Consider the following 72,089-nt stretch of genomic DNA (forward strand, 5'->3'; position numbering starts at 1 on the left):
TTGACCGAATTACTAGGGAATCACAGAACAACACCACTATTGCAAACTGATCAGTGTGAACAGGTTATTAATTGGATAGCAGATAATACTTCCACTCACCTGGGCACCACCACCTCCGGTCTGTCTTCCACACAGTCAAGTGTTAGTAGCCGTGAGTCTCGACTGCATACTCCTCCTCACCCTCATGCTCCTTCCTCCCACCATGCCGAGTGTCGTCAGACAGCAACTGATCCCACAGTTGGACACTCTGAAGAGCTGTTCACTGGTCCTTTTCCATATTTGGGCCCCTCGCCTGCTCTGCTTGAATTGGTGGAAGAGGAGATCCCATGTAGCGATGGCCAAATATTTGAACAGCCACGGCCACAGGAAGGCGACGCTGGCAATTTGTCACAAGAGGTGGACGATGACGAGACACAATTGCCACGAAGTGAGGAGGAGGACCATGGTGCGGAAGTGGAAGAGGAGGAGGAGGTGGTGGATGATCTAGTAACTGACCCAACGTGGCAGGAGGACTCGCAGAGCGAGGTCAGCAGCACACAGGGGGAGGGAGGCAGAGTACCCCAACAGGCAGGAAGAAGCAGTGTGGTGGCCGCAGACAGAAGGCGGGCAACCGTTCTCCGTAACACCAACACGAGGGACGTTGCCAGTACAACTGGTAGGTCTTCCAGAGTCTGGAATTTTTTTAAAGATTCTGCTGATAACCCCAAAAAGGCCATTTGTACCAACTGCAAGGCCAGCATCAGCAGGGGTGACAAAACTACCAGCCTGACCACCACCAGCATGATCAGGCACATGTCAGCAAAGCACCCGACTTTGTGGGGCGAACACCAGGGTCCACGACCAGTGTCAGCGGGTGTCACCACTGCTTCTTCCTCTGTTGTGCGTGTAAGAGAACCCCCTGTTGTGCGTGCAAGGCAATCCCCTGTCCATACTGCATGTAAAGATGCCCCCTCCTCTCAGTCTTCACTTGTTATGGCAGTTTCTCAAGAAACAGCATCAATGTCCACGTCCACGTCCCACCGCAGCGTTCAATTATCCATATCCCAGACCTTTGAATGAAAGCGCAAATTCGCAGCCAACGCCCCACAGGCCACAGTCCTAAATTCGCACATTTCACGACTGCTTGCGTTGGAAATGCTGCCTTTTAGGCTGGTGGAGACGGAATCCTTCCACAACCTTATAGCGGTGGCCGTTCCTCGGTACTCGGTCCCCAGCCGACACTATTTTGCCCGGTGTGCCATCCCCGCACTACACAAGCACGTGTCCCAAAACATCGGCCGTGCCCTCAACAACGCAGTTACTGGGAGAGTCCACCTGACAACGGACACGTGGACAAGTGCTTGTGGCCAGGGACGGTACATCTCCCTGACGGCACACTGGGTAAACATAGTAGAAGCTGGGACCCAGTCGGACCTTGGGACGGAACACATCCTCCCAACACCGAGGATTGCAGGCCCTATGTCAGTCAGAGTTGCCCCCACAGTGTACAGCTCCTGCGCATCATCCTCCTCCTCCTCATGTTCAGCCTCCATCTCAGATATCACCACATCAGTTACAAGCTGGAAGCACTGCAGTACTGCCTCAGCCAAGCGCCAACAGGCTGTGCTGAAACTCATAAGCTTAAGTGATAAACCTCACACTGCTTGTGAGTTGTGGACAGCTGTGAAAGAGCAGGCAGATCTGTGGCTGAGACCGCTGAACCTACATCCAGGCATGGTCGTGACAATGGCCGTAACCTGGTGGTGGCTCTGAGGCGAGGCGAGATCACACACGTACCATGCCTGGCTCATGTGCTTAACCTCGTGGTTCAGCGGTTTCTTAAATCGTACCCCGAGTTGCCAGATCTGCTCGTCAAAGTACGCCGCCTGTCAGCTCATTTTCAGAAGTCGGCTACAGCTTCCGCCGCCCTTGCTGTGTTGCAGCAGCGTTTGCAGCTTCCGGCACACCGACTGGTGTGTGATGTCCCCACATGTTGGAACTCTACCCTCCACATGTTGCAAAGGATTTGTGAGCAGAAGAGAGCAGTTGTGGAGTACCAGCTGCAACAAGGCAGTCGATATTCAGGTCAGACTCCACACATAAGACCTCAAGAGTGGACCTGGATGTCTTACATATTTACCATCCTGACAAACTTTGAGGAGTCCACCAAGATGGTGAGTGGCGATGACGCCGTCATTAGCATCAGCATCCCACTTGTCTGTCTTTTGCAACGCTCTCTGCAGAGAATTAAAGAGGAGGCATTGCAGCCAGAGTAAGATGAGATGGATCAAGAAGCCGTAGCGGGCGATTACACACAGCCCAGCCTCATCTCATCCCAACGTGCATTGGGGGACAATGAGGGAGAGAAGGAGGAGGAGGAGGAGGAAGAACAGGAGCTGGTATCATGCGCTGTAGACGGTAGCACCTGTACAACTGTCATACCGTCGGTTCAGCGTGGGTGGCCTGAGGACAGGGGGGAGGAGGAGGAGGAGAAGGAGGAGAGCATGGTCAGTCGTCATCTTGGTGAGGACATGGAAGTCTTGCCCGTTACCAGTCTGGCACGCATGGCTGACTTTTTGTTACGCTGCCTTAACCGTGACCCTCGCGTTGTCAAAATGTTGGCTGACAGTCATTACTGGTTGGTGACATTTTTAGACCCCCGCCACAAGGAGAACTTTCACTCTCTTATTCCTGAGGTGGAGAGGTCTACTAAAATGGGGCAGTACCAGAAGGCCCTTGCTGCAGAACTGTTAAAAAAATTCCCATCTGAACACGCTAGCGGCAGAGGTCACAGTTCATTGACCAACCAAGGCGTACAGGCGAGAGAGAGACAATTCCAATCCAGCAGAGGCAGGGGAACACTGTCAACGTTCTGGGACAGTTTTCTGAGACCCGCCCAGCTTACAGGCCCTGAGGCGCGGGGTACTCTCACAAGGAGTGGAAAGTTTCAAAAGATGGTGAGGGAATACCTTGCCGACCGTACCAGCATCCTCCGTGATTCCTCTGTGCCTTTTAATTATTGGGTATCCAAGCTGGACACTTGGAATGAACTCGCTCTGTACGCCTTGGAGGTCCTAGCCTGCCCTGCCGCTAGCGTGTTATCCGAGCGTGTGTTTAGTGCCGCTGGGGGAATTATAACTGATAAGCGCACTTGCCTGTCAACTGACAATGCTGACAAGCTGACCCTTATCAAAATGAACAAGGGCTGGATTGGGCCAGACTTCTCATCACCACCAAATGACAGCAGAGTAACATAAAGTCAAATTCACTGAGTTGTTTCGGGAGCTGTATTCCCATGCACAGCTTCACACCCACACATGGGTATACGCTTCCTCATTTCGGCTGTTTTTTGCTCTTCTCCTTATCCTCAGCCTCCACCACCACTATACCACCAGGGTGACCATGGTCCATGTTGCCAGCATTGCAAGTTCCTCCGGCCTAATTTTTGGCAGCTTTTGCTTGGAAGGCATAGGCAAAGACTATGGGAGACCCACTCCCTAATAATGGAAATAATGTTTTTAATATGCTGTACTGCATGGCTCTTGTAAGGGGCATTAAAATCGTCTTGTTAAGCTACTGTGACCTCCACGTCTCTTCCACGGGGCATTGATATTGTCTTTTTATTCCACTGCGACCTCCACCACTCTTCCAAGGGGCATTGATATTGTCTTTTTATTCCACTGCGACCTCCACCACTCTTCCAAGGGGCATTAAATCCATCTTATTAACCTACTGTGACCTCCACGTCTCTTCCACGGGGCATTGATATTGTCTTTTTATTCCACTGCGACCTCCACCACTCTTCCAAGGGGCATTGATATTGTCATTTTATTCCACTGCGACCTCCACCACTCTTCCAAAGGGCATTGATTTTGTCTTTTTATTCCACTGCGACCTCCACCACTCTTCCCAGGGGCATTAAAACCATTTTGTTAAGCTACTGTGACCTCCACGTCTCTTCCACGGGGCATTGATATTGTCTTTTTATTCCACTGCGACCTCCACCACTCTTCCAAGGGGCATTGATATTGTCATTTTATTCCACTGCGACCTCCACCACTCTTCCAAAGGGCATTGATATTGTCTTTTTATTCCACTGCGACCTCCACCACTCTTCCAAGGGGCATTAAAACCATTTTGTTAAGCTACTGTGACCTCCACGTCTCTTCCACGGGGCATTGATATTGTCTTTTTATTCCACTGCGACCTCCACCACTCTTCCAAGGGGCATTAAAACGGTCTTGTTAAGCTACTGTGACCTCCACGTCTCTTCCAAGGGGCATTAAAACCGTCTTGTTAAACCACTCTGAACTCCACAGCTCTTCCAAGGGGCATTGAAATGTTGTTTTTAATTACCTCTAAACTCCACGACTCTTCAAACGGGCATTGCATTTCCTCCTAATTTTAGTCAGCTTTTTCTTTTCAATGAATAGGCGAACACTAAGGGAGACCCACTCCCCAATAATGGGTAGAAGGTTTTTAGTACGCTGTAATCCACGTCTGTTTCAAGGGGCATTGCAGTTCCTCATAATTTTTGGAAAGCCTTCCATTCACTGCTTAGGCCAACAGTGTACAGGAGACCCAGTTGCTATAAATGGAAAAAACAGTTTAGTTAAGGCCCTCTGACCTCCATGTCACTTCCAAGGGGCATTGAAGTGCTTCGAAATTTTTGGTAGGCATTGCACTCACTGTATGCCCTATAACTGTGTAGCCGAACTGCTCCTTTTGGTACAGAAACATATCCTACAAGACATGTGTGGTTGACTGGCCTGATATTGATGTGAATAGTCCCTGTTCCTCCTGCTCTTTCTCCTTTGCCACCACCTCATCCATCATTCATCACCTGAAGCTTTGTTTTAACGGGAGTCATAGAACTGGGATAGTAGCAGGAAAACATCGAGCAATCCTCGGAGGAGGTAGGATATGTGCCAAAACGCTGACCACCTCAGGCCTAGCCGTAACTACATACATGCGCTTGCATTCTAAGGAACAGTAAGCTAAGGAGATGGATGGCCTCATGATCATGAATTATTTACTCATTGTGTAGGAGGTCGACCACTGCTGCTGTCTACCTTCTGAACTTTGTGTTGAAGTATGATTGACCCAGGACCCACAATCCTCTATGTTTGGAGGACGTGTTACATCCCAGTGTCCAACTGTGTCCCGGCTTCCACAATATTAACCCAGTGTGAAGGCGTCAGTGAGATAGACCATCCCTGGCCACATTCACTTGTCCACGTGTTTGTGGTTAGGCTGTCCTTCCCACTAAATGCACTGGGGAGGGCACAGGTAATGTTTTCGTATGCGTGCTTGTGTATAAGGTGCACCGGGACAAATAGGGGCGGCTGGGGTGCGTTTATAGACACTCGGCCGCCCCCAGGCGGCTGGGGACTGAGTATGGACACCCGGCCGCCACCCGGGCAGCTGGGGACCGAGTGTGGACACCCGGCCGCCGGGTGGCTGGGGACTGAGTAAGGATACCAGGCTGCTGACGCAGCCATGACATGGTGGCCGGCGTCTGCCTCCACAAGCCTAAAAGGCCTCATTTCAAGTGCAAGCAAGCTAGCAGTATGGTATTGCAGCCTGGGGGTGGGTGGGTGGCAGGCTGCACACTTACGCTTGCATTCCAAGAAAACAAAGCAGATGCTAACTTCTATCATCATGCTCCTCACCTTGGCACTCTCAACTCCCCTGATGGATAAACCAGGGCCCACCGGAGGAGTCTGGTTGTCTGGTGGGCTCGGCCAATGCTGCCGTAAAGCAGGCCAGGCTAAGAAAAGTGTGGGGAAGGTTACCGGGACAAATAGGGGCGGCTGGGGACCGAGTATGGACACCCGGCCGCCCCCTGGCAGCTGGGGACCGAGTGTGGACACCCGGCCGCCGGGCGGCTGGGGACTGAGTATGGATACCAGGCCGCCGATGCAGCCATGACATGGTGGCCGGCGTCTGCCTCCACAAGCCTAAAAGGCCTCATTTCAAGTGCAAGCAAGCTAGCAGTATGGTTTTGCAGCCTGGGCGTGGGTGGGTGGCAGACTGCACACTTACGCTTGCATTCCAAGAAAACAAAGCAGATGCTAACTTCTATCATCATGCTCCTCACCTTGGCACTCTCAACTCCCCTGATGGATAAGCCAGGGCCCACCGGAGGAGTCTGGTTGTCTGGTGGGCTCGGCCAATGCTGCCGTAAAGCAGGCCAGGCTAAGAAAAGTGTGGGGAAGGTTACCGGGACAAATAGGGGCGGCTGGGGACCGAGTGTAGACACCCGGCCCCCGGGGACTGAGTATGGATACCAGGCCGCTGACGCAGCTATGACATGGTGGCTGGCGTCTGCCTCCACAAGCCTAAAAGGCCTCATTTCTGATGCAAGCAAGCTATCAGTATGGTATTGCAGCCTGGGGGTGGGTGGGTGGCAGGCTGCACACGTATGCTTGCATTCCAAGAAAACAATGCAGATGCTAACTTCTATCATCATCATCATGCTCCTCACCTTGGAACTCTCAACTCCCCTGATGGAGAAGCCAGGGCCCACCGGAGGAGTCTGGTTGTCTGGTGGGCTCGTCCAATGCTGCCCTAAAGCAGGCCATGCTAAGAAAAGTGTGGGGAAGGTTACCGGGACAAATAGGGGCGGCTGGGGTCCGAGTATGGACACCCGGCCGCCCCCTGGCGGCTGGGGACCAAGCGTGGACACCCGGCCGCCGGGCGGATGGGGACTGAGTATGGATACCAGGCCGCCGACGCAGCAATGACATGGTGGCCAGATTCCGCCTCCACATGCCTAAAAGGCCCAATTTCAAGTGCAAGCAAGCAAGCAGTATGGTATTGCAGCCTGGGGGTGGCAGGCTGCATACTTGCGCTTGCATTGCAAGGAATGGGGGAGGTACAATTGAACACTGCCCTGGGACAAGGACTTGCACGGAGATAGTTGCAAGTCTGCATCTTCTGGTGCGGCAAGGATCACTTCTGATGGGCACACTTTTAGGCAGTGACCTGGGTGTCAGAGATGCTTCCAGGGGTCTTCCCCATGCTGTTCCCATGTCTTTTCAGCACTGTATGCATGTGTCACACAGCACATGGCCAGATAAGGTTGTAAAATATTAAAATTACATTTCCCGGTGAATGCATTTTTCACGGTTGAAAGCAATACAAAAGTGCAAAAACGCATAAAAAATGCTACTTGTGAACATAGCCCACGGTGTGGAGGAGTATTTTTGGTTATTTATTTTACCTTATACACAAGTCTTTACCCTGGAAAGGATGTTTCTTAACATATTTCACAGGAAAGCAGTTTCAGTTTAGTTTTTGAACATTTTATTGTGAACCTGTAAAAGTGGCTTAATTCCTCTGACCACGTTGTTGACAGCAGCGACCTGGGGGTCAGAAATGCTTCCTGGGGCGATCCCCATGTCATTTGAGCACTGTCACTATCGTTTTGGGTACTTTTTAGGCTTTCTGCAGACTGCCGGGGGTGCCGCCGCAAAAATGCTCGGGTCTCCCATAGATTAACATTGGGTTCGTTGCTCGGGTCGAGCACCCGAGTATCACAGTGAGCTCGGCCCGAGCTTCGAGCACCCGAGCATTTTAGTGCTCGCTCAACACTATTTTTTGTCACTTACATAGTTTATTACATAGTGTTATATATATATATATATATTTACAATTTATTTCAGTTTTTTGTGTTATAAAGTTGTATTCCAATAAATATATATTATGTTCTATCTGAATATCTTGATTATTGTATCATAAAAATGATTAAATGTCTGATGTTCACATTGTACTACTATGTGAGGAGCTGCCCATTTTCTAAAGACTATGATACTTTTCCAGCAACGGACCACCATTTTTGTTAATATTATTATTGTGTTTTATTAGTGATTTACTTGTCATGTTTTATATAGTTCTGCTAACTTATCAGTATGTACACTAGATTCACTTGTAAAATGTCCAGCATTCCACTAATCTGTATCTCAGGAGTCCATTGTTTCAATAGCCAATGGTCTCATTAGGTGGGTTTGGATTGAGACACAGTGGAGCAGTCATCACAGGGGGTCTTACATGCAGTCTCAGATGAAGGCTTCTAGAATATTCTTCATTGTTTAGCGAACAGTGAATTCTTGAGGGGGAGGGTGATCACTTCTGTTCTGGGAGGGGGCTGACCCCAGGGATGTGGAGGAGTTGATGGAAGGACACTGGAGGAATAGGACCTATGGCTGTGGACGTGGAGCTGATGGATGGCTTATGGAGTGTTGGAGATACAAAATCTGTGGGCCAACCAAAAGTTGGGAGACAGTGAGTATGGCCTGATACAAAGCAAGTGGAACTACTGATCCCATGTTGAGAACTTAAGGACTGAGAGAACTGTATTTTGGCCATTTACTTGGAATTGCTGCATTACCATGGATGTGATTAATAAAGTATTGTTGCATCGTTAACCTGCCTAGATGATTACTTACAACCCACAACCACACATCTTTACAAGTGGTGGCAAGCGGTGGGATCACCTATCTCTGAAGAGCATACCATGGAAAGTTACCGAGCGGTGACTTGGCAGAAGAGATGACGGAGGATGGACCGACTGAGTTGAGGAGGATGCTGGACGCGCTAGGAAAGTGGGCCATGGAGATGGAGCGGGCGGCAGTGTTAAACAAATTTCTGGGTGTGCATGTAGCGATACCCCCACCCGCCCCAGTGCAGAGGACAATGCATAACTGGAGAGAGGGGCCTACATCTTTAAGGTACCGGGATATACCACAGTTCAATGAGGACACCTCGGATATTGATGAACATCTCCGGTTATCTGAGAACCTCTGCCTGCTGCATGAGGTGTCAGTCAGTGACTGGCCCAGATATTTGAGTGCTTGCCTGAACGGAAAAGCAAGAAAAGCTTTTAATAACTTGTCTTCAGTGGATCAGAGATGTTACTCTACCATTCTCAGTGCATTGCTAGAGAGGTATGCCGTCACGCCGGAAACCTACCGGAGGAAGTTTCGGGAGACTGACAAGCCCACTGCACACACACATCGGGAGTTTGCCAACACACTACGTACGGCATGCACTCGGTGGATAAAAGGACTCAGGGTTCAGGAAGCAGAACATGTAATGGATATAATGTTGGAACAATTTATGTCAAAGCTCCCAGGTAATTTGAAAGAATGGGTGGCAGATAGAAAACCACTCAGCCTGGATAAGGCTGCAAGATTGGTGGATGATTGGTCTGCTAATCGACCAGGGCAACGTGGAAGTGCAGCCCCAGTGAGTCAGGAACAGGATTTTACAGGGAGGCCATCGAGACCCATGGATCGGCCAGATGAGTAACGGCAGGGAGTTCAGACTTCACAAAGAGGGGGAGGTTGCCCAAGCCCCCAAGTACGGCCCGTGTTAGGGCGAGGAAGGCTTAACTGCCATAACTGTGGACGCATGGGACACTTTGACAGGGAATGCTGGGAACATTCTAGCCCACATCACAACATAGGACGAGGATTGGTGTGCCACTGGGCCAATGTCATAACCCAAAGCCAAAGACCGGTTCTCACTGCTTCAGCCGAGAGGGAGCGGCACTATCTGCAGACTAACCCGCCACCTGTGGTGAGTAATACACAAAATGCCATGACTGTCGCAATGAAGGAATGTAATCTGGGGGAGGTAAATTATATCAGGGAGGAGGCCCAGGGACTTCGGGACACTGGATCTACCCTCACCCTGGTCAGCCCAGATACTGTCCCCTCAGAGCTTCCTTTACCATGCCAAGTGACCACCCCCTTAACTGGGTGTCAGCACTCTGGGGTTGGTAGCAATGGATACAAGTTTGGTTCTCATTGGGCACGTGTGGAGTTTCCTAGGACAAACTGGGGATCAGGGGGGGGATATGGAGGACCCCGCGTAAAAGACAGACCCCTGATCCAGTGAACTAAATACAGAGTCCTTGTCTCCGGTCTTCCCCCATCGGGAAGTTGGCAGGATTTGAAAGACCATATGAGAGAAGCTGGAGATGTCTATTACACGTACGTATACCAGGGTGGAATGGGGACTGTGGAGTATATTCGCAAGGACGACATGGAATATGCTTTGAGGAAACTGGATGATACAAAGTTTTGTTCTCATAAAGGCGAGACCTCTTACATTCGTGTCCGTGCTGAAAAAGTGGGAGAGGTATGTGAAGAGCAGACCATTTTCTAAAGACTATGATACTTTTCCAGCAACGGACCACCATTTTTGTTAATATTATTATTGTGTTTTATTAGTGATTTACTTGTCATGTTTTATATAGTTCTGCTAACTTGTCAGTATGTACACTAGATTCACTTGTAAAATGTCCAGCATTCCACTAATCTGTATCTCAGGAGTCCATTGTTTCAATAGCCAATGGTCTCATTAGGTGGGTTTGGATTGAGACACAGTGGAGCAGTCATCACAGGGGGTCTTACATGCAGTCTCAGATGAAGGCTTCTAGAATATTCTTCATTGTTTAGCGAACAGTGAATGCTTGAGGGGGAGGGTGATCACTTCTGTTCTGGGAGGGGGCTGACCCCAGGGATGTGGAGGAGTTGATGGAAGGACACTGGAGGAATAGGACCTATGGCTGTGGACGTGGAGCTGATGGATGGCTTATGGAGTGTTGGAGATCAGTTATCAACTGGACTGGATAAACGTACTACAGTTGTGGATATGTCGTTGGATATCAACTTTATTCTAGGACTGTTGCTACTGGATATCTGTGCTTCCATTGTTTTATCCGTCATCTGGAGGATCGTGGACTGTGGCAACAGACTATACTGGCTGGAGATACAAAATCTGTGGGCCAACCAAAAGTTGGGAGACAGTGAGTATGGCCTGATACAAAGCAAGTGGAACTACTGATCCCAGGTTGAGCACTTAAGGACTGAGAGAATTGTATTTTGGCCATTTACGTGGAATTGCTGCATTACCATGGATGTGATTAATAAAATATTGTTGCATCGTTAACCCGCCTAGGTGATTACTTACAACCCACAACCGCACATCTTTACAGGTCAGATTTGAGGTCATCTATGAAGGAGGATCTGATGGAGGCAATTCTATTTCTTAGAACAAATTCATAGACTGCACAAATGTTATTTAGTATGTTTTTGTTGAAAACTGTTTTTTGCCACTTACATAGTTTATTACATAGTGTTATATATATATATTTACAATTTTATTAGGTTTTTGTGTTCTAAAGTTGTATTCCAATAAATATATATTATGTTCTATCTAAATATCTTGATTATTCTATCATAAAAATGATTAAATGTCTGATTTTCACATTATACTACAATAAATTTTTCACTTAAATATAAGCAATATATGTGGGAGTCGGAGTCGGTGTAAGGGAAATTGAGGAGTCGGAGTCGCAAGTTTGGCTTACTGACTCCACAGCCCTGGTATAACTTTTTATTTTTCCGCTAATGGAGCTGTATGGCGGCTTGTTTTTTGCGAGACAAGATGACATTTTCAACTGTATCAATTCTTTTTACATTCGTCTTTTTGATTGCGTTTTATTCCAATTTTCGTTCAGCGGTATGATGATTAAACTTTGTTTTTTTATCTCGTTTTTTATTTATTTTTTTACTGTGTTTTCTAAAGGGGTCAACTAATGGGACAGTTTCATAAGTTGGGTCTTTCCGGACGCGGCAAAACCAAATATGTGTGCTTTTTTTGTTTATATATATATATATATATATATATATATATATTTGTTTTTTTTCATAAAAAGATTTATTTATGGGTGCAATATATTTTTATTTATTATTATTTTTTAAAAATATTTTTACAATTTTTTTTCTCTTTGTCCCACTTTTTGGAGTGTGATCGCTTGTATAGTATAAAAATGCAGGAGAATTCCTATGCTATACAAACTGTCCGTGCTGCACTGAAAGACAAACTTGTTAGATCGTGCACTGCGCATGATCTACCAAGTTTGCTAGCTCTGGTGACCCAGATGTCGTCATGAAAACATCAGATCACCATAGCAACGGTCGACCCCCCATGATGACGTCGTAGGTCGCCGATCCAAGGGCAGAGGGGGCATCCCCCCTCTGCCTGCTTGCTAAATGTTGTGACTGATTTTGATCGCAGCATTTAAGGGGTTAAACTTCAGGGAGTGGTGTGAGACTGCTCCTAGCACTGAGTGCCGGGTGTCAGCTGTCAGAATCAGCTGACATCCGGCGGCGATAGTGCGCACAGCCTCTAAGTACCTATTAGGATCGCGTGCACAAACTTCATAAGTGGATACAAAATCTTTAATATCATTATTCATAGATGGCCACCAAAAAAGCCTAGTAATAGCTTTCCGCGTAGCTGTGACCGCAGGATGACCACACAAGATGGAATCATCAAACTCCTGCAACAGACGCAATTGTATAGAACTACAAATAATTTTGAACCATGAGTGGCGGAAGGAGCCAACGACTGGACTTTACGGATCTCAGCTTCCAACTCCGAGGATACCACAGAAACCACAATGCTCTTAGGGAGGATGAAGGTTCTGAAGGTGAAACTGAACTAAGGCTGTGTGGCAATGCATCAGCTTTCACATACTTGGACCCCTGCGTGAAGGTGATAGAGAAATTGAATCTAGAAAAAAATAAGAACCATCTGGTCTGTCTAGGAATTAGTCGTTCGGCTGATTCAAAACACACTAAGTTTTGGTCAGTGATCACAGTGACATGATGAACTGCCCCATCCAGAAAATATCTCCATTCCTTAAAGGCTAATTTAACAATGAGTAACTCACAATTCCCAACATCATTTCTTTCAGCAGATGAAAATTTTCTCAAGAAAAAGCTCATTGGCAGCAAATTAGTGACAGTTTTTGAACCCTGAGATAAAAGGTCACTATCACGACCTCTGAAGAATCCACCTCTACATTAAATGTTTCTTGTAGATCGAGTAGAATTAGAACAGGAGCAGTAATAAAACACTCTTTCAATATTTTAAAGCCCTCATTGCATCCGATGGCCAAACCTTGATATCTGCCCCCTTACGTGTGAGGTCAGTAATCTGAGAAAAACCCTTAATAAATTTCCTATAATAGTTGTCGAATCCTACAAAACGTTGCAACGCTTTCAGGTCACTAGGTTAGACCCAATCTATTATGGATTGCACATACCCTGGATCCATCATAAACCCATCAGCCGATAAAATGAACCCCAGGAATGAAACTTCCTAAACAGAAAAAATACATTTCTCTATTTTAGCAAAGAATTCTTTCTCAACCTTTGTAATATTACTCTGACATGTTTCTGATGAGAATCCAAATCAGGAGAAAAAATTATATATCAACAAGGTAAATCACAACAAATCTCCCAAAGAATCAGAGAAAATATCATTCAGAAAGTTGTGAAATCCTGTTGGTGCATTGGAGAATCCAAATGGCAGAAGATTATCAAATAAACCCTCAGACGTTAAAGACGCCATTTCCCACTCATCACCATTCTTGGTGCGAATAAAATTGTAATAAGCCCCTGTAAGGTCAAGGTTAGAAAACCATTTACCCCCAAAAGTTGACTATAGTGACGGCTCCGTTCCATACACGTCGTACACACGCGACTCCACTCCATACACATCGTACACACGCGACTCCACTCCATATACATCGTACACACGCAGCTCCGCTCCATATACATCGTACACACGCAGCTCCGCTCCATACATGTCATACAGACGCAGCTCCACTCCGTACACACGGTTCCGCTCCGTACACCACATACACATGTGGCTTTGCTCCGTACACAAGCGGCTCCATTTCGTACACCTCATACACAGCGGCTCCACTCTGTACACACATGGCTCCACTCCGTACGCCACGTACACACACTTCTCCGCTCTGTACACCTCGCATACACACGGCTCCGCTTCATACACATGCGGCTTCGCTCTGTACACCTCGAACACACGTGGCTCTGCTGAGTACACCTCGTACATACACGGCTCCGCTCCGTACACCTCGTACACACAGGGCTCCGCTCCGTACACCTCGTACATACACGGCTCCGCTCCGTACACCTCGTACATGCAAGCCTCTGCTCCTTACACCTCGTACACACACGGCTCTGTTCCGTACACCTCGTACATACACGGCTCCGCTCCGTACACCTCGTACACACACGGCTCTGTTCCGTACACCTCGTACACACAGGGCTCTGCTCCGTACACCTCGTACATACACGGCTCCGCTCCGTACACCTCGTACATACACGGCTCCGCTCCGTACACCTCGTACACACACGGCTCCGCTCTGTACACCTCGTACATGCACGCCTCTGCTCCTTACACCTCGTACACACACGGCTCTGTTCTGTACACCTCGTACATACACGGCTCCGCTCCGTACACCTCGTACACACACGGCTCCGCTCTGTACACCTCGTACACACACGGCTCCGCTCTGTACACCTCGTACATGCACGCCTCTGCTCCTTACACCTCGTACACACGCGGCTCCGCTCCGTACACCTCGTACATACACGGCTCCGCTCCGTACACCTCGTACACACACGGCTCTGCTCCGTACACCTCGTACATACACGGCTCTGCTCCGTATACCTCGTACATACACGGCTCCGCTCCGTACACACACGACTCCGCTCCGTACACCTCGTACACACACGGCTCTGTTCTGTACACCTCGTACACACGCGGCTCCGCTCCATACACCTCGTACACACACGGCTCCGCTCCGTACACCTCGTACACACACGGCTCCGCTCCGTACACCTCGTACACACACGGCTCCGCTCCGTACACCTCGGATACACACGGCTCCGCTCCGTACACCTCGTACACACAGGGCTCTCTTCCGTACACCTCGTACACGCACGCCTCTGCTACATCCACATATAAACTTCAGCTCATCCGGCACCATGACAACCAGCACAGCAGAGTCCTGCATACACTGAGGCCCCTGATCATGTGACCGCTGACTCCTCCCCTCCTGTGACCTCAACCCAGGTCCTGTGCGCACAGATCAGCCATATATGTGGTGGCGGCTCTGCGGGTGGAGGTATGTGGAGATCCCCCATTACTGGGCGCAGGGGGCATTAAAGGGGTTTTCCCACGAAAAAAAATCATTTTAATAATTGGCTGTGTCTGACCGTGTATGGAACATACCACAGCTCCTGGGCAGGTGAGGACGCAAAAGACAATACAGACATTACAGCAGGGGGTCACAGAGGATTCATTTTGTGAGGTAAAACATTTCACTGCTTGTTTTTTTAACAATATTTTACCTCACAAAATGAATCCTCGGCGATCCCCTGCTGTAATGTCTGTATAGTCTTTTGCTTCCTCCCCTGCCCGGTAGCTGTGGTATGTCCCGTTCATGGTCAGACTCAGACAATTTTTTAAATGAACTTTTGTTCCTGGGAAAACCACTTTAACCCCTTCAGCATTGAGACTGTGGTGTAAACAGTGACGTAACAGCTGTGGACTGAATGCGGCTTAGCTGGTTCTCGTCCACATTAGATCCGTTCAGACAGCTGTACGATGGTAAATGGACAGAAGCCCAAAGAAGTTCTCACAAAATGCCATTATTTATCTTCTAGTTCCTTTCCAATGCTACACTCAAGTCCCCGGCCTGCATGGTTTGCGGCTTTAAGCCAATAAACATGTGAGGATTGCCTGCCATACAAAGTAATGTCATAATCATGTTGGCAACTGGCATTACTGTGACTGACCGGCCGCATCCTGTCATTGAATCTTATAGAAGACCCGGTGACGCAATGCTCAGCACACTATTCTGTAGAAGCAGTTCAGGGAGCGTTGTTATAGAGTGAGAGCTTAGATTAATGTCCGCCTCCTCCCCCCTAAATATTATAAAGTTGCACCCTTTAGTGCTTTTCATGATGGTGTGCTTTTAAACCTATTAAATAATGAATTTAAAAAAATGACAAGAGGTCCCCCCTATTTGTGATAACCAGCCAAGGTAAAGCAGACAGTTAGGGGCTGATATTATTAGGCTGGGAAGGTCCATGGATATTGGCACCTTCCCAGTCTAAAAATACCAGCCCACATCAGCCCCAGCATTGGCGAATCACATTAGATGTAATTCTGGCACTTTGCTTGGTTCCTCACAATTGCCCTTGTACTTTGGCAATCGGTGTGATATTTTTGGGTTTACTTCAGCTGTATATTGTCAGCTGACATCAATCCCAGGGGTTAGTATTGGAGAGGTGTCTATAAAACACCCCCATTACTAACCCGGTAAGCTAAAAGAAAAAATAAAACACACAAAAATGCTGGGCCAGATGTACAATATCTTTAAAGTGTTTGGCAGTTATTTATGGCAGTTGGACAGGGCAGGAGACAGGTAAGGTGCATAAGACATTCAAACAAATATTATTATTTATTATTACAGCGCCATTTATTCCATGGCGCTTTACATGTGAAAAGGGGTATACATACAAAAATAATTACAATAATCTTGAACAAAACGTGATGGCGACTGGTACAGGAGGAGCGAGGGCTCACCGACTACAAGGGATAGGTGAGGATACAGTAGATGAGGGTAGAGCTGGTCGTACAGCGGTATGGTGGAGCGATGGTTACTGCAGGTTGTAGGCTTGTTGGAAGAGGTGGGTCTTCAGGTTCCTTTTGAAGGTTTCCACGGTAGACGAGAGTCTGATATGGTGTTTTTGCTGCTTCGTGGTTGAGGAATGTGCGGATCCGGGAGATGTTTTTGAGTTGGATCGGCAGGAAGTGGAAAGGGCTTAGATATGTGGTTTGAAGGAGAGCTCAGAGTCCAGGGTTACCCCAAGGCAGCGAGCTTGTGGGACTGGGGAGAGTGAGCAGCCATTGACGTTGATAGATAGGTCAGATGGGGGGATTGAATGAGATGGTGGAAAGATGATGAATTCTGTTTTATCCATGTTAATTTTTAGAAATCTAGCAGAGAAGAAGGATGAGATAGCGGACAGACATTGTGGGATTTTGGTTAGTAGGGGGAGACATTGGGTCCAGAGAGGTAGACCTGTGTTGTCAGCATAGAGGTGATACTGAAAGCCGTGAGATTCTATGAGCTGTCCTAGGCTGAAGGTGTAGATGGAGAAGAGCAAGGGTCCTAAAACTGAACCTTGGGGGGCACCGACAGATAGTGGGCGACATGAGGAGGTGGTGTGTGAGTGGGAGACACTGAATATCCTGTTAGGTATGAAGAGATCCATGATAGGGCTAAGTCTGTGATGCCAAGAGATGAGAGAGTCTGTAGTAAGAGGGAATGGTCCACTGTGTCGAAGGCAGATGACAGGTCTAGGAGGAGGAGGACAGAGTAGTGTCGCTTGGATTTGGCGGTTAGTAGGTCGTTGGTGACTTTAGTCGGGGCAGCTTCAGTAAATGGTGCTGTCGGAGGCCAGATTTCAGGCGGTCAAAGAGAAAGCTGGAGGAGAGGTGGGAGGACAGTTCTGAGTGGACATGTTCCAGTAGTTTTGAGGCATAGGGGAGAAGTGATATGGGGCGATAGCTAGTCAGAGTGGATATGTCAAGGGAGGGCTTTTTGAGGATGGGTGTGATTGAGGCATGTTTGAAGCATGAGGGGAAGACACTAGTTATGAGTGGCAGGTTGAAAAGCTGGGTTAGGGTTGGGATGAGGATAGTGGTAAGGTTGGGGATGAGGTGGGACGGCATTGGGTCAAGTTCACAGGTGGTAAGGTGTGATTTGGAGAGTAAAGAGGAAAGTTGATCTTCTGTAATGGTGGAGAAGCTGGTTTTGGAGGAGGAGGATTGAGTAGCTGTGGGGATTTTAGGCAAAAGCTTTGTCTGATGGTGTCAATCTTCTGCTTGAAGAATGAGGCAAAGTCTTCGGCTGAGATGAGAGGAGAGAGAGGAGGTACTGAGGAACGGAGGAGAGAATTGAAGGTGTTGAATAGCTGTTTAGGGTTGCGAGACAGGAGGATATGAGAGATGAGAAGTATGTTTGTTTTGCTGCAGTGCGTGTGGACTTGAAGATAGTGAGGGACTGTTGAAATGCGATAAAGTGCTCATTGGAGTGGGACCTTTTCCATCTACGCTCAGCAACCCTGGAGGCCAGTTCTTTGGTTAGACTGGTGTGCCAGGGTTGCCTGTTGATTGTGCAAGCTTTGGTATGTGTGAGGGGGTGACCGAATTGAGAGCTGCAGCTGTTGTGGTGTTGTATAAAGCAGGTCTGTGGAGTCGGACCGACTCCGACTCCTAAAATATATAGTAAATTGGGTACAGTAGTTCAATGCAGTTTGTGGAGAATATTTTTTTCATAAGAATTTGGGAAAGTTATGAAATGTCCTATAAATGTCTGTCCTATTCCTGATCTAAGGGTCTAGACTTTTAGCTGAGAATAATCTGTGCTATAGTAAATTTATCACTTAAACATGAGACATGTATGTCGGAGTCGGAGTGTCATGCAAATTGAGGAGCCGGAGGTTTGGCTTACCGACTCCATAGCCCTGGTATAAAGCGGCTGCAACATTTGCATCATGTAAAGAACTAATGTCTGTGAGAGGGGGAAGGGATTCAGAGAGTGAGTGTAGGTCAAGGTGTTTAAGATTTCTGCGAGGGTGTGCAAGTTTGTGTGTTGAGGATTGTGGCCCTGGAGAGGAGAGGGTAGAGAATGTAAGTAGGTTGTGGTCAGAAAGAGGGAGAGGTGAGTTAGAGAGGTTAGATAGGGAACACAGGCGGGTGAAGATGAGGTCCAGAGTGTGGCCATCTTTGTGAGTGGCTGCGGGAGACCATTGAGAAAGGCCGAAGGAGGAAGTGAAGGAAAGAAGCTTAGAGGCTGCTGAGAGGGAAGTGTCGATGGGAATGTTGAAGTCGCCCATGATGATAGTGGGGATGTCAGCGGAAAGGAAATGAAGTAGCCAGGTGGTGAAATAGTCTAAGAAGGTGGTGGCTGGTCCTGCGGGGCGGTAAATGATGGCCAGTTGGAGGGGGAGTAGATACGCACACAGTGCACCTCGAAAGAGAGGAGACTAATGGAGGGTGGCAGTGGGATTTGGGTGAAAGAGCAGTTATCTGACAGGAAAAAACCTACTCCTCCACCATGCTTGCCAATAGGGCTGGGGGTGTGGGAAAGGTGGAATCCACCGTATGAAAGTGCAGCTGGAGAGGCGGTGTCAGAGGGGGTGAGCCAGGTTTCGGTGATACCGCGGAAGTACTGTAAAGTTTGTTAGTGATGAAAAGATCATATATGTAGGAAAGTTTGTTGCAGATGGAGCGAGCGTTCCATAGAGCTCCTGTTAGTGGGACTGGGGAAGCGGGGGCGGGGCGGATGTGTATGAGGTTAGAAGGGTTGTGAGAGTTTGTGATAGATCATGGATAGGAGGTGGAGGTGACTGTGGGGATGTGGTGAGGAGGGCCAGGATTTGGGGAGATATCGCCAGCAGTGAGGAGGAGCAGAGAAAGTGTTAGTAGGTGGGAGAAGGAGAGAGCATGAGGCGGCTGTCTGTGCTTAGAGACACAGGATTAAATGTTGAGGAATAGTTCTGAGGAGGAGGTGAGATAAATGGGGAGGATTGATGGAGCGATGAAGAGTTCATTGCTAGGTGTAGGGAATAGGGGTGGTTGTAAAAAGTGAAGGATTGTGAGGGTGAGAGTGAAAACAAACACAAACATTGTTTACAGTGTCCGAGTATCCAGTTCCTTTCAGTTTCCTTCAGGTTCAGTTCAGGTATAATTCATATGTCTCACACTTAAGCAATACACTTAAGGCAATGCACTACAGACACGTCTATAGCAGACTCCTTGCTCACAATATATGTGCTACAGAATGCATTCAGTTGTGAACTAGAGGGGAGTGGTCAGTGCTCATCTTGATCAGTTGATTAAGGCTTAAGTCAGATGCAGGATATTCAAGGGCCAAGTAAACAAGGTCATAAATAAGAGTGGGAGGTAGTAGTTGTTAGTTTAAAAACATACCATGTTTTAACTTCTGCTTTCTCACAGCTCTCCCACCCTTTAACACATTCTGTGCACTCTCTCCATATCACCCCTCCCTTCTCCCCTCTCCCATGTATAACTCTGAGGCTCTACTGACATTTCTCACCCATTCCAAACCATCCACTGCCACCATACAGCACCCAAAACGTTCATACAAATCATTGCACCACCTGCTCTCTTTTTTTCTCCTTCTCCTAGTTGGTGGCAACATCTCCCCCAACCCTGGGCCTCCCTCCATTTGTATACATAACTCTCTTCCAGCTGCATATAAATACACTACTAATCATATTAACATTCAGTGCCTGGCTTCTTCTATCGCTTTTAATTGTGCCCTCTGGAACGCATGGTCAGTGCGTAACAAATTAACTTACATTCACAATTTTTTCCTCTCTAATTCCCTTATCTTTCTGACTCTTACAGAAACCTGGATCCAGCAGTCACACATCACCGCCGCTGCTGTTCTCTCGTTTGGTTGGCTGAAATTTTCACATACTGCCAGACCTGAGAACAGACAAGGTGAAGGTGTTGGTTTGCTCCTTTCACCACAATGTGCTTTCCAGGTCATTCCCCCGGTTCCCTCATTTGTGTTTCCTTCCTTTTGAAGTTCACACCGTCACACTCTTCAAACCCTTCTCCCTGTGAGTGGCGGTTGTGTATCGCCCTCCAGGCTCACTTTGCCACCTGGCTTCCTCACTTTCTATCCTGTGACATCACCACCCTCATCTTAGGAGACTTTAACATCCCCATCGATGATCCCTTCCCCCAATCTGCCTCTCATCTACTTTTCCTAACCTCTTCATTCGATTTCTCACAGTTTATTAACACTCCTACGCATGAAGACAGGAATACTCTGGACTTGATCTTCTCCCGTCTCTGCTCGCTGCATGGCTTTGCTAACTCCCCTCTCCTGCTCTCGGACCACAATCTTCTTTCCTTCTCTGTCAAGAACTGTCTTCTCACCCAGGACACCCCCTTTTATCACACTTATATACGTACCATTAATACCCAGCAGCTTATGGACAATGTACACACATCTTTAGCTTCCATCTCCTCAATCTCCTGTCCAGACTTTGCATTGCCACACTAAAATAATAAACTGCTGAGTGCTCTAGATGAAGCAGCACCTTCTATACGCAGAAAAGACCCGACACAGACAACGGCAGCCCTGGCTCATGCTGCAAACACGTTTTCTTCAGCGTTGCTCAAGGTGTGTCAGTGGAGAAAATCACTTTTAGCAGAGGATTTCATCCACTATAAGTTCATGCTCAAAATCTATAACTCTGCTCTGCCGCACTTCAAGCTCACCTGCCTTCTTTGAGCCTGTTACAGAAGAAGAAGTTACCCAGCTCCTCGCTTCTTCTCGGCCTATAACCTGCAACAGTGACCCTATTGTCACGGTTGTGTCAGATGTGACAGAAAGTTGCTCTGTAGTTGGTTGCAGAAGATCTTTTCGTTTGGCATTACAGATACCTTCTTAGCTGTTTAACTTTAGGACCCAGCGGCTACCTCCCTCCTGCTCTAATTGACACCCTTGCTTGGGTGTTTAAATAGTTTCACTTTGCTGCAGCGCGGTACAGGTGATATTTACATGTTTCCTTGTGGAAGCTTGGAGCGAGTGCAGTCTGTTTACTTTCTCTCTGGTGCTAAGAGGACGTGTGTGTTATCTCTCTGAAGTCGGCTAAAGCTAAGTTATGTTTCCCCCGTGTCAGTCTACCTTGTCTTTGTTTGTGGGGATCGACTAGTGCTCACCCCCCCTTCCCTATCTAGGGACAAGCGCTAGGTAAATACAGGGGTAGGTTTCTGTGCGGCGATTGGTGAAGAACCAATATAGGGACGGTACGGGAGACAGGGTGATAGCAGATCAGCCTAGGAGGTCTCCACTTCCCCTTTCCCTAGAGTCTGGGCTCCCTTCCCCTCCTCCCTTTGTGTTGCACTTAGTCTTTCCTAACTGACACCTATTCCCTCACATCTCCTGCAGTCTCTCTCACCGGTGATCACCACTCACCTAACTAAAATATTTAACCTCCATCTTTCTTCAGGTATCTTTCCCTCCTCATTTAAGCATGCCATTATAACCCCTTTACTTAAAAAAACATCCCTGGACCAGAACTTCACTGCTAACTACAGACCTGTCTCTAATCTTCAATTCATCTCTAAACTTCAGGAACGCTTGCTCCACTCCCGTCTAATCCGCTATCTCTCTGATAACACTCTTCTCGACCATTTACAATCTGATTTCCGCTCTTTACACTCTACTGAAACTGCCCTTCTAAAGTCTCTAATGAGCTATTAAAAAAGCTAAATCCAAATCTCCCTGCTGATTCTTCTGGATCTCTCTGCTGCATTTGACACTGTGGATCACCGACTCCTGCTCACTATGCTCTGCTCTATCTGCCTCAAGGACACTGTTCTCTCCTGGTTCTCCTCCTACCTCTCTAACCGCTCCTTCACTGTATCTTTTGCTGTCTCCTCTTCCTCTACCCTTCCTATTACTATCGGGGTTCCGCAGGGCTCAGTCCTAGGCCCCATCCTCTTCTCCTTATATACTGGCCCTATTGGACAAACAATCAGTAGATTTGGGTTTCAGTATCATGTCTATTCTGATGAAACCCAATTATATACTTCTTACCCTGACATCACCCCTACCCTAATACAAAATACCAAGGATTGTTTGTCTGCTGTCTCTAACATCATGTCCTACCTCTATCTTTAACTGAATCTCTCCAAAACTGAACTTCTTGTGTTTCTCCCCTCTACTAACCTAACTCTACCTGACATTGAAATTACCTTGGATGGTTCAATCATAACTTCCAAGCAGCACGCCGCTGTCTTTGGGTCATATTCGACACTAAACTTTCCTTTATTCCCTATATCCGATCACTCACCCGCTCTTGTCACCTTCATCTTAAAAATATCTCCAGAATGGGGGGCGTGGCTTGGCTGGACATGTGAGCGGTGGCAGGACAGATCAGCTCCGGGAGCAAAAGCCTGTAAAAGTCTCCACTGGGCCCTAAATAGTAATAAAACCAGAGATAACATCTCCCTCTGAGCTCCTGTAACCATCATGCACAACAGAGGAGTTTTTTATGGCTGGGAAAGCAGGCAGAAGGCACCGTGAGGTGACTGCAGGAGCAGACAGACACTCTCAAGATGGCGCTGAGAAGCCGAAGCTTTCCACATCCCCAGATGCACCAGGCAAGTCTTCTTCCATGAACACTGCAGTTAAACTAGCTAGATATGCTAGGACAAACAGAGCAGCCCCCTTGAGTAATACAGTGCAGGCACAGATGAAGGGGATGGCTAATCACTTCTCTGCTCTCCCAGGAGATTGTGACAATACAGATAACACTGACACCTCAGATAACAGCCTGCAGCTTCGGCCAGAGGTTAACCCCTTCAGCACTCTCTCAACCCAGCAGACAGAAGAGCCTACAATTAAGGATGTTTGCATGGTTGTTACACAGTATGGATCTGTCCTGTCCTCACTTAGTAATCAAATGGGTGAGATTAAAGAAGAACTTTCCTACATGAGACAGGGGCTGCTGAAAGTAACAGATCGTACCACAGCAGCTGAGAGGAGAATTGGTGATTTGGAGGATAAACAGCCTCAAATTATCAGTGACAATCGCAGACATGACCTACAGATCCTGGCATTGCTAGCTAAAACTGACGATCTGGAGAACAGACTCAGGCGGAATAATATAATGGTAATTGGCATCCCTGAAAAAACTGAGAGCAATAACCCTACTGAGTATTTTGAGAAATTGCTGCTCTCCCTGTTTGGGGCAGAACACCTGACCCCTCTATTTGCTGTGGAAAGGGCACACAGAGTTCCTACTCAGCTGTTACCCGGAGCCCCGCCGCGGCCAGTCCTAATGAAGCTGCTCCACTATAAGGACCGTGACGGCATCCTTAGGGAAGCTCGTGATAAAGGGGACATCTCCGTCAACGGCCAAAAGGTGTCCTTTTTCCCTGACTACTCCATTGAAGTGTCAAAACGCAGGGCACAATTTGTGGATGGGAAACGCCAGCTACAAATGCAATATCCATGCTCTACCCAGCAAAACTCAGAGTGGCCGCCCTGGGAGGGACCTCCTTTTTTGCAAATCCTAAGGAAGCACTCCGCTGGCTTGATCTAAATGAACAGCAACATCGCCAAAACCCACAACGTTGAATGAAGACGTATAACTTAAGTCATGTGCCAGCAGAAGATATCTGATTGACTGTTGGAGTCATAATTCTTACCAAGTAACCCACGGCTCAGTGGAAAATGGATATTCTGTCTATTATCCTAAAATGGCAGGCTCCCAAGAAACGTTTATTTTTCTCTTTTAGTAGGTTGCTCGCTTGCTTCATGTGCGGATGCGAGTTGGACTGGTACCCCCATCCATCTGTTTTTTCTGGATGGATCGGTATTTTTCTGTTTGTATGTTTTTGTAAGTTGTATGTTTATAGATTGTGCTACGCAGTTCTGCCACCTGTATGGATTACAGTGATCTTGTATGGAAAAAAGGGTATTATCATGAACTTGTATTTGGGAACTGGAGTTATGTTAACGCTTGTCATACGTATCCTGTCCATCCCCTATGCGTTATATCCTAATGGCAAACTAAGTAAAATTCCTTTCTTGGAACGTGAGAGGGTTGGGAGACCCCTTAAAGAGGACGGCTGTCATGGAATATATACGGGGAAATTCACCAGCAGTGGTATATCTTCAGGAAACGAATCTAGAAAAAAGTAATATAGCGGCCCTGAAGCGTTCATGGATCAGCCATAGTTTTCATTCTACCTTTTCAAGTTACTCGAGGGGTGTCAGTATTTTAGTACATAGATCTATCCCTTTTGAATTGATATCCGCTAAGGTGGATGAGGAGGGCAGATTCATTGGGATTCATTGTAGAATATTCACCAAAGAATTATTACTAGTGGCAGTCTACATTCCCCCTCCCTATAATAATCATATTATTAAGGAAATTGCATCACTCATAGACAAAGTACCGGGGTCCCTGTGCTATGCATGGGAGATTTTAACAATATTGTACACCCATACTGGGATAGATTCAGATCAGACACAGCTACAGAGGCTACCCCCATAACTAAGTTTGGTGAGCTCCTATCAGATTTATCCTTGACTGATATATGGCGTCTTAAATATCCCAAACACAACAATTCTCCTGCTACTCTAAATCACATAACACCCTCTCCCGCATAGATTTAGTACTGGGAACAGAACACATCCTCCCTTTAGTGGAAAGGGTGGAATATTTACCTAGAGTACTGTCGGACCACTCACCCCTGATGATGAGCCTATGTCTTTTGCCTAGATTGGAAGCTACCCGTTCTACATGGTCCATGAATCCCTTTTGGTTGCAAATCATAGACACAAATTTGATTACATCAGCTCTTTAAAACTATTTTATAGAAAATAACGGCTCTGTGATGCAGAACTCACTATGGGACGCTATGAAGGCCTGTCTGAGGGGAGTCCTGATACAAGCTATCAATAGATCCAAGACTAAAACTAACCAATTTGGGGAATTCTTGCAAGACAGGGTTAGACTCACGGAAAATAAATTTGTCCAATCAGGTACAGAGGAGGACCTAATGACCTGGAAAGAGGCGCAGGAGGCATACTCTACACACATTAGGGAGAAGGCCAAGAATAAGCAACTATTTTCCCAAACACATTTTTATGAAGAAGGGGAAAAGGCAGGGTATTTACTGGCTATGATTGCAAGGGCTCAAATAGGGATATCCTTTATAGGCGCTTTAAAAAATAAGGAAGGTGCAATGGTTAATCAGCCAGATCAAATATCAAATACTTTCAGAGAATTTTATCAGGACTTATACAGAACCAAAACATGGTTTAGCAGAGAACAAATCCTGACTTATTTGGAGGGGATTGATCTTCCAGCTATCTCTGAAGCAGATAAAAAATAATTAAATAGTCCCTGCAATTAGAGGAGTTACAAATGGCCACAGCTTCAATGGCCAATAATAAATCACCAGGGTTGAACGGGTTCCCTATGGAAATATACAAAAAATTTGGGGATATATTACTACCTCAATTGCTGTGCTCCTTCCAGGAGGCAGCCAGGGAAGGCATTCTGCCCCTCTCAATGAGAGAAGCAGTTATCGTAGTGATACCCAAACCGGGTAAGGATCCATTGCTTCCCGAATCCTATAGGCCTATATCCCTGCTACCTACGGACATTAAAATTATAGCAAAAGTTCTGGCCTCCAGGTTAAATAACATAATATCTAATGTTATACATAGTGATCAATCAGGCTTTATGCCAGCTAGGTCTACAGCCGTTAATATCCTTAGACTATCTTCAGCTGCCAGTGGACAATGCAGGAGACAGGGTTATTTGCTCGCTAGACGCCGCTAAAGCATTTGACTCTGTTGAATGGGAATATCTATGGGTAGTTTTGGAGAAATTTGGTATGGGCGCTGGATTTATTTCATGGATCAAGCTACTATATGAGAGGCCATTGGCACGATTAAGGGTAAATGGGCATCTTACTTCAGACTTTGAACTGGGGAGGGGTACCCGGCAGGGCTGCCCGTTGTCCCCTTTTCTGTTCGCACTGGCCATTGAACCACTAGCTGCGGCTATCAGGATGCACCCTGGCATAATGGGATTTCGCAGAGGGAATATAGAGGAGAAAATTGCTCTTTATGCTGACGATGCACTACTATTTTTAGCGGAAGCCTCCAAAACATTATCTGTAGTTATGGAGACAATCGAGAAGTTTGGGAAATTTTCGGGTTTGGCGATTAATTGGACTAAGTCAGTACTGCTTCCAATAGATAATGGGAACATTAATGCACCTCACTATACTGACTCGGGCTTACAAGTGGTCAATTAATTTAAATATTTGGGTATTAATGTAACATCTAAAGTCACTGACTATGAGAAACTAAACCTCAACCCAATACTGGCCAGATTCAAGTGTAAACTGGACACGTGGTCTAAATTGCCACTGTCAGTGGTGGGCCGCACTAACTTGGTCAAGATGATCTGGATGCCACAATTGCTATATGTATTGCATAATTCTCCAATATGGATTCCCCAGAGATATTTCCTTAAAGTAAACAGCATGTTCAGGAACTTAATCTGGGGAAAACAAGCTCCAAGAATTAAACTGGAAACTTTGCAAAGAGATAAAACAATGGGTGGCCTTGCTGTCCCAAATCTGTGGGTTTATTATATGGCAGCTCAGCTACAGCATATTCGTGGGTGGGACGACCCTGGAGGGGGAGGTGGGGCTCAACGTCTTCTACTCCAATCACATTTTAAATCACTCAGACTCTATGAAGCATTGGAGGCTCACAAATTTAAGACACCCTCTTGTAGAACCCGAACTACGCTGTTAATACACAAACTTTGGTGGGCAGTGAGGAAATTACAGGGGATACAAGGGATCTCACAATTTACATCACTGTGGGAAACGCCATGGCTCCTTAACCTATATAAATTGGAAGGGTTTAAAAATTGGAGTCTAAAAGGACTAGAAAGATTCACTCATGTTTTAGCGGGAGATTCACTCAAGGAGTTTTCACAGATACAAAATGAATATGGACTGCCCAACACCGAATTTTATAAGTACCTTCAGTTACGACATGCATAACAGGCAGAGGGTCTTGTCCTAAATAATGGAGTTCCTCAAAATGCTATAATACAGAGAATGGCTATGTCACATAATTCTGGGGGGCTAATCTCATTGCTTTATAGGGGTCTGCTGGACCTGGTATTAGCAAAACACCCCATAAGATCAAAAGAAAAATGGGAGGGCTTGATAGGCCCTATTGAAGAGGGGCTGTGGTCTGAAATACTGGAAAGAGTTCCCCAGTTATCTCTGAGAGAGTCCCATAGATTCTCCCACTTACAGGTACTGCACCAGTCATATAGAACACCCTAATTTCTCCACGATATAGGGCTTCGACCAGACTCCCTATGTGCTAGATGTAAAACATCCCCGGCTAACATGCTTCATATGATGTGGACCTGCCCTGGAAAACTTCTGGAGGGATGTAATAGCGATCATTGATAGAACATACTCAGTCGATTCAGATCCCTCACCATTAGTATGTATACTGGGATATATAGAAGATCTGAGCACTGACGAACATGGCAAAATAGCGGTGGCACGCATGTTATACATGGCCAGGAAACTAATAGCCCAACATTGGTTATCAGAGCAGGCGCCCACGGTGACGGAATTTATAAATAAGATCAATTGGTTATTAAATCTGGAAAAAAGTAAATATCTGAAAAGGAAGGCCACCTCTAAATTTGAAAAAATATGGGCTCCATGGATTGACGGCTCTGGGCTAGCATCCAGAGAACTGCATAGATTTCGACTTGGTCTGCTATGATTGATGTATAGATTACTTGACAGGTGCAAAATCCTACATTGGGCTGCTTTAGACATGTATATAACTGCTCCAAAGCAAGAGTTAGATACCCCAATACAATTGTGACTATTCATACTGTAAGATTGTTAATTTGCTGTGGACAGAACTGTGGAACATTTAACTCAAAATGTTTTGTTTGAAAGGGCGATGTGTTGTCGGGGGAGGGATAGAATAGGGACTGGGTCCCTTCTTTGGTTGGGTTGTTTTATTTGTTTTGCTGTTGTGTTACAAAAAAAATTGTTAACAATAAAAAATATTTGATTTTAAAAAATATATATCTCCAGAATCTGACCTTTTCTCACTTTTGAAACTGCTAAAATTCTTACTGTCGCTCTTATTCACTCTCATCTGGACTCTCTTCTGATCGGTCTCTCTCTTACCAGACTTTCTCCTCTCCAATCTGTCCTGAATGTGGCAGCCAGGGTTGCATTTCTGTCCAGCTGTTTCACCGATGCCTCCGTCTTGTGCCAGTGTGCCAGTCATTACACTGGTTACACATTCGCTACAGAGTCCAATATAAACACATCACTCTCACCCACAAACCACTCACTTCTCTCTCATCTCAGTCTATCGCCCTACACGTGCTCTCCATTCTACATTTCACCTAAGACTAACATCTCTCATAATCCGAACCTCACACCTCTGTCTCCAAGACTTCTTTCGTGCTGCGCCAGTACTTTGAAATGCACTACCACAGACGATCTGACTGATACCTAGCCTCCACGTCTTCAAGCGCACTTTAAAAACTCATCTCTTTAAACGAGCCTACCACCTCTACTCAGTAACTTAACTTTCTCTTGTTCCCTCCTTCTAAATATTATTCAGAATCTGCTCCCTCCTATTCATTTGTCTCCACACCCTCCATGCATATGATAACTGCACTTGATAATTGCACTTAAACATACTGGCTGATGAACGGATAATGCAGCTTTATATGAAAATCCCTATTTATTATAATTGCTAGACCTGAAATAACAAGAATTTATCACCTGTTGTGTCCCCCTGTTCCCTTGTAGTTTGTAAGCTTGCGAACAGGACCCTCACTCTTAATGCAACTGTTTAAATTGTCTTACCTTGTATTGAATTTATTGCCTCTATATGTCCTTGCGTAATTGTAAAGTGCTGCGGAATATGTTGGCGCTATATAAATAAAACATATTATTAATATTATTAAAAATATTTTATTTTTAAAAAGCAACTCCCAGCAGAAAACAGAGGAATAAAGTTCAGAAGAGAAGCATCATAGAAAGACTTGAAGTTACAGATGTCATTTAACCCTTTGGGAGAAAGTTATTCCAGGGCGTAAATCCAGAACATGTCTCTGTAGAAGTTTACTGCATTGTCATTGTGAATCTGCCTTTTCTAACACTGACCATCGGAGATCAGAACTTTTATCACCATCTCCGAGAAATGTCTGGCCACGGTGATCTCACCAAACTCCTCTTTTTTATTCTTTTTCTTGCAGTGGCTGCAGTGGATTTCATCCTAGATTCATAGAACCGAATAGAGGACCAATGTTCCCCCAGTCTGATTGCAATTGATCGTGATGTTTGTCCAACGTCCACTTTACTGAGTAAATTACACCAGAACTGTTGCAGGTAAAAAAAAACACCAATATTCACTGTTGTGCACATTTTACCAAAATGTGAAGACACTGGGTCTTCCGTGGGCATAATACTACTCAGACAACATAGGATGAGGATGAAACAGTGTGGCAATACTTTAAACTGGCAATAAACACAGAGCATTTGCCCAAGATGGTACAACATTACACAGTCTCACCCTTCCGCAGGCCCGCATGCGATAGAACAGCTGCAACTTTGGGACTTCCAGGGCCAATTACCTCAACCAGTGGCCCCCCCGCTTCTGGTGGGCCCCCACAGAGAGAAGGTAGCAGCAAGCTTAGGAAGCTAGCAGTCCATCGAGGTACAAGGCCAGGAGACCCGAGGTCCCACCCTGGCCTCTCCGAGAGTTTCCATGGAGCCAGATGACTGGCTGGTCCCAATCTGTTTTCTCTGAATGTCTACATGGGTTTCAGGTGACTGGAGGGTCCCACCTGGCAACCCCAAACAACACAAACACAATAGGGTATTTCTCTTGGCTTAACAAATCTAGACGTCTGGCTGATAAAGATAATAAGCTGTTTCGTCACATCCCCATACACAGTATAATGTTCTCACAGTACCGCCATACTCCCACACACTGTATAATGTACCCACAGTACCACCATCCGCGAACATACAATATAATGTTGCCACAGAACTGCCATCTCCTCACACACAGTATAATGTTCTCATAGTCCCGCCATCTTCCCACATACAGTATAATGTTCCCCCAGTCCCGCCCACACCCCACACAGTTTAATGTTCCCACAGTACCGCCATCCTCCCACACACAGCATAATGTCCCCACAGAACCTGCATCCCCAATTATATTTTGTAATGTTTTAACACCTCGTTTTCTTTTTTTGGTGTTTGTCATGCAACCTATGGAAGCCTATGGGAAAATGTTAAAAAATCATATCCAGAGGGAAAAAAAGCACTGTACATGGAGACAATAGCATCAAATAACTCCTGTTTTGATTTTCTTACAAACTAGCTTTTATAAATGCCTTAAACTTCTGTGTGTGAATCAGACATGAGATCTAATGTCATAGAAGATTACAGTCCAGGGAAGATGGGAAACATTCATATAGACGGCCGGTGCTGATGTAGTCAGTGGCGGTCTCTGGCCAAATGTGTTTCTAGAATCATAGTAGAAGATGAAGTCTGTCAGTCTCTGTATTTTCTGGTCAGTCCCAACACACTTGTGATTCTTACAGCTAATCCGTTGCCGAAGCTGTGGCCAACTTAGCCAGTGATTGGGAGCATGGAGGAGATGTCTTAGTCAGCAATTCAACTTATGTTCCAGTCCATACAAGACTAGAGAATATAACATCTACATGTTCTATCTCCCCTTATTATCTCCAGTAATTGTATTTTTACACAGAATTCTTTATGATGTTCCATCGACTCGTCTTCTTCTCGTTCAGGTCCCTACAATATCAGATTTGTCAGTGGACATCTTCTATATTGAGAGAATTTTTCTGAATCACCCATTAAAGATGGTAATGGACAGAGACAAGATGGCAGAAAAAATATTACACCTCACCCTAGAGATCCTCTTCCGGATTACTGGAGAGGTGAGAGATTCTGATGACGTCTCATTACATCATTCTTATCTATGGGAATAATAAATGGACAGAACTGGAGAGGAGAGGACTCTGGAAATGTCTGTAGTGAGATTTATTAATGTGTCTCTCCACAACCAGGATTACACAGTAGTGAAGAAGACCTCTAGTGAGCGTTGTCAGGCCCCTGTGTCTGAGGGATTGGGAAGACACCTGGGCCTAATCATGGGACTTCCACCTCACCCCCTGACACATGAGGACATCAATGACCAGAAGATCCTAGAACTCACCTACAAGATGATTGAGCTGCTGACTGAAGAGGTGACACTGCTGGGAATTCTGGGACATTATACAATAACACTATGAAGGGATCGGAGGGATGACGGTATCACTGTATGTTAGGTTCCTATAAGGTGTCAGAATGTCGCTGTCTATTTTTCCATGGAGGAGTGGGAGTATTTAGAAGGACACAAAGATCTGTACAAGGACGTCATGATCGAGGTTCCCCAGCCCCTCACATCAACAGGTAATAGACAGGACTAATTACACACAGCCTATAATTTGTATGTAAAGAATGAATTCAGTCCTTGTATGTGTTTCCTTCAGATGTATCCAGTAAGAGGACAACACCAGGGAGATGTCCCTGTCCTCTTCTTCTACAGGACTGTAAACAAGAAGATCCCAATGTTCCTCAGGATCATCAGGTAGATGGAGAGAAGGTGTCATAAGATGTGTAGACGGCGCTGAAGGTCTTGTGTTCAGTCTTGTTTGATCCACCAATATTACATGTTTTATACTTGTGTAATGAGAACGGTGGAGATGGCAGGATTAGAGCTGATCATAGATGTGACTTCTCCACCTGTCTGTGAATTTTACAATATTTGTTTCAGGGTAAAGATCTGTCCCATATTAATACTACAGAGATATATATGTGTGGTGATGAGCGGTGTAAAGAGGAAATTCCTACAGATAACTGCCCAGGTGAGTAGAAACCACTAAATGCTTAGAAGTCACAGATTTTTCCCAGTCACCCGATGTTTTTTTTTTTTATCAGTGGTGCAGTCTGGCCGTGTCACATTCGTGTGATCACCATTTTGTCTCTAGACCACAATATTCTCTTCCATCCAAAACTGTTGAAATTACTGTGTGAAATTGTGAAAGCCCTTTTTATATAGAACTTTCAATCTGGAAGATCCACCTAACTCTTCGGATTAGGAGACATATTGACCCTTACCTGCCCAGATCTGTAAACTAAAAAGCCAAATGACAGCTCATGTAGAATGTGCTGACAAGTTAGAAAATCACTTGAAGAAAAATATTATGATGGGCCTGTAAGAGAGCGCAGGGTAAGGATGCTGTTGCCTTCCTAGAACCCTGATATCTTATTGGATGAATCTACCTTCTCTCCCTTCTTTGCTGCTGAATGTGCTCATATGGTCCCTACAAGACCAGGGACAGTCTTTCTGGCCAAACTTCACTTTTATGATCTACAATATTAAATGTGCAGTGACGGCCAAGTGTGAATTTCTGTGCAATAACAACAGTTTCCATTTATCCTGACTTTTCCATTTCTTTAAAAATTGACTAACTTCAAGGAGGATTTTGATAAGCTACATAAAAAACATTACACCTGTGCCATAATATATATCTAAGCTGTGCATGGCTTATGGCTGTAATATACATTTATTCACGCCTGCAGGAGAAATGTTGGCATAGCTCGAGCCCTGGTTTCATGGATTCACTCCACGTCATAAATTACATTATGTTTTCAATCCTAAGGAATTCTGATTACTGCACAATCGCTCCTGAAATGGGGAGCACTAATTCTTTCTCTATTCTTCTGGTAATGACTCATAGTAGCTCCAATTGTCCACCATAAATGAGTGCACCTCCGATTTAGTGTTGGTGTTCTCCTCTGAAACATACATTGTTGTTGGGGATGTACGAATAAAAAAATATGTCTAAGCCAGCTATGAATCCATCTAACCGTAGCCTTGTCAATCCTATTCTTGGTCAGTTTTTCAATAAGGATAGTATGAGATACTTTATCAAATACTTTTCTGAAGTCGAGATATACTATATCTAGCGCATCTCCCTAATCCACCTAGTCAGTGATTCCATCACAGAAGGAAATTAGATTAGTCTAGCATGACTTGATTGCTACAAACCCATGCTAGCTCTGGTTAATGACCGTATTCTTATCCAAATACTTACTTACATGCTATTTAATAATTTGTTGAAAGATCTTTCCTGGTATAAAATTAAGGTTCACTGGTCTGTAATTTCCTGACTCCATCTTCTTTCCTTTTGTGAAGATAGGAACAACATTTACCTTTCTCCAATCTTCTGAGACTTCTGTTCTCCAGGATTTTTCAAAGAATCTGTCAAGTGGTTCTACAATTTCCTCTGCTATCTCTTTCAGTACCCTAGGATGTAATTTATCTGGACCAGGAGATTTAATTCATTTAAATTGGCTAACTGTTCCCTCTCCATCTATCTGTTTATAGATAGTGTGCATTATTTTATTACTTTGATAATGTGAGCAAAATACACTATCCTTCATGCCTTTCAAACTCCAAATTAATAATATTTGTTTTACGGGCACTCAGGAAATCAATACATCACAGCCTTATACGGTGTATTCACAATTTCTAATTTATGAGCACATGTACAGTCATGGCCAAAAGTTTTGAGAATGACACCAAAATTATATTTTCATATGATCTGCTGGCCTCTGGTTTTTATTAGTGTTTGTCTGATGTTTATATCACATACAGAAATATAATTGCAATCATATTATGAGTACCAATAGGTTATATTGACAGTTAGAATGAGTTAATGCAGCAAGTCAATATTTGCAGTGTTGCCTCTTCTTCTTCAAGACCTCTGTAATTCTCCCTGGCATGCTCTCAATCAACTTTTGGACCAAATCCTGACTGATAGCAGTCCATTCTTGCATAATCAATGCTCGCATTTTGCCAGAATTTGTTGGTTTTTGTTTGTCCACCCGTCTCTTGATGATTGACCACAAGTTCTCAATGGGATTAAGATCTGGGGAGTTTCCAGGCCATGGACCCAAAATCTCTATGTTTTGTTCCATGAGCCATTTAGTTATCACCTTTGCTTTATGGCAAGGTGCTCCATCATGCTGGAAAAGGCATTGTTGGGCGCCAAACTGCTCTTGAACGGTTGGGAGAAGTTGCTGTTGGAGGACATTCTGGTACCATTCTTTATTCATGGCTGTGTTTTTAGGCAAGACTGTGAGTGAGCCGATTCCCTTGGCTGAGAAGCAACCCCACACATGAATGGTTTCAGGATGCTTTACAGTTGGCATGAGACAAGACTGGTGGTAGCGTTCACCTCTTCTTCTCCGAATAAGCTGTTTGCCAGATGTCCCAAACAATCGAAAAGGGGATTCATCAGAGAAAATGACTTTGCCCCAGTCCTCAGCAGTCCACTCCCTGTACCTTTTGCAGAATATCAGTCGGTCCCTGATGTTTTTTCTGGAGAGAAGTGGCTTCTTTGCTGCCCTCCTTGAAACCAGCCCTTGCTCAAAGAGTCTCCGCCTCACAGTGTGTGCAGAAGCACTCACACCAGCCTGCTGCCATTCCTGAGCAAGCTTGGCACTGCTGGTAGTCCAATCCCGCAGCTGAAACAGTTTTAAGATACGGTCCTGGCGCTTGCTGGTCTTTCTTGGGCGCCCTGGAGCCTTTTTGACAACAATGGAAGCTCTCTCCTTGAAGTTCTTGATGATGCGATAGATTGTTGACTGAGGTGCAATCTTTGTAGCTACGATACTCTTCCCTCTTAGGCCATTTTTGTGCAGTGCAATGATGGCTGCACGTGTTTCTTTAGAGATAACCATGGTTAACTGAAGAGAAACAATGATACTAAGAACCAGCCTCCTTTTAAAGTGTCCAGTGATGTCATTCTTACTTAATCATGACTGATTGATCGCCAGCCCTGTCCTCATCAACACCCACACCTGTGTTAATGGATCAATCACTAAAACGATGTTTATTGTCAAAGCTTTTCAGCTTTGACAATAAATTTTCAATAGGATTGAGATCAGGGCTTTGTGATGGCCTCTCCAAAACATTGACTTTGTTATCCTTAACATCATCCTGGCTGATGTCTTGAGATGTTGCTTCAGTATTGCCACATAATCTTCTTTTCTTATGATGGCAGCAGCAAAACAACCACACAACATGATGCTGCCACCCCCGTGTTTGACAGTTGGGATGGTGTTCTTAGACTTCCAAGCTTCTCCTTTTTTCCTCCAAATGTAACGATGGTCATTATGCCAAAAAAGTTAAATTTTAGTTTCATCAGACCACAGGACATGTCTCCAAAAATTAAGGTCTTCGTTCCTGTGTGCATTTGAGAACATTAATCTGGCTTTTTCGTGTTTATTTTGGAGTAATGGCTTCTTCCTGGCAGAGAGGCCTTTCAGCCCATGTTGATACAGTACTCGGTTCACTGTGGTTATTGACACAATCTTACCAGCTTCCACAATCATCTTCACAAGGTCTTTTGCTTTTGTCCTTGGGTTGATATGTTCATGTCAGACCAAAGCATGTTCATCTCTGGGACACAGAACCCGTCTCCTTTCTGAGCGGTATGATGGCTGGACATTCCCATCTTGTTTGCACTTGCGTATAATTGTTTGTACAAATGAACGCGGCACCTTCAGGTATCTTGAAATTGTACCCAAGGATGAGCCAAGTCCACAATTCTCTTCCTGATTTATTGGCTGATTTCTTTAGACTTTCCCATGATGGTACACAAAGAAGCAGTGTGCTTCAGGTGTGCATTAAAATACATCCACAGGTGTGTCTCTATTTAACTCAGATGTTGCCAAAGAAAAATATCAGCAGCTTCCAAACACATGAAATCATCATATCGGCAGTCCAGAATTGTTTAAAGGCATAGTAGTCTTAGTGTATGTAAACTTTTGACTTTGCAGTAAGTAATAATAATGCCTTAAAACATTCTCTCTCTCTCATTATTCTGGCATTTGGCAAATAATAAAAATTATGGTAATCCTAATCGACCTAAAACGGGAATGGTTTATTCTGATTTCATGTCAGATATTGAGAAAAATATGCATATGTGTCTTTTTACATAGTGTATGTAAACTTCTGGTTTCAACTGTACATAGGAGCGCGCTAGTCGTCGTCATCGGGAATTTCCTGCCAGCTTCACCTCAGTTCCCTACCTGAAGACCTATAATTGTAACATAACACTGGACCTCATCTGTGATCTCTAATATGCAACCAGGGGATCTTTTGTCAAGATTTCTCTTACACATGGACTCTACTACTTGGGTATAATACAGATTAGCCCTTTTGCAGCTAAATATACCAACAAATAAAATAGTGATAGTAGCATACATGTATGTATGTGACTCGCCCCCTGGGCCGAGGGGCACCCGGAACCGGGCTTCTGGGGGTTGTAGTATCCGTGGCGGTGACCCGGTCCCATGGCTCAGGGTGGTCAGGCTAATGGCGGTATTTTGTGGGTTTTAAGTTAATTGTCCGACTACGCCACCCGTGGATTGCGGTCAGGGTGTACCGCCGCTGCGAGGCAGTCCGCTGAGGCTGGTGTGGTGTGCGCAGCAAAAGATGGGATAACTCCCCACGGGAGGAGTATGGCCTCAGGGCAGGGAATGTGGATGATGGGAGTGATGGTGCGCGGGCGTCCCAGCACTAGTAGTGCTGGTGCGGCGATGAGCAGGAACGACTCAGAGTCTTTGCAGTGCAGTTCAGGGTCTTTATTAAGGGTGATATTAAGGCAGACCCTCCCGGGAGTACTGGCTAGCATAAGGGGCCTGGTCAGTCTGCGAGCAAACAGGAGTTCCCCTGGCCAGGTGGAGTTGTAGGCCTCACCGTCTATCTGCACTCTTTCTGGCTACCTTGCTGTAAGCGGGTAGAAGTAGCCCACGTCCCTGAGTATACCGTGTGGTGCTCACCCGTATGGCTGGTGACTTGGGGCCTTCTGTTAGCCTCCACTCCTGGAGGCGGGGCTGGTCCCTTCCTTGTGACTGAGCCTCCTGGCTTCTATGGCTAGAGGACCTGGAATCCCCTGCCGGCTGGGTTCTGCTGCTGGGTGGATATCAGTCCCCACAGCCTCGGACTTCCGTGTCCGGTTATCAGATTCTTCTGCCAGGGCGAGCTATATCTCTGCTTAGCTTCCAGCCCCTGGTCTTCTGCTCCTAGCTCCTACAGAGCTCCTGCTGTAACTTTCCCTCTCCAGGCTCTGACTCCCAGACTCTGACTGAACTAATCCCGCCCCAGACCCAGTTTATAAGGGCAGATTCCTCCCCTCCCAGGTGTTGCATGCTTAGGGCTTCTGACCATAGAAACCTCCCACTTGCTCTCAAATGTAATATTCCTATTACTGTGGCAACCAGACCCCTGGGGTGCCAAATTCCCCCCTAGTGAATTTTAGTACTCCGGGACTAAACACATTTTTAAGAAAACACAAATACAGGGTATAAACATTAATACAACAACATATATACAAGAAGCTTTAGTCTTTAGAGGTCACGGCGTGTCCGTGACCGGGTGTCCATATCACCCAACAAGGTGAAGTCTTGGCACAGAGTAGGGGACCTGTCCAAAGCAAACCCCAAGCGTTGGCCCTGGGCGTGGCTGCAAGGCTGAGACTAGCTACTTTGGGCCACAAAGAGGCCACGCCAGACAGGTTTGCTCTTCTGCGGCCATCTTCGTAAGAGGCACCAAGGTGCAACTATCTACATGTAGTTCCGGTTATTCAGCGTCCATAACCTGTCAGTCCCAATAAACCTGAAGGGTAACTAGAGAAACATAATTAGTACCCAGGTAACAAAACATAAACCTTTTTCAACATTTACGTATGTACAGGTAAATATATATTACAGTTTAGATTCTCCAGCGAGCGGGCAATTGTCCTCTAGTGCTCCTGGTAGACCTACGTAACCCACTATCTGGTTCTGCACTACAGGGTGTAGGAGGTGTTGCGGGTAAGTCTGGCAGCTTTCTGCGTACTCTTTGGCTTACTAGGGGCACGGCAGGCTCACTACTAGCAGAGGGTTGATTCTCCTGGGCTGCTGGTATGGGTTCTTCTGCCTCCTGGGCCGGCTGCTCTTCTGACACTCCCTGTTCTTCTGTAGGTCCTTGAGGGGCTGGCTGGAGAAAGGTGAGGACGGGTACCACGACTGCATTGTTGATCTGAGTCCAGGACCGGGGAAAGTCTCCGAGTACGGTACTGATCATTTCTTCCCTTTCCTCTGCTGGTTGAGGGTTTTCTTGATCTTCTTCAGGGCTTTGCAGCTGCTTGGGACACTTCTTCAGGTGGTCTCTGGAGACAATGGCTGTGGTCTCTCCTCCGTCCTTAGTGATGATACATACTTTTGTGTTCTCATGACTTGAGGGCAGTACGGTGTACGGGTCCTTCTCCCACTGGTCATCCAACTTGTGGAGCCGCCTCTTTCTCTTCAAGACCTGCTCTCCAGGCACCAGGGGAACAGCGAGAGCATACTGGTTATAAGCCTTCTCTTGCCTTTCTATTGCTTGAGACAGACTTCGCTCGACGCTCTCCTGCACTTTCCGATACTGCTGCTGCCGTTCTGTATCCCAGTCTGCCTCTGGCGAGGTGTCCTCAGGTGTCAGGACTCCCATATCCAGGTCAATAGGCAGCTTACCAGGTCTTGCTCTCATTAGGTAAGCCGGGGTACAGTTGGTGGAGCCTACGGGGATGTGATTGTACAAGTCCACCAAATCAGGCAGTTTTTCAGGCCACAGACTGCGTCCTTCCAGGGGCAACGTTTTTAGCAAGTCTATCACCACCTGGTTCATTTTCTCACATAGTCCGTTGGTCTGAGGGTGATAGGGCATTGTTCTTATCTTCTTGCAGCCATACAGATTGCAGAACTCCTGGAAGACCTCCGCTTCGAAGGCTGGTCCTTGGTCCGTCAACACTTGCTCCAGATACCCGTGTGGACGGCAGAAGTGCTGCTGGAAGGCTCTAGCTGCTGTCTGAGCCGTTAAGTCCTTGATACGGACCACCACCAGGAACCAGGAGTAGTGATCTACGATGGTGAGGGCATAGACGTACCCAGATTTGCTTGGAGCCAGTTTGACATGGTCCAGGGCTACCAGTTCCAGTGGCTGCCTGGTGATGATGGACTGCAGGGGAGTCTTCTGGCTGGCACGGTCCTTCCTTCTTAGGTTGCACGGGCCACAGTCTCTGCACCACCTCTCGATTACTCCTCTCATGCCTATCCAGTAGAACCGTTCACGCAACAAGAACTCCAGCTTTTTCCATCCGAAGTGTCCTGCTCCGTTGTGGTATGCCTCCAGAACCATACATAGCCGCGTCTCGTCTTGGGACCACTACCTGCCAGGTCAGCTCATGTGTTCGAGAGTTGACCATTCTCCGGCACAGTTTCTCCCTGTAGAGGAACAGCTTACTTTTCTCCTTCCACAGTTGCTTGGTCTCCTCCGGAGCGTCTGGGTCAAGACGGGCATCAGCCTGTGTCAGCATTTCCTTCACCAGACGGACTGCGGGATCACTGTCTTGTGTCTCCGCCCAGCTGTAGTGGGGTAAGGGATTGAACGTAGCAGAGCGCCTGTCCTTCACACGATGGGAATACAGGGTAAGCCCATGACTGTGGAACGCAGGGAGTTCGACTTCTTCCAGATCTTCTGGATCTTCCCCTACGTCCGGTAAGTTTGGCATTCTGGACAGGGCATCCGCGTTGGCATTTCAGCTCCCGCCCGGTATTTGATGGTGAATTCGTAGTTGGACTGGCGGGCAATCCATCTCTGCTCCAGGGCACCAAGTCTTGCTGTGTCCAGGTGTGTCAACGGGTTGTTATCCGTGTACACGGTGAACTTGGAAGAGGCAAGGTAATGCTTGAAACGTTCGGTCACTGCCCACACCACTGCCAGGAACTCTAGCTTGAATGAGCTATAATTCTCAGGGTTTCTCTCTGTAGGCCGTAGTTTTCGGCTGGCGTAAGCGATTACCCTTTCTTTCCCCTGCTGGATCTGGGACAGTACGGCTCCTAGCCCGATGTTGCTCGCGTCTGTGTGGAGGATAAAGGGCTGGCTGTAGTCAGGGTACGCCAGGATTTCATCCCCCGTGAGCGCCATCTTCAGCTGGCAGAAGGACTCCTCTTCCAGCTTTTCCCACCTGAAGGGCGGCTTCTGGTTTTTGGCCTTCCTGGATTGACCTATCAGGAGGTCCTGCATAGGGGCTACCATTCTAGTGAAACCGGGAATGAATCTTCGGTAGTAGCCTACCAACCCGAGGAACTGCTGCACTTCCTTTATGCTGGAGGGTCTTGGCCAGTCCTTAATCACGGTGATCTTATCGGGGTCGGGAGCCACTCCGTCGGCACTCACCACGTGTCCCAGGTACTGCACCTTTGGTTTCAGGAGGTGACACTTGGAGGGTTTCACCTTTAGGCTGTAGCTTGCCAGGGCGTCAAACACTTCTGCCAGGTGTTTCAGATGGTCCTCGTAGGTTTTGGAATAGACGATGTCATCGTCCAGGTATAACAGGACCGTCTCGAAATTCCGGTGTCCCAGACAGCATTCCATCAACCGCTGGAAGGTTCCTGGTGCGTTGCAGAGCCCGAACGGCATACAGTTGAATTCGCTGAGGCCCATCGGGGTGGTGAATGCAGTCTTCTCCTTGTCTGCCTCTGCTACAGGAACCTGCCAATACCCGCTAGTAAGATCCAAAGTGGAGAAGAAGTTAGCAGATTTTAATGCAGCTAAAGATTCTTCTATCCTAGGTAACGGGTACGCTTCTTTGTGTGTGATACGGTTGACCTTTCTGTAGTCTACACACATTCTCATTGTGTTGTCCTTCTTTTTCACTAGAGCTAGTGGAGCTGCCCAGGGGCTACAGCTGTCCCTGATTACCCCAGCCTCCTTCATGTCCCGCAACATCCCCTTTACATGCTGATAGTGTGCAGGGGGTACAGGTCGGTATCTTTCTTTTATGGGCTGATGGTCTCCTGTGGGGATGTGATGTTCTACCCCCTTTACTCGCCCGAAGTCTAGCGGGTGCTTACTAAAGACTCTTTCGTACTCCTGAACCACCCGGTAGACTCCCTGTTTTTGGTGTGAGGGAGTGGAGTCAGTACCCAAATGCAGTTGCTGACACCAGTCCTCCATTTGTTTCTTAGAGCCGTTACCTTCCTCTTGTTGAGATGGAGGCAAGGATTCTACAGCCTTTACAGAATTTTGGTTTATGGTGAACAATTTGGCTAGCGTGGCATACCGGGGCAGGTATACTTCTCTCTCCCCGATATTTATGATGCGGACGGGCACCCTCCCATGGCATACATCGACCACCCCCCGTGCTGTCAAAATGGTGGGCCTACTGTCTGAGTAAATGGGTTCTACCATAGCTTGGTAGTCTCTACCTCTTAGACCAATAGCTGCCCGGCACCATATCATCATCTCACTTTTCGGGGGCATGGCAATAGGGAACGGGTCACACATTCTCACGCTACCTATCTCACCACCAGATAGTTCCACTTGTTGCCGCTTCATCAGTGCCCGGATCTCTTTTTGGAGCACACGCTGCTGGCTGGAACTGGCGTTCTTGGCAACCTGCTGTAAAATGAGAATCACCTCTGCAAGACAATTTTCAATCACGTTAGTTCCAAAGGTTATTCTAGGATGGCTCTCATGACGGTCTATTTCCACAATAATCAGTCCTTGTGCCACCTGTTCGACTTTACTGACCTTAATGGTCACCTCCTTGAATCCCACCTGCGGCACGGGCTGACCATTGCTGACGATGATACTCAGGTCGTCATCTGGGTAGCGGGTTATGTCCGAGTCATTCCAGTACCGCTTAAAGAGCACGTACGGGATGGTAGTCACTTGTGACCCAGTGTCCAGTAGGGCACTCATAGGAATGCCATCCAGTACCACAGGCAAGGCCGGACGTCCCCCTACGTATTTATCACGCCAGTTTGATGGGCCTGATGATCTTATACCTGGGGGTTGGCCCTCTACCCCAGGTTGTGCCCGTTTAAATGACAGTACCTTGCCATGTGTCCGGGTTGATTGCAGCGGTGGCAGATGGGTTGTCCGTCCTCGTTGTATCTGTTGCTGGGTCTTCCTCTGGATGTTGGGATCCTCCTCTGTCGGCGCCACGGGACGTCCTCCGGTCCGGATGCCAGCTGGATCTTCCCTGGAGGGGAAACCTGTAAAGACTGCACAGTTCTGGTTAGCGCGGCTACACTTTTGGTTAACTCTTGGACCTGATGGTGCAGGTCTGTAGCTGGGTTGTTATCGAAAGCCTGCGCGTCAGCTCCTACAGACTCTGTAGACAAGGGCGCCGCCTCCTGGTGATAGGTAATAGCAGGGCGCCGGTGGGTTACAGCGCTACCCGGTGCCGGTTCTCTGAGCACCCGGATGGCCCTGTCTTTGAACTTTGCAAATTCTAAACCAGGGTTCTGCAAGGCCATTGCACGTAACTGGGTTCGGTGGGCGTTGGACAGCAGACCCTCAATGAATTGCTCAGTTAACAGTTCATCTGCATTCCGCACACTGTCAGGGTCTGCCTGTTTAATGGCTCCCAGGGCCTCTTGCAAATTCAAAGCATAGTCTCTTATACTGTCTTGGGCCCGCTGCTTGCACCCATAGAATCTCATTTTGATCTCTGCTGAGGTACGGGTATCAAAAGTATCCCTCAGACGGGTTAAGATCTCTTTTACAGTCTCCTTGTCCCGGACTGACCAGGACTTTACTTCACGTTGGGCTGCTCCGGTTAGCTGGCCTACCAATATGCTCACTTTTTGTCCTTCTGTCAGGGGGTATACCTTAAACAGGCTGTACAGTCTCTCTTTAAAGTCGCTTAGGGTATGCGACTCCCCTAAGTACTGGGGCAGCCAGGCCGCTCCGGGGATATAGGGCATTGTAAATGGCATTACTGCGGCAACGGCCGCGCTGGTGGTAGAGGGTCCCTCCTTATCCGTCATCTTCCTCCCCCCTAGTTAAGTGTGGCCTACCTTCTGTTGCTTCTTCTCCGTAGGCTGCGGCTCCGCAGACGATCGTCAGGGTGGAGGACCTTGCGTCGCGCTCTGGTGACGTCAGCGTCGCTCTCTCTCCCTTCCAGGACCTTGCGCAGCGTCGATGCGTGGGGCGGAGCTTTGGGTCTCGCGCGCTTTCGGCGTCCACGCCCCTCTTCTTCCCGCGTGGCGTCCCGAAGATAGCGTCCGATGGCGGGAAAACGACTGTGGATGGCGGGAAACGGCTCCGGATGGCGGGAACCGACCGAAGACGGCGGGAAACGGCTCCGGATGGCGGGAACCGACTGAAGATGGCGGGAGACGGCTCCGAATGGCGGGGACCTTCACCACGGCAGGTATGACAGTCTTTTGAAGGCACGCAGTACCCGGTGGTTGCGGGCACGAAATCCTGCCGACTACGCCAAAGCTGACTCGCCCCCTGGGCCGAGGGGCACCCGGAACCGGGCTTCTGGGGGTTGTAGTATCTGTGGCGGTGACCCGGTCCCGTGGCTCAGGGTGGTCAGGCCAATGGCGGTATTTTGTGGGTTTTAAGTTAATTGTCCGACTATGCCACCCGTGGATTGCGGTCAGGGTGTACCGCCGCTGCGAGGCAGTCCGCTGAGGCTGGTGTGGTGTGCGCAGCAAAAGATGGGATAACTCCCCACGGGAGGAGTATGGCCTCAGGGCAGGGAATGTGGATGATGGGAGTGATGGTGCGCGGGCTTCCCAGCACTAGTTGTGCTGGTGCGGCGATGAGCAGGAACGACTCAGAGTCTTTGCAGTGCAGTTCAGGGTCTTTACTGGTGATGTTAAGGCAGACCCTCCCGGGAGTACTGGCTAGCATAAGGGGCCTGGTCAGTCTGCGAGCAAACAGGAGTTCCCCTGGCCAGGTGGAGTTGTCGGCCTCCCCGTCTATCTGCACTCTTTCTGGCTACCTTGCTGTAAGCGGGTAGAAGTAGCCCACGTCCCTGAGTATACTGTGTGGTGCTCACCCGTATGGCTGGTGACTTGGGGCCTTCTGTTAGCCTCTGCTCCTGGATGGCGGTGCTGGTCCCTTCCTTGTGACTGAGCCTCCGGGCTTCTATGTCCAGAGGACCTGGAATCCCCTGCCGTCTGGTTTCTGCTGCTGGGTGGATATCAGTCCCCACAGCCTCGGACTCCGGTGTCCGGTTATCAGATTCTTCTGCCAGGGCGAGCTATATCACTGCTTAGCTTCCAGCCCCTGGTCTTCTGCTCCTAGCTCCTACAGAGCTCCTGCTGTATCTTTCCCTCTCCAGGCTCTGACTCCCAGACTCTGACTGAACTAATCCCGCCCCAGACCCAGTTTATAAGGGCAGATTCCTCCCCTCCCAGGTCTGGGCGGGAGGTGTTGCATGCTTAGGGCTCCTGACCAGAGAAACCTCCCACTTGCTCTCAAACGTAATATTCCTATTACTGTGGCAACCAGACCCCTGGGGTGCCACATATGATCCCTGAGAGCCCCCCCCCACTTAGACCCTTGAAGCATTTGAACTCGCAGGACACAGTCCCTAGATGACGTACTCGTGTGCATGTCTTTTAAGAGCACCTGGTAATGTCTGATGAACCTGTTATCTCAGTTATCTTTCAGAACCTCATTCAATGTCCTTGTTAAGGGCAGTGACACTGCTACCCCCATTAGAGCAAGTAATAAGATCATCATTCTGCTAATGGTGTGACTCTTTATAATGGCTGCTTGTATCCAAGTGGGTTTTCCTCCAAGGCTTCACTGAAGTTGATATGGTTAGGAGAACCTGGAATGGCATCAGATCTTGGCTCACGGCTCTTTCTCATGTCTCCTTTTAGAACCTCCCAGTTCCAGTTGAGATCATAAGCTCCTGAGGCTGATTTGGGGTCTGAAATTGAAGAATACACCTGTTTATCACAGTGATTAGGTTATGTAAGGCTTGTACATCGCTGGTCTTGCTACCATCCTGCATCTGAAGTGACTGTAGAAAGTTTTGCCCTGTTCTATGTGCTTAAACAAAAAGTATCTCATGTGGAGAGAGACCTGTTTTTTCTACCTGGAGTGTATCCCATTGAGAAAAAAAGCTAAAAGCAAGCATTTGGTCCATGACTTTCTGATCTCCTTTTTTTCCTTATGGATTTTTCCCTTTAATACCCCATTCCCTTTCCACCTTCCAATGACGTTGTGGGTGGTAAGAATGTGGAAAGTCTTCTAATTCCTAGAGACTACAAATATCTCTCTCATGACCTCTCCAGTAAAATGTGAACCTGTATCACTTGCAATCACTTTAGGAATCCCATATCTACATACCACCTTGTAGCTCTCTGCACTGGATTTTCCTCAGGCCAACCTAAAAATATATCAACACAAATAAGCACAAACTCATATACCCCTACTTGTGGTAGCTGTATATAGTCAATTTGCAATCTCTCAAATGGTAGAACGGATGAAGGGTGTGTTTCTGCTGGGTTTTTACAGTTTTTCCTACGTTGTCGGACACATGTTATACAAGACTGAGTGTACCAGGCTGCCTGAGTACTGAATCCTGGCGCCACCCATACCTTGTCCACCAAGTCACACACACAGCTGTTTTTGACAAATCAGTTAGTCCATGGGTTGCTTGGGCCATCATTGAGTAGAGACAAAGCTTACTGCCTTTGTTCCACAGACCTTCCTCGGTCAGCTGGGCTCCCTGCGTCTCCCACTCCTTCTTTTCCTATTGAACTGCCTGTTTCTGTAGGGATTTAAGAATATCAGGAGTGACAGGTTCCACTGAGGTCCTGGTCTGTACTGGTGCTAGACTGTCGAGTCTAGGCCTCTTCACTCCTTCCTTGGTGACAGCGTCTGCACACGTATTTCATCTGGCTTCATCAGTGTCAGTTTAGGTGTGAGCTTTTATTTTCACCATGCCAAACTTAATCGGCAACAGGAGAGCCTCCATTAGGGCCCTTACGCTTTCTGCGATTTTATAGTTTTCTCATGTGACTCTCGGAAAGATCTAGTATCTACACACATTTGGCCATCTTACCCTTTGCCGCTCTACACGCCTCAGTGAGTGTCTTCATCTCTGCCTCCTGTGCCGACAGGTGAGGAGGGAGTGGTTCGGCTTTTATTACCTAATGTTGTGTGACCAAAGAATATTCAGTGTAGAACCAACCAGCATATTGATATCTGGATCCATCTATAAAAAAACTCAAAATCTACGTTAGCAATGGGTTCATCCGAGACATGTTCAAACCCTACCATTTCATGTTGCATCAGAGCTACACAATCACGGGGTATACTGTATGTTTATCGGCTATTTCCTCCCCTGTCAGAGAATTTAAAAATAGTTAATTTTCTCCATCTTTCCACCCTTTTGATTCCACTGGCAGAAGCGTAGCTGGATTCAAATCTCTGCATCGTTTGAATTCTACATTTGGGGGCATGAGAAGGGCACATCAAAGTCGAAGCTGCTGAGCCATTGAAATGTGTCTAGGTTGTACCTGACTGAGGACACCATGAATGTCATGTTGAGTGTAACGTGTCACCTTGTAAGCAAGAACTATTTATGTGGCATTTTCGAGCATGGCTTGAACCACAAAAATGGCTCTAACACAAGGGGATGCACAGGATCCCGGTGACACGATCCAGTCTAGCTGAATAGTAAGCCACAGGTCTCTGCTGTTGTCCATGTTTTTGAGTAAGTACTGAAACAGCATGGTCTGCCATCTCCGTGCAAAACAAAGGAAATGGTTTAGTACAGTTGGGTAAACCAAGAGCTGGGACAGAGGTAATCAAGAGTTTTAAAGAGTAAAATTTTTTGTTCAACTTCTGGGGCCAAATGGAAGAATTGTGTAGACAGACAGTCATACAGGGATTGCATGAGTTGAGACACCAGACCTAGGAAAATTCTAAGTCATATGATGTTTTGGGGCAATGTAAGCTGTTGTATTGCAACTTTCCATTCTTCTGTTACATGTTTAGTGCATTGTGACATCTTTCCTAAGAAGACTACCTTCTGCTGATGAAGCTGTGGTTTGTTTTTAGAGGCCTTACATCTATGTCCTGCTAGGGAACACAAAAGTGAGATAGATGACTCCTGACATGAGATTTGATCAGGACAGCAAAGTAATAAATCGTCCCATACTATAAACTAAAGCAACACCACCTCCGGATACGGGGGCCTCCATTTTTGAAAAATGCAGGACATTGTAACAGTAGACATTGTCAGTGAATTTTGAGCACCTTGTGGTAGCACCGTCCATGTAAATTGTCTATGGCCATAAAAAGCGAATAAATACTGGCAGTCTTGGTGCAGAGGCACCGAAACGAATGCATATTCTAAGTAAATCACCATAAAATGCTTTGATGATTTCCCAAATAAAAACATTATTGCGATCATGACAGACCTTGTTGCGCAGTATCTATTAAAAAAAATAATAATTTGTCCAGAGTTAATTTTAATCATTGGATATAACCAGCGATATTAAAAACTATATGCTATCTACAATATTTGCAGATGACACTAAACTCTGCAGGGTAATCAATACAGAGGAAGACAATTTTATATTACAGGAGGATCTATGTAAACTAGAAGCTTGGGTTGATAAATGGCAAATGAGCTTTAATGGGGATAAATGTAAGGTAATGCACTTGTGCAGAGGAAATAAAATGCATAATTATATGCTTAATTGTAAAACAATGGGCAAAACTGTAACTGAAAAAGACCTGGGTGTATTGGTGGACGACAAGCTCACGTTTGGTGGCCAGTGTCAGGCAGCTGCTGCAAAGGCAAATAAAATAATGGGATGCATTAAAAGAGGCATAGATGCTCATGAGGAAAACATAATTTTACCTCTATACAAGTCACTAGTGCCACCACACTTAGAATACTGTGTACAGTTCTGGTCTCCGGTGTATAAGAAAGACATAGCTGAACTAGAGCGGGTGCAGAGAAGAGCGGCCAAGGTTATTAGAGGACCGGGGGGTCTGCAATACCAAGACAGGTTATTACACTTGGGGTTATTTACTGTGGAAAAAAGAAGGCTTAGGGGTGATCTTATTACTATGTACAAGTATATAAGGGGACAGTACAAAGACCTGTCTACTGATCTTTTTACTCTGAGGCCTGAGACGGGGACAAGGGGGCATCTTCTACGTCTGGAGGAAAGAAGGTTTAATCATAATCACAGATGGAGATTCTTTACTGTAAGAGCAGTGAGACTATGGAACTCTTTGCCCCATGATGTTGTAATGAGTGATTCACTACTAAAATTTAAGAAGGGCCTGAATGCCTTTCTTGAAAAGTATAATAATACAGGTTATATATACTAGATTCCTTGATAGGGCGTTGATCCAGGGAACTAGTCTGTCGTATGGAGTCAGGAAGAAATTTTTTTCCCCAATGTGGAGCTTAGTGTTTGCCACATGCTTTTTTTTTGCCTTCCTCTGGATCAACATGTTAGGCTATGGGTTGAACTAGATGGACTTAGTCTTCCTTCAACCTTAAAAAAAAAACGATGTTACTGGTTTTCAATAATTAGGATGAAGGGGAAAAAATAGTCATTCACAGCTATCTGCTATGTGAGTGGGGGCTGCTGTCTTTCCCCCTGTTGTCCTTAGTTGTAACAGACCATATGACTTTCTGCCATGTGTATGGGTGAGGGGTGCTGAATTCCTTTCTTCCTTCTCCTATTACTCTATGGTAAAGCAAAAACTTACTCTCTTTATTCTACAAGATTGAATCAACTCCTGCTCCTTCTCTTTAGCCAATTGCAAATGGTCTTTTAATTCCTTCACTCTTTTCAAGACACGTTAACAAGCCCCTCTCTAATGGATTCCTTATTTCATTCATAAAAGCACCTCCAAACATGGCCTTCCTGGTCCATTCAATTCATCTACAAATGACCAAATATTTTCTATCATCTCATCTTTCTCTGAGGTATGTCATTTAAAATTTAAGATGGATTGTTCCCGCTACTTTGTCAAACCCCAATACTGCAGGATTTCAGTACTCTTCCTCTGAGTCTACATTTGCAAATATTCAGTCCCTTATCTACTAATTAGATATTCTTTTGACTGTCCCATTCACTACTTTATTAACATGTGCAGTCTTTCTCTTTGCTTATCTGACCTCCATCTGTTGGATGTCTGATAAAGGACACAAACTTCTTATCATTTTAGCATAATTTATTAATCACTTAGTACTCAGTCATAGTATTTTAGAAGAACTAGTCTGTCCCCTTTGTCATAGTCACTTGTTATAGGTTGCTCAGATAGCCCTGACCTACTCTGCTAGTTCATGTCCTTTCCATGTGATTAGCTCTAAGGGAGATAGTGTCTGCTCCACTACCACATGTGTCTTTGTTATCACAGGTATTATAACATTATTGGCCTTCGATTTGGTCACCCTACAGTTTGATCAACTGTTTTTCCATCCTCTATTCTATACTCTACATACTGTATATGTCCACCATCCTGGTCCATTATAGGAAGGAGGTACTGTTGATTATGCCTCACTAAGTCCGTCCAGTCCATTGTCAAAGATATTCACACAACACTGTTAAGGCCCCGTCACACATAACGAGATCGCTAGCGAGATCTTTGATACGTCACGGTTTTTGTGACGCAATAGCGATCTTGCTAGCGATCTCGTTATGTCTGACAGGTAGCAACGATCAGGCCCCTGCTGTGAGATCGCTGATCGTTACAAAGCTTCCTGGACCATTCCTGGGTCGTTGCGCTCCCGCTGGGCAGTGTGCACCTTATCAACTACCTCGTTAGCAATTCAGAACTGAGACACGTAGGCGTGCATAAATTGGACTATTCCACGCCCCTCGTCCCCGATTGGTGGTCTCTACAGCATTCTCATTTTCCGCCGTGCATAAAGAAGGCAACAGAATAGCGATTCCATCCTTTGTTTCTGACCTCGTGCTGGATTGCAGATCCTAGCAGAACTCTCCGGGCTGTTGATATCCGTTCATTCGACTGAGTCCTGATTTTGCGGATCGTTGTAGCGTTCTCCGGCTGTGACTGGCTGTACGCAGTAGCGTCCACCAATCGGAGATGAGGGGGTGCGGAAAAGTAATTTTATGCACGCCTTTGTGACACAGTACAGTCCCTATCAAGGTGTGGATCGTTGAAATAGCTGCTGTTTGAAAGCGTCCCAACGACCGCCGAGATCGTTGGTTAGATCGCTGGGGCGGCCGAAATCGTTGGGAAGTTCTGCATGTTTGACAGCTCCCCAGCGATCACGAAACGACTCTCCAGCGATCCCAAAACCGTGATGTAATAACGATCTCATTATGTGTGACGGGGCCTTTACTTATTGTGGTTTTACCACACTTCCTGCACTAATTACTTCCAGAGCCAACATTCTCTAACTCAGGGGTCTCAAACAAGCAGCCCCTGAGGCTCTGCTGTGAGGCCTTTGAGACAATCGCATTCAGCAAGCTAGGGGCTGCAGATATCAGCATTTATTTTCAACTGAATGTGAGTCCACAGATGCACATTCAATTGAGATGGATTGCGGGCCAGAGACCCCCTCTCTGCACCACAATACCACCACTAGCAAATCAGAGGCCAGCAGTGGGCATTCGCATCCCGGAGCAGCCACACATGATGTAATTGTTAGATGCCCTGCCTGTGGGGGATGAAGAGGACGCTGTTCGCCAAGGGAGCGATGTCAGGTGAGAATTTTTTTATGTGTATGTAAAGAGCAGCAGAATTGTGGACATTGTTACAAGAAGAAGACAAAGATGGGGACATTTCTATAAGATGGGGACATTATTACAGGATGGGGGCCAGAATTACTATATAGGGCTAATTGTAAAACTATATTACTGTATGGGACCAACTGGGGGTCAAAAATAAGGAAAACATTTATAAAAAAAAAAAAAGTAAAATGGAGAATTAAAAAAAAGGAATAATATTTGGACATTTAAAATGCTGTTTTCTGTAAAATGAAAGTAAAAGAGAAGACCTGTACCATAACCCATATGATAAACAATCTTAAAATGAATAAAAAACATGGCAAAAAAAGATTATGAGCAAAAAGTCATATAGAAAAATAATGGAATCACTGAAAATGTAATCTTCTCACGCAAAGAACGCAGCCCTTCATATTTTTTTTTTTCTATGTGTGGTCCATTCACCCGGTTGAGTTTGAGACCCCTGCTCTATCTGCTCAGCTCAGATTGTTGTCTTGACCATGCTTGCTCTAATGAACAGGCTTCTGCCTGAACACATACAGACTAGACCAGACCTCCTGAATTTTAGCCTTTTTGAACATTCTTTTACAATCCGTTAAAGAATCCTTGGCTTCACGTTCCCTAACTAATCTCTTTTTGCTGTCTTTCTGTAGGGTTTCTGTCTCCATTTACTCAACAAGTTTCCCATACTTGCCTCAAAATCAGTGCTAGCACAATCTTTATCCAAGCAGTCACACAGACACTATCCTATAACTAGCGTAGAGTAGGCAGTCACAAAGAACACAGATCCTACAATACAACTAGTAAAAGATGCCCTTCCTGCTGAGTTGATCCGTCTCAACAGCCAAACAAGATACAGCAACACTAGCAATTACAAGTACAAGTACCACTATATTTCACACTTATACACTGATCAGATCACATGCACAAAGTTTAAAATGCACAGGTATCTCTTCCCAGTTCTTGAACTAGACTATTGCAAAATACCTCACCTGGATTCGAGGTAAACCAGCTCACAGTAAAAGTGAAATACAATTGTAAGAATCTTTCTTACCAATGCTGCAGATTTTTAATTCACTTTTACTGGAGGGTCCTCCTCACTCTAGATCCGGATGGTATAATGCACATTTAGTCCTGGGACTTTTCGGCGCCAAATTCTGTGAGCAAAATACACTCTCTTCTATGCCTTTCGAACTCCAAATTTAATAAGATTTGTTTTACGAGCGCTCAGGAAATCAATACATCACATCCTTATACGTTGTACCCAAGATTTCTGGTTTATTAGCACATGTAGGCACTTTAGTGTCACAGACACAGGAAAAGTTATGAGCCGATAGGTACTTTAGGGGCATGAATAGAAATATGAAACTGCCCTGCCCAGCAGTGTTAATAGATCACCATTACACAGAAGTTACAAGAAAAAATGGATACCACATGCTCAAAATGGATTCTGTTCTCTCACAATAGCTCCATGAAGATCAGTTGATATTACAATTGCTGTCTTAGAGAACACAGATGCTAAATAGGAATTTAAAAGTCTGGTCTTCTCAACATCATTTTTGACCATTTTACCCTTTTCATTCTGTAAAATTCCTATAACATCTTTTGGATTTTCTTTTGCTTTTAATATACCCCCAAAATCCCTTTTTTTCCTTTTGGTCTCCCTTGCAAGCCTCACTTCCTTTCTTGCTTTAAGCTCTTCTAATGCTTGCCCTGCATTCCCAGCAGACATCATATATTCTTCTTTAGACATGACCCCCTCTTTCCATTAAATGTACATTTCTTTTTTCCTTTTTAACAAGTGTTTAAGTTCTGTGCTTATCCATCCTGGTCTCTTTAAATGCTTCCAAATCATCCTTCTTTTTGGAATTGTTACTAATTGTGCAGTGAGAATTTCATTTAGCAAAATCTCACATCGTTCTTGGACATTTCTATCCTTTAGAACATCCAGCCATTGGACCTTTTGCACTCTATTTCTGAGTCCATCTGAGTCTGAGCATGTACATAAAGTGCGGCACAGATTCATTTTAACTAAAAGCCTAGATCTTTAGATCAGGAACACAACTGACATTTATAGGACATTTCATAACTTTCCCAAATTCTTATAAAAAAATTTACAGCACATCCTGCATTGAACTACTGTACCCAATTTATTATATATTTTAGGAGTCTGAGTCGGTCCATTTCATACTGACTCCACAGCCCTGCTTATGTGAGTCTGCAACTCTCTGGTAGTCTTTGAAAAATGGTCTCCATTGCCTCTTCCAATGTCCAAGATCTAAATATAAGACATGACAAAAGTACTGGCCACTGAGCTAATATGATGATAGAGCACATATCAGTTACACAAATCAAACATTAAAGGGGTTTTCCCATGAACAAAAGTTCATTTTTAAAATTGGCTGTGACTGACCATGTGCGGAACATATTACATACACGGTCAGACGCAGACAATTTTTTGAATGAACTTTTGTTTGTGGGAAAACCCCTTTAAACATGCTGAAGAGAGACAGCTGTAGGAACAGCAATTGAAAAAGTATTAACGAAAAAGTGGAGATATACTAATCAATTGTGGTAGTTCCTACAGAATGGTCTCCAACCAGTGCATAAATTGTACAACCACAAATAGAACACAGCTGACACAGAGCTGAAGGTAAAACGAAATTACCATAAGACTAAACATGTTACAATAGTAACACTGCTGTGCCAGAAAAAAGTAAATACAAAAATAATAACCTGCTTGGTGTACATAGAAGTACTTAAGAAATACTTAAATGAGCATGCAATCACGTACGTAGAAATAAAAAACCCCTATGATCAAAAATGGCACACTCAAGCAAACGCCAATATTCCCTGCATGGTCTCACAAGGAGTATCTAGTGGTGACACATGGGGAAGAAAATTAAAAAGGTCCGTGATCCACTCCCTGTTGGATAGATGCACTCATATGGTGGAATAGTCCTTAGGACAGCAGGCATAGATCGCCGTAAAGCACGCAGAGAGCCCCGGCCAGTGGCTCGTCTGCCACTTGCAGGACCGCGTGTAGGCAAACGGCGTGTGACATCACAGCAGGAGCAGGTGGACGGAAGCCTCAAGATGTCCCATCCTCCCTTGATCTTTCTTGATTATTACATCTACGGGGGTGTAACTTCCACATGCAACTTTTATAATTTGACAAAAGGCACTCTAGTAAGCGCGGGTATCATTGTATTTATTTAAATAGAAGACCCTTTCAGCTCTGCACTATTATAAAACTATTATTGGCCCTCACGATAGTTTAGATTTCCAAGAGCCACAGAGCCCCATACTCTAATTACCCCACAGAGGTTTCTCCACTAGTTACAAATTTTTTACTGAAGAAGACTGTTGAGTTTGATCATTTCTGTAAATAATTTATTGTCTATAGTCACAGTTTTTGACTATAGTAGTTAGTGCCCAAAATACTCTGATATAACCCCTTTCCATAGACAGTTTGGTGTTCCAAATCATTTTTCAAATCTGACGTGTGTCACTTTATGTGGTGATAACTTTATATGCAGATTTTTCTGGAATAGTTTGCAGGCACAATATAACGGGAGCACTGTTTGTGGTCACCTGGCAGCTCAAAAGATGGTTACTATGAATAGAGAGCACTATCTACTCTGCAGTGTTACCTTTTGTTCTATGGTACGAGATGACAAGAATAGTCAGGTAGTTGGGTCAGAACCAGAAGAGCACAGAAAATAGAGTAGTCAGTAAACGGGCCAGGGTCACAACAGGAAACAAATACACAAGCTGGGAGCTGAGCACAGAGGACATCAAGGTTGTATGTGGCAGCGTCCAGCAATATGCTTCGAGTTTTAGTAGGGTATGGTGCTTTCCAATTGGCTGAAGTAAGGAGTAGATTACTCCAGCTGGACAGCACACACACCCTTACTGCCTCATCTTAGTGGCTTGACAGAGCCTGTACCACAGAGAACTTCTGGTTCTGACGTCTCCTCCATCATCAGCGCTGCCTGCAGAATAAATAAGTCGGCGCCAGGTGACAGAAGCAGACATTCCAGGAGCAGATCCCAGAGGAGATGGGACACACCATTTGCAGAAGCCCTAATATGACAAAATGGCAGAAAACCAGAGCAGTAGAAATCCCCATAAAGTGACTCCATTTTGGAAATTATAACCCTCAGTAAATTAATCTATAGGAGTAGTGACTATTTTGACCCCACAGCCACTTTCCAGAAATTAACACACAGTGGATGTTGGAGAGTGAAAATTGCAAATATGCCATTTTATTGCCCAACATACAGTGCCCAGATTGTTCTCCAGGAGATACGAATACCTTAAATTAAGTGGGTTCTTCTTACTATAGTAATGCCAAACACATGGATGCTAAATGTGGTTTGGGCACATTGCAATGTTCAGAGGCGAGGGGCAGATTTGACTTTGAGAGAGCGGATATTGCTGGATTGGTTTATGGAAGCCATGTTGCTTTTCAAAAGCCTTTGAGCCACTAATAATGTGGAAACCTCGGTTTTTCCATTGACAGGAGATGGACCTGAGAGGGGAATTGTTTTTTGCAGGATGAGTATAAGTTTTTATGGTATTATTTGTGCCTACATAACATTGTTTGGTGGCTTTTTATTCCATATTTGTGAGGCAAAATGAACAGTTGAACACCATGCTTCACTGGTTCATCCTATGAGGTTTTCTATTAGACTGAACTGTCAGGGTCTTGGTGAATAATTCAATATTTTTAAAATATTTTTACATGGACCGTTTAAGTAGAAATGTTCAAAAATATAAAATTCAAGGATATTTTATTCAAAAATAATAATTGGTTTTATTCTTAGCAGATGACTGTACCAGGAGATCAGAGGGACTGCTGACATCTTCACTTTTTAATCCGGATGATCTTGAGATCCCACAAGATACAATTGAAGTGAATGCCATTACTCCAGATATACCATCATCCCTTCACAGCAAAGATTTGTCATCTGATCCTTTGAAATATGTCCTGCCTTCTGATTCATTACCGACTACTAAGGAAAATCATAGTCAGAAAATAAGCATTAAAAAACAAACTGCTGCTAAAGCAAAGAAGCCATTTTTATGTTCAGAATATGGAAATAGTTTTCCCCTTGAAAATTCTTTTCTTAAACATCAAAAAGTTCACACAGCAGAGAATAGATTTTATTGTTCCAAGTGTGGGAAATGTTTTAACCAGAAATCAGATCTTGTTAGACACCAGAGAAGTCACACAGGGGAGAAGCCATTTTCTTGTTCAGAATGTGGGAAATGTTTTAACAAGAAATCAATTCTTGTTAGTCACCAGAGAACTCACACAGGGGAGAAGCCATTTTCATGCTCAGAATGTGGGAAATGTTTTAACCAGAAATCAAATCTTGTTAGTCACCAGAGATCTCACACAGGGGAGAAACCATTTTCATGTGCAGAATGTGGGAAATGTTTTATATGGAAATCATTTCTTGTTAGACACCAGAGAACTCACACAGGGGAGAAGCCATTTTCATGTTCAGAATGTGGGAAATATTTTACACAGAAATCAAATTTTGTTAAGCACCAGAGATCTCACACAGGGGAGAAGCCTTTTTCATGTTCAGAATGTGAGAAATGTTTTAACCAGAAATCAGATTTGGTTAACCACCAAAGAACCCACACAGGGGAGAAGCTTTTTTCCTGTTTAGAATGTGGAAAATATTTTACACAGAAATCACATTTTGTTAAGCACCAGAGAAGTCACACAGGGGAGAAGCCTTTTTCATGTTCAGAATGTGGGAAATGTTTTAACCAGAAATGGAATCTTGCTATACACCAAAGAACTCACACAGGGGAGAAGCCTTTTTCATGTTCAGAATGTGGGAAATGTTTTACAGAGAAATCAAGTCTTATCAATCATCAGAGAACACACACAGGGGAGAAGCCATTTTCGTGTTCAGAATGTGGGAAATGTTTTACAGAGAAATCAAGTCTTATCAAACATCAGAGAACTCACACAGGGGAAAAGCCTTTTTCATGTTCAGAATGTGGGAAACGTTTTATCCAGAAATCAGATGTTGTAATACACCAGACAACCCACAGAGAGGAGAAACCTTTTTCCTGTTCAGAATGTGGGAAATGTTTTACAGAGAAATCAAGTCTTATCAAACATCAGAGAACCCACATAGGGGAGAAGCCTTTTTCCTGTTCAGAATGTGGGAAATATTTTAACCAGAAATGGATTCTTGTTAATCACCAGAGAACTCACACAGGGGAAAAGCCTTTTAGATGTTCAGAATGTGGGAAATGTTTTAACCAGAAAGCGCATCTTCATAGACATCAGAGAACCCACACAGGGGAGAAGCCTTTTTCCTGTTCAGAATGTGGAAAATGTTTTGTGAAGAAATCCTCTCTTCTTAGTCATCAGAGCAGTCACACAGGGGAGAATCCTTTTTTATATTCTTAATGTGGGAACTGTTTTGCTTGGAAATCAACTCTTAATAAACATCAAAAAAGTCACAGGGGAGAAGCCTTTTCTATGTTCAAAATGTTGGAAATGTTTGAAGATTGAAGAGAATTGTATCTTCTTAAAGGTGTTGTCCACTACTAGGACAGCCCATTGTCATTCCTCATGTTTGGCCTCGTTAAAATAAAAACACTCATACTCCCCTCCCATGTTGGTGACATTCCAGCGGTGATAGGACTCGCATTTCTGGTGCTCACTTGAGGTTGATAAATCACACGAGCCCTGTGTCCAATCAGTGCCAACTTCACTGGCCCTGCCTTCGGGCGTATTGAACATCAGCAGTAAGCCAGGGCTTTGGCTGCTCTCTGACTTCCTCGTGATTTTCGATTTGTATGAAGTTGGGGACAGTGAAGCTAGCATTAATTGGGTGCACGGCTCACATGATGTAACAACCTTACATAAGCCCCGGGAACGCACGTGTCTACACCGTTGGAACGGTGCCTGCATGGGAAGTTTGTATAAGTGTTTTTACTTTAATAGAACCAAACATGAGGAACGAGAAGGGTTCGTCCAAGTAATGGACAACCCTTTTAAACATCAAAAATTCCACACAGAGAGAAGTCATTATCATACCTAGAGTGTGAAAAATGAATTACTGGAAAATTGTATTTTGATGACCATCAAAAATTACTCAGACAGGGAGAAACAATATGTTATTGACAAATTGTACAAAAACATAAGACAGTTGTATAATTAAATAAAGTGAAATTACTTTAGACCTTACCGTATTTTTTGTACTTTAAGACACACTTTTAACAAGAAAAAATCTTGCTAATAATAAACTGGAGGCAGCTTCATGTGACACAGGAGAATGCTGAAACAGTGCCCCTCCTGGTCACTGAGAGAACTGCTCTCTCTCCTCCAGTCTCACATTTATCTAACTGAGTGGTGCAGAGCAGGGGAGGAAGGTACTGGGACCTGCACAGATGCTGCACGTCCTGAGTGAGCAGCTGAACGACTTTTTACCCGACTAGCTCAAAGACCTTTCAGATCATGTAACACTGTTTTACATAGAGTTATATGAAAAAGTTTGGGCACCCCTATTAATCTTAAGCTTAATGTTTTCTTAAAATTGGTGTTTTTGCAACAGCTATTTCAGTTTGATATATGTAATAACTGTTGGACACAGTAATGTTTCTGCCTTGAAATGAGGTTTATTGTACTAACAGAAAATGTGCAATCTGCATTCAAACAAAATTTGACAGGTGCATAAGTATGGGCACCTCACCAGAAAAGTGACATTAATATTTAGTAGATCCTCCTTTTGCAAAAATAACAGCCTCTAGTCGCTTCCTGTAGCTTTTAATGAGTTCCTGGATCCTGGATGAAGGTATTTTTGACCATTCCTCTTTACAAAACAATTCCAGTTCAGTTAAGTTTGATGGTCGCCGAGCATGGACAGCCCTCTTCAAATGATCCCACAGATGTTCAATGATATTCAGGTCTGGGGACTGGGATGGCCATTCCAGAACACTGTAATTGTTCCTCTGCATGAATGCCTGAGTAGATTTGGAGCGGTGTTTTGGATCATTGTCTTGCTGACAGATCCATCCCCTGCGTAACTTCAACTTTATCACTGATTCTTGAACATTATTGTCAAGAATCTGCTGATACTGAGCGGAATCCATGCGTCCCTCAACTTTAACAAGATTCCCGGTGCCGGCATTGGCCACACAGCCCCAAAGCATGATGGAACCTCCAACCAAATTTTACTGTGCGTAGCAAGTGTTTTTCTTGGAATGCTGTGTTTTTTTTGCCGCCATGCATAACGCCTTTTTGTATGACCAAACAACTCAATCTTGGTTTCATCAGTCCACAGGACCTTCTTCCAAAAAGAAATTGGCGTCTCCAAATGTGCTTTTGCATACCTCAGCCGACTCTGTTTGTGGCGTGCTTGCAGAAACGGCTTCATTCACATCACTCTCCCATACAGCTTCTCCTTGTGCAAAGTGCGTTGTATAGTTGACCGATGCACAGTGACACCATCTGCAGAAAGTTGATGCTGCAGCTCTCTGGAGGTGGTCTGAGGATTGTCCTTGACTGATCTCACCATTCTTCTTCTCTGCCTTTCTGATGTTTTTTTGGCCTGCCACTTCTGGCCTTAACAAGAACTGTCCCTGTGTTCTTCCATTTCCTTACTATGTTCCTCACAGTGGAAACTGACAGGTTAAATCTCTGAGACAGCTTTTTGTATCCTTCCCCTGAACAACTATGTTGAATAATCTTTGTTTTCAGATCATTTGACAGTTGTTTTGAGGAGCTCATGATGCCACTCTTCAGAGGAGATTCAAACAGGAGAACAACTTGCAAGTGGCCACTTTAAGTAGCTTTTCTCATGATTGCATACACCTGGCTATGAAGTTAAAAGCTCAATGAGGTTGCAAAACCAAAAAAGTGCTTTAATAAGTCAGTAAAAAGTAGGCAGGAGTATTTAAAACAAGAAAATTATAAGGGTGCCCATACTTATGCACCTGTCAAATTTTGTTTGAATGCAGATTGCACATTTTCTGTTAGTACAATAAACCTCATTTCAAGGCAGAAACATTACTGTGTCCAACAGTTATTACGTATATCAAACTGAAATAGCTGTTGCAAAAACACCAATTTTAAGAAAACATTAAGCTTAAGATTAATAGGGGTGCCCAAACTTTTTCATATAACTGTATGTAGAAATAATGATAAGATTTTCAAAAATTGTCAGATTGAGTTATGAAATGAGCCACATTTTAATGATTTTGACTTCCTGAATTGAAATCTGACAATGAAAATTTTTAGTTGTCTCTTGTTTCTATGATATCAAAGAATATTCCTTTTACTGCTATATATAAGTAATGCATAAACATTTCAGTACTTTGAAACAGTATTATTTTTGCAAATATAAAGATGCAGAATATTTTGTTATGCAATTTTCTGATATATTTTTAATTTTTTTAAAAATTTTTATTTATTGAAATTTTAACAGAATATAGAATGTTTCTATAAAAATTATGAAGTATAATAAACAAACATAAGAAAAAAGAACAAGAAGTGATACAAATATAAATGAGAATGACCATACAATCTAGATAAGAAAAGGAGAACATATAGAAGTAATTATTTCTGATCCAGATTATTGTTATAAAGTTATACATCCATCAAAATGTACCGTATTTTTCCCCTCACCCATGACAGCACACCTTGAGAGAGGGATCCGCCCCACCAAAGACAGGAAACCGTCTGAAATAAAAGGGCGGTACCTCTCCCTTGCTTCAGTTGGTTTCCTGTCCTTGATGGGAAAGGGGCTGTTCCGGTGTGGAAGAGTGGGCACTGGCCTGTGCACTGGGTTCCAGTCTCCAGACGCACCGTACGCAGCTCCCCTGGGGTCATGCGTCCGAGCGGGCACATGCGGTGAGGCAGGCTCCGTCCTCCCGTAGACCGCGGCGCCGTCCTCCCCCCTGCCGCTCCTGTCGGCCGCGCACCGGAGTGGTAACTTCCGGGTATGACACGCCTGACGTCACGGCGCGGGGCACGCTGGGAGAGGCGTGCCAGGTGACGTCAGGGGGCGGCGCCCGATCCAAGATGGTGGCGCCCTGTGAAGCGTTCCAGGCCGTTTTTTTTCGGATTGGAGCTCCGGCCTGGGAAGGGGGGAGGGCCCATGAACTGGAGGAGGTTCTGGATGGCCCTATTTTAGGAGGGGGGGTTTATCCTGGAAGCGTGGTACGCTTCTGAAGCATGGCTGACCAGGATAGCCAAGAGCAGCAGCTAACCCCCCCCCCTCAGCAACGGAAGAAGCAGAGGGATGCCTCTCATTCGGACAGCCGATCGAGCAATCGCAGTGGCAGCTGCAGGAGCAAGGTGTCAAGCGCCTCTGGACCATCCAGAAAGGAATCATCGGTTCCGCTACAGCCTCCGAATCCGGTACCCGTTTGTGACTTCCGGGGGTGAGTGATATTCGTGAATGTCACCTTTTGGTAATGGGAAGTCTCTTATGTGCTTCCTTTTATAGGAGCCTAAGAAGAGTAGCGCCAAGCAACAGCACAGAATGTGTGCCCTATGCCAAACTTCTCTTCCCATAGATTGGCAAAAGCCGCTTTGCCCGAACTGCGTTGCTAAAACTATAGAGGAAAATTCCCTGGATTTTGCATCTAATTTGAAATCTATAGTCCACGCAGAGGTTCAGGGGTCCCTGAAGGGGTTGCTTAGAGGGAAGAAAAGATCCCATAGAGATGTCTCCTCCAACTCTGATTCCTCCCAGTCCGAGGATCTGTGGCTGAGTGATTCATCATCCATTTCCTCATCGGATAACGGTAGACCCTGTTTCTCCATTGAGAGTACGGACAGATGGGTTAGAGCAGTCAGATCAACCATGGGTCTGGGGGAGGAGAAAGCATCCAAATCCCGGGAAGACATTATGTTTGCGGGCCTTGGAGAAAAAAAGATGCTCCTTTCCGGTAAACATTAAAATTCAGGGCCTCATTGACCGAGAGTGGAAGAAACCAGAGAGATCAGGGGCCTTACCCTCCTTCTCTAAAAGAAGGTACCCCTTCAAAGAGAAGGAATGTGAGCATTGGGATAAGATCCCCAAAGTTGACGGGACTGTAGCCAGGTCGTCCAAAAAATCTTCCCTGCCCTTGGAGGACTCAGGCATCCTAAAAGATGCCCTTGATAAAAAGGCTGACTCCTTTCTGCGTCACACTTGGGAAGCTGCAGCAGGAGGCCTGAAACCAGCGGTAGCTGGCACCTGTGTGGCAAGATCCCTAATGGTGTGGCTCCAACAGTTGGAGGACCAACTTAAGGATAAAAAGGTCTCTAGGGATAGAATCCTTTCAAATCTACCCCTAATGCAGGCAGCATCGGCCTTCCTGGCGGACTCTTCTGCAGACTCTGTCAGGCTTTCGGCTATATCAGCTAGTCTATCTAATGCTGCCAGACGGGCCTTGTGGCTCAAAGGTTGCCCAGGCGACCTACAGTCCAAGCATAAATTGTGTTCCCTCCCGTGTGACGGTAGACTCCTGTTTGGCCACAAGTTAGAAGACCTTTTAGAAAAGGCGGGCGATAGGAACAAAGGGTTCCCAGGATTTTCAGGGGACTCAAAAAAGTTTGGTTTTCGGAGGAGAAAATTTAATCGGGGTCGCCCTCCAGGAGACAGGAGAAGATGGGAGACCAAGTTAAAAAAGGAGTCGGGCTATATGTTTGGAGGACCGTCCTCAAATACAAAAAAGTCCTCCCAATGACGCCAAGCCGGAGGTAGGGGGGAGGCTTTCCCACTTTTTTCCTGCTTGGAAAGCAATTACAGCAAACCCCTGGATTCTGAACATTGTGAGTGGTGGCCTGAAGATATGGTTCAGCTAGATCACTTGTCAGACCTTTGTAGTTACCCCCAAAAGGAAGGTCCAGGAAGAACAAATAACACTGGAAGCAGAAATATTAGGGCTAGTAAGGAGACGGGTCCTTCTCGAAGTGCCGATACCACAAAAAGGGAAGGGATTCTATTCCCCTCTGTTCATGATAAAAAAAAACAATGGGTCCTTAAGGACCATCATCAACCTCAGGAGTCTGAACCAGTTAATAGAAAACCAAACTTTCAAGATGGAGTCAGTGAGCGCGGCAGTGAAGCTCTTGCACCACAATTGCTTTATGGCAGTAATAGACCTGAAGGTCATCCAGACTACCAGAAGTATCTGAGAGTAGCCCTGTTCATTCAGAAAGAGCTGAGGCATTTTCAGTTTGCTGCCCTACCCTTTGGCCTCCCCATAGTCCCGAGAATATTCACAAAACTAATAGCGGAAGTAACAGCCTTTCTACAAATCAAGAACGTAGTGATCGTGCCCTATTTAGACGACTTCTTAATAGTAGGGAAATCAGAAGCCCACTGCTCCAGTCAACTTCTAGAAGTCACGGCGGTGTTGCATCAGCTAGGGTGGTTGGTAAATTCCCAAAAGTCAAAACTAACCCCCTCAAGGACTCAGATCTTCCTAGGTATAATCCTGGACTCTCATCTCCAAGCATGCTTCCTCCCAGAAGACAAGGTCCGTAAGTTGATCATTTTAGTCTTGAAAGCCATGCGATCTCCAGTGATGTCCCTAAGAGAGGCAATGTCCCTCCTGGGCTCTATGACGGCCTGTCTCCCAGCAGTCAAATGGGCTCAGGGGCATATGAGACTTCTTCAGTGGGAGGTCCTGTCAGCGCAGAGGTCCTTCAACGGGCATTTAGAAAGCAAGTTCTCTCTCTCCCCAGAAGCTGTGGATTCCCTTTCGTGGTGGACAGACAGGGGAAATCTGACCTCAGGCGTACAGTGGTCCAGACCAGTAGATCGGGTGATTACGACCGATGCGAGCAGTTCCGGATGGGGGGGTCATCTGGCTGAGCTCTCAATACAGGGTCACTGGACATACCACGAGATGGGGGCATCCTCAAACATCTAAGAGCTTTGGGCAGTAGAGAGATTCCTGATAGGCTTCCTTCCTCACATTCAGGGTCACCACGTCCAGGTCAGGTCCGACAACCGGACATCAGTAGCCTATGTGAATCACCAAGGGGGAACAAGATCACGCTCTCTGATGGCTGTGGCAGACAGAATCCTTCATCTGGCAGAACGACACCTCCCATGCCTCAGTGCCCTTCACATAAAGGGGATGGAAAACGTAAAGGCAGATTTTCTCAGCTGCCATACCCTAAGACAAGGGGAATGGAGCTTAAACCAGGGGGTCTTCCAACAGATTGTCCAGTTATGGGGACAGCCAGACATAGACCTTTTCGCCACAAGAGCAAACAGGAAGGTAGACAGATTCTGTTCCTTAAATCCAGCAGAAAATCCCCATGCCGTGGATGCCCTCCAGATCCCTTGGAAGTTCAGAAAGGCCTATGCCTTTCCCCCGTTAGTAATGATTCCAGCAGTGGTGAGGAAGATTCGGGAGGAAGGCGCAAGGGTAATTCTTATAGCCCCTTTTTGGCCCAAGAGGCCTTGGTTCTCCCTGCTTCGACTAATGTCGGTTTTAGATCCCTGGGTTCTACCAGAGAGGCCGGACCTTCGCATTCAGGGACCAGTAAAGTTCAGGTGTCGGCATTGGGGGCGCTCTATAATTGTAACTTGACTGGAAACAGGTGGGTCTCGAGGTTTATCAAGTCCTGTGCCAGAGCCAGACCGGTTCGGTCCCTAAGAGTTCCTTCCTGGGACCTGAATTTGGTCTTGAACGCACTTACCAGTGACCCGTTCGAACCCCTACAGGATGTCTCTCCAAAGATCCTCACCCTTAAGACCATCCTCTTAGTGGCCTTAACGTCTGCTCGTAGGGTGGGTGACCTGCAAGCCCTTTTGGTTAATCCTCCCTACACACAAATTTATGATGATAGGGTCACCTTGCGTCCAGATCCAGCATACCTTCCCAAAGTGGTATCTAGATTTCACTGTAACCAGGAGATTGTACTACCCTCGTTTTGCAGCAATCCTAAAAACCCAGGAGAAGTTAGATTCCATAACCTAGATGTTAGAAGATCCCTACTACAGTACATTAACATGACTAGTGTATGGAGGAAGGACCATACCTTGTTCCTGGCCTTTCAGGGGAATAGGAAAGGTCACGGGGTGTCCAAGGGTACCATTTCTAGGTGGCTTAGGGAGGCCATTTGTTTAGCATGTACATCCACAGGAGTTCCAGCCCCGGACAATGTCAGGGCTCATTCCACCAGAGCCGTCGCAACCTCCTGGGCGGAAAGGGCAGACGTCTCAATCGATCAGATATGTAGAGCTTCTACTTGGTCTACACCATCCACCTTCTTTAAACACTATCGGTTGGATCTGTCCTCCTCTGACCTCACTAGGGTGCTCATAAGTCTCCAAAATTCTCTCAAGGTGTGCTGTCATGGGTGAGGGGAAAAGACCAAGGTTACTTACCGGTAGCCGGTTTTTCCTGAACCCATGACAGCACCCGTAGTCCCCCCCCCCCCATTTTTCTGTTTCTCACACCCTGGTGTGCACTGTTTTGGGTGTTTATATATATATATATATATATATATATATTTTAGGTGTTGGTTATATGCCTAACCTCTTTGGGAGGTCCTCTCAATGCTCTGTAAACAACTGAAGCGAGGGAGAGGTACCGCCCTTTTATTTCAGACGGTTTCCTGTCCTTGGTGGGGTGGATCCCTCTCTCAAGGTGTGCTGTCATGGGTTCAGGAAAAACCGGCTACCGGTAAGTAACCTTGGTGCTTTCGGACTATAAGACGCACCGGACCATAAGACGCACCTAGGTTTTAGAGGAGGAAAATAGAAAAAAAAATTTAAGCCAAAAATGTGGTCATGATGCCCCATTAGGGGGGGGTCTGCTGCTGACACTGTTATATGGGTAATGTCCGCCAATTCTGTTAATATCCTCCATCCTGGTATATATGGTCCCTTCCTTCCTGTTATAAGTGGCCCCCATCCCCATCCTGGTATGCATGGCACCCTAATCCACCATCCTGGTATGCATGGCATCCCAATCCCCCATCCTGGTATGCGTGGCCCCCTCATCCCTCTTCCTGGTATGTATGGCACCTTTCATCCTGGTATGTATGGCCCCCCCTTACACCCGAACTGGTATCTATGGCACTTTCATTCCTCTTCCTGGTATGTATGGCACTCTTCATCCCTGTATGTATGCCCCACCTCATCCTGATATGTATGGCCCCTTTCATCCCTGTATGTATAGCCCCTTTCATCCATGTATGTATGACCTTCTTCATGCCTCATCCATGTATGTATGGCCCCCCTCATCCCGGTATGTATGGCCCCCCTCATCCTTGTATGCATGGCCCCCTTCATCCCTGTATTTATGGCCCCCTCGTCCTGGTATGCTTGGCACTCCCTGATCCCAGTCACACTGCACAGAAAAAAAATAAACAATCACACTCACCTCCTCTCTGCTCCAACGCTGTGTCCCGCTCTGTGCCGGAATAGTCACTGCGGCTACAGCATGCACGCTATTAGGGAGAATCAATGGTCACTGCTCCCCACGCACGCAGTCCCGGCGCGGGGAGCAGTGACTATTCCGGCACAGAGCGAGACACCGCGCTGAAGGAGAGAGGAGATGAGTATGAAAGTTTATTTTTTTTCCTGTGCAGCGTGACGGAGATCAGGGGGTGCGAAGCATACCTGGATGAGGGGGACCATACATATAGGGCTGAAGGGTGCCATACATACAGGGATGAAGGGTGCCATACATATCAGGAGCCACGCTGTGGGCACAGTGTGCCGTTATTAAGGAAAATTAATGGGCGTGGGGAGCAGTTAATATTCATTTTCTTTAGTAGCGGGCACAGTGTAGGCTGCAACAGGTGGCTGCAGCCTCTTGTGCCCAGGTACTCCGCCACTGTCACTTCCCCCCACATCCCCCACCACCCACAGCCACAGTATTTATGTATATCGGACTATAAGATGCACCAAAATTTTGAAGGAAAAACGTGCGTCTTATAGTCAGAAAAATGCGGTAACCTTATAAGCTTATTTAAAGTAGGCTACAAAACTTGCAGCCAGAGGTCGAGCAGCTAATTTGTTAAACTTAACATATAATAACAGACCTCATCATAGCTAGATGTAGTAGCAGGTTGAAGAGAGGAATGTTAACCAAAAACTTAAGTTGACGACAATCAGGGTTATATTTTTGTAACCATGGTAACCATAACTTTAAGAATAGTGTATGTGTATGAGTTTCCCAACTAGTTATTTACTCCATTCTGTATATTAACCTAATTTTATATATCCATTCTGAGTGCGTCGGAGGAACAGAAATTTTCCAATGTATTGGAATGAGGTGTTTAGCTGCTCCGACCATTAAGGCAAGAGGTTCATGTTTCTTAGCTTTAAAATTGGGGGGAAGATCAAGAAAGTAAAATTTCTTTCGGGCTTAAATTTCTATTTATCAAGCTCAGATTTTTAAGTTTGTTATTTACTCCTTTCCAGAATTCTTGTAATAATGGACATGACCAAAAAATATGTGTCATATTTCCCACATTAGAGCCGCACCTCCAACACAATTTAGTCTCAGTGAGAACTAGATGATTTCTGGTGTTGTATACCACCTAGATAAAATGTTGTATGCATTTTCTTGAAGAAGCGTACATCTCAAGAATCCTTGAGAGTTTGCCAAAACTTTTTGAACCTCTGATTTGCTTAGAGAGATACTCAATTCTTTTAGCCAGGAAAGTAAATAGGTGGGTTTAAATGTCTTTGGGGGGGGAAAATACAGGTGCATCTCACAAAATTAGAATATAATCAAAAAGTTAATTTATTTTAGTTCTTCAATACAAAAAGAGAAACTCATATATTATACAGAGTCATTACAAACAGGTGATCTATTTCAAGTGTTTATTTCTGTTAATGTTGATGATTATGGCTTACAGCCAATGATAACGAAAAAAGTCATTAGCTCAGTAAACTAGAATAATTAACAAAAAACACCTGATATGGCTTCCTAAGTGTTTAAAAAGGTCCATAAGTCTGTTTGTTACCTCCACAATCATGGGGAAGACTGCTGACTTGACAGATGTCCAGAAGGAAGTCATCTGCGAATGCTGCGGTTTTCTGTTCAGTGTGCCCTATTCCAAGTCCTTTGATTTCTGGATCCTGTCTAATTTTTTGGATTAAAGTTTCCATCAGTAGAATGAAAAGGGTAGGAGAAAGGGGGCACCCTTGTCTTGCTCTGTTGTGAATATCAAAGCTATGAGAGTAGACTCCATTGACTTTAACTTTTGCTGAAGGAAGAGAATTTAGGGTAAAAATAGCTTTGATAAACTATGTGGGAAAAGTAAAATTTTTCTAACGTCTTTTCCATAACGTGCCAACTGACGCGGTCAAACGCCTTTTCGGTATCCGTCGAGAGGAGTGTTAGAGGGGTCTTAGTTTTTAAGGCGTATGAGATTGAATGTAGAATCCTCGCAGAATTGTCTTTGCCCTCTCTACCCTTCACAACCCTGATTCGTCAGGATGTATGAGGTTCGGGAGAAACTTACTACTTTCTACTTGCTGGGGTTTTTGCCCATAATTTTGTATCTGCATTTAGTAAAGAAATGGGACGATAACTACTACAAAGTTCTTGATTTTTACCTTATATGGGAATTATAGAAATAAATGCTTCTAGGGCTTGTTTGGGAGGGGAAGTCCCATGTAGAAAATCATTGAACATTGTGACTAAGTGGGGAATCAGTAATTTACTACATTTCTTAGAATAGATAATTGGGAAACCATCCAGGCCCGGAGTTTTACCCTTTGGTATGGTCTTAAGCATACCTAATATCTCTTGCGGCGTGATTGAAGCTAGCAAAAATTTAATTTTGCTGGGCTGTAGACTTGGTAAGTTTAAAGGCTTTAGGAAATTTTCTATTTTGCTGGCAGCCTCAAAGGGAGCTGTTTCTGTAGCTGGCGTGTCTAAATTATAAAGACTTTCGTAAAAAAGTTTGAAAGCAGTTGCTATGTCTTCAGTTGTGTTGACTACTGTTTTGTTATCTACTTTGATTTTTCTTATAAAAGCTTGCTCTGAGCTTTTCTTTAATGTGGTAAGCTTACTTCCCTTGTTGCCATGCATGTAATATTTCTGTTTACTTCTTTGGTAAATTTTAGCTGTGCAGATATTTAGTATGTCTTTTAGTTTATTCCTTAAGTTTGCAAGGTCTTCTTGAGATTTTTTTAGGTAACGATTTTTTATGTACGGATTCTAAGGTATTAATTTGGTGTAATATTGATAAGATTTCTTTATCTCCTCTTTTTTGTATGCAAACCTACAGCGATGAGTTCTCTTATCACTGCCTTGTGAGTTTCCCAAACCACAGAGGAAGAAATGTTGGAGATCACGGTATGCGTAGACACTGAACGCATACCGCGATCTCCGGCGCCCTGCCTGCATACTTACCTGACCGGGAGGAGCGTTGCCGCGGCGCCTCTCTTCGCCGGAGACCAGGGCAGGAGTGAGGCGTCGGATCGGCGCATGCGCATAGCGCTATCCGACGCCATTTTACTTAAGACACATTTGCAGTGTGTCTGTTAGAACTCTCCTGTAGTGTTGAGCCACCCCCGTAGTGTTCGAGTTCTGTTCGGTTTGTCGAACACCCGTGTGTGCGCCGAACTGTTCGTCCAACTGTTCGTCGAACACCTTCGAACACCGTTAAAACCAATGGCAGGCAAACAAAAACACATAGAAACACATAGAAAACACCTTCAAAGGTGTCCAAAAGCTGACAAACTGCTCAGAAGACACAACTAACACATGGAAAAGTGACAAGTACATATAGTCATGCGAAAAGAAAAGAGGTGGAGGAGTAAAAGGAGGGGGAGACACAAATATAGGCATGTCATGCCCTTCTAAAATCCAAAAAGTGAGAAGCCGACACGTTCAGTCCGCTCCTGCCCGTGCCACCTCCGTGTCGCCGGGTTTGTGCCAGAGCCGCGGTGAACCCTGACGGCCAGCCCCCCTCTCCCAATACTGGTGCCTGTCCGCTGGTGGGTCGAGCGAGCCCCCCTGTGGTGGAGGCAGCTCTAAGCTTTTTAATTTAAATTGTCTCTCTAATTTGAATGAATACACTTTAAATCCATTTACAAGGATCTATTGGAGGGCAAGTCTCATGCCAGCAGCCGCGTAATTCCAGCTCCAGTAGCGTCCACTAAAGCTGCTGCAGTTAAAAAGCTTTTATAAGGATCGAGCTCAGCTGTCCACCGCAAGGCATCCTACTGCCAGTCCCAGCCCCTATGCCTTGGGGTGCCTCCTGATGCTCTTCACTGAGTATCCCGTGGTCCCGAAGCATTTCCTTTGAAAAAATTAAGTGTCCAAACTACAGGTGGTGTAGCTTGCTTAACAGCCGGGATAATCCGCTGACTAGCAGACACTGCTACTAGGCACAAAGTATTTCCTGGGCTAGATGCAGTTAAAAATTTGTAATTAGATACTCTCGTTGGATGCTGAGAAAGCATTCCATAGAGTCTCCTGGCACGCCATATATGATTCTCTTAAAAAGCTTGGGGTAGGGGTCTAGGGGACCCTTTTATAGCCAAAATCACGGCCCTGTATCACAATACGTCACCTAGGCTGAAGATAAATGGAACTGTAGCACCCTGAGGGCTCGGTTGCTACAGAGGTATTGCACCTCACCCAGAGGTGTGATATCTCACTCTCAGGTAAGGATGGAGTGTGGATCAGGACCCGACACCTGCATGCATTACACCACATTGCCGTGGGGCAGGGCGACCAATATGCCTCTGAGATGGGCACGACAGTCCCTGTCCCTGGCTGGAGTGGGGGGAGGGAACACTGAGGAAGGGGAACCCTGTAGTGCAGGAGCAGGGAGGAAGCAGTTCCTGGGTGCATTGAGAAGGGAGTATAAAAGGTGGGCACCATCTTAGTTCAGTGCAGAGAAGTCTGAGCAGAAGTGGCAGGGAGCAGGGGCTCTGCATGAGCTCTGCTCCGGAGGCGGGCCTAGTAACAGAGGCCCAGGCCTGGAAGAGGGAGAAGGAAGGAAGAGGAGCGGAGAAGGCTCCAGGAACGAGGAATGAAGGGATCCCAGGGGTGCGGACGGGCGAGTCGCCACCGCACGCCCGAATCCACCTGCGTGGAGGGGTCAGGCCAAAGGGGGAGACCGGTCCCCGAAACTAGTGGAGGCAGGAAACGACCCTCAGCTAGAAACCGGAGGCTCTGACATTTTATGTGGCGCAGCCCCTCGCTACACCCGCTAGGAAGGCACCACATAGGGTCAGGGAAACTGGCGCCAAGTTTACCAAGAGGAGGCCCGAGGCAGCCGGACAGAAGGGTTGGTAAGAAAGGCCAGACAAAGGACACACAAAGGGGGTCCTGTGAAGCGCTCCAAAGTTATCTGGAAGTTGTCTGAGCCCCTCACCTGGTGAGCACAGTACAACGTGGGCAGCCGTTACCTGCAGACATGGTCTGGATAATAAGAACTGTGAGTAAAGGCCCTGGAGTGCATCACTGACTCCGTGTCGTTACTGCTGCTGCCCTGCACCATCACCCCCATCCTCCGCATACACTGCCCTGAGGCTATACTCCTCCCGTGGGGAGTTATGCTACGCTCTGCTGCACCCACAACACCAGCCTCAGCGGTCTGCCCTGCGGTGGCGGTTCACTCTGACCGCAATCCACGGGTGGCGTAGTCGGACATTTAAACATCAAAACCACATAAATAGTTCCGCCACTGGTTTGACCACCCTGAGCCACGGAACCGGGTCGCCGCCACGAAGACTACAACCACCAGCATCCACCAAAAAGGGTCCGGCTCCGGGTGTCCCAAGGCCCAGGGGGTGCATCAGAACATTTTCATCACCTTTCACAATCACCAATGGGACAAGGCAGGGATGTCCTCTGTCCCCTCTCTTATACATCCTAGTGACGGAGCACCTGCTCTCATCAATTCGCCATAACCCCAATATTAGGTGGATTGAGGTGGG

At 45.8% G+C, this 72,089-nt stretch overlaps 1 protein-coding gene across 1 annotated transcript; it reads left to right on the top strand.

Annotated features, from left to right (window-relative positions):
• Positions 1–14,903: 14,903 nt before the first annotated feature.
• Positions 14,904–58,348, top strand: LOC141174670 (uncharacterized). Its single transcript, XM_073659594.1, has 8 exons — positions 14,904–14,995; positions 29,784–29,916; positions 31,350–31,499; positions 31,629–31,808; positions 31,890–32,013; positions 32,094–32,191; positions 32,378–32,468; positions 56,013–58,348. Exons 3-8 carry the CDS (start codon positions 31,422–31,424, stop codon positions 57,623–57,625), a joined length of 2,184 nt encoding a protein of 727 aa, XP_073515695.1. The 5' UTR covers positions 14,904–14,995; positions 29,784–29,916; positions 31,350–31,421; the 3' UTR covers positions 57,626–58,348.
• The last annotated feature ends 13,741 nt before the right edge of the window (positions 58,349–72,089 follow it).

The sequence above is a fragment of the Phyllobates terribilis genome, unplaced genomic scaffold (assembly GCF_046119375.1).
Source record: "Phyllobates terribilis strain yellow unplaced genomic scaffold, ASM4611937v1 Scaffold_13__5_contigs__length_258822181, whole genome shotgun sequence".
Lineage (NCBI taxonomy): Eukaryota > Metazoa > Chordata > Amphibia > Anura > Dendrobatidae > Phyllobates > Phyllobates terribilis.

What these genes read in the sequence shown, in the direction of transcription:
- LOC141174670 (XM_073659594.1), top strand. Translation starts at nt 31,422, where the DNA reads ATGGTAATGGACAGAGACAAGATGGCAGAAAAAATATTACACCTCACC. An exon ending in ATGTTCCTCAGGATCATCAG is followed by an intron (nt 32,192 to 32,377) that starts GTAGATGGAGAG and finishes TATTTGTTTCAG; the next exon opens with GGTAAAGATCTGTCCCATAT. An exon ending in TCCTACAGATAACTGCCCAG is followed by an intron (nt 32,469 to 56,012) that starts GTGAGTAGAAAC and finishes TTTTATTCTTAG; the next exon opens with CAGATGACTGTACCAGGAGA.